Source organism: Ochlerotatus camptorhynchus, unplaced genomic scaffold (assembly GCF_037179485.1).
Source record: "Ochlerotatus camptorhynchus isolate MF236.1 unplaced genomic scaffold, CSIRO-AGI_Acam_v1.1 ptg000037l, whole genome shotgun sequence".
NCBI classification, from domain to species: domain Eukaryota; kingdom Metazoa; phylum Arthropoda; class Insecta; order Diptera; family Culicidae; genus Ochlerotatus; species Ochlerotatus camptorhynchus.
In genome coordinates, this window is record NW_027040528.1 from 207,025 (window position 1) to 264,889 (window position 57,865).

General features: G+C 42.9%; 2 protein-coding genes across 3 annotated transcripts; one reads left to right on the forward strand and one right to left on the reverse strand.

The window, feature by feature from the left end:
* Positions 1 to 2,630: 2,630 nt before the first annotated feature.
* Positions 2,631 to 52,997, forward strand: Vps13D (vacuolar protein sorting 13D). Of its 2 annotated transcripts, none has more exons than XM_065233739.1 (10): positions 2,631 to 3,113; positions 33,035 to 33,768; positions 33,883 to 36,008; positions 36,077 to 36,216; positions 42,819 to 42,962; positions 43,028 to 45,726; positions 45,791 to 46,241; positions 46,304 to 47,085; positions 47,145 to 52,586; positions 52,655 to 52,997. In XM_065233739.1, the coding sequence occupies exons 1-10, from the start codon at positions 3,017 to 3,019 to the stop codon at positions 52,724 to 52,726; spliced, it is 12,687 nt and encodes a 4,228-aa protein (XP_065089811.1). In that variant the 5' UTR covers positions 2,631 to 3,016; the 3' UTR covers positions 52,727 to 52,997. The 2 variants fall into 2 exon arrangements, with proteins under 2 accessions (XP_065089811.1, XP_065089816.1); XM_065233744.1 differs by having other exon boundaries at positions 42,864 to 42,962.
* Positions 52,998 to 55,244: 2,247 nt separating this feature from the next.
* LOC135711413 (uncharacterized) lies at positions 55,245 to 56,123 on the reverse strand. The gene is made up of 2 exons (XM_065234288.1): positions 55,613 to 56,123; positions 55,245 to 55,456 (listed from the first exon to the last, which is right to left on the reverse strand). The coding sequence occupies exons 1-2, from the start codon at positions 56,121 to 56,123 to the stop codon at positions 55,245 to 55,247; spliced, it is 723 nt and encodes a 240-aa protein (XP_065090360.1).
* Positions 56,124 to 57,865: the final 1,742 nt, after the last annotated feature.

Here is a 57,865-nt window from a genome sequence, read left to right on the forward strand (position 1 = left end):
TGGATCCGAAGAAGTCAACGATTTGATACGACCGGTTTGGCTCGAAGCAATTTTTCGACGGAAGTTCCTCGAAGTTTTCGACGGAAGTTCCTCGTGGCAGTGGAATATAAATGCCACGCTGCTGCATCTGCTGACTAAAGTCGTCCTTGTTGTTGCACAAAAGGCACTTGAAAAAGTACCCCGCCGATTGGGCAAACTGTGCCATGCAGCTTTTTATTGTACATTTCTCATATACCATGATTTTCGTTGTGATTTTATGGAAGGGGCATAGTGAATTTTATGAGAGGGGCATAGTGAACAAGTGGGGCATAATGAGCATCCCATGCCTCAGCTTGGTCTTCCGGCCGTTCGGAACAAATTGGTTGGTGGTAGCCTTATACATTTTATTAATAATCAGCAATGGAAATTTGCCAAAAGGTATAAGGGGATTTTTATCAGTGCTGGCATCGGTAGCATTGGTGCTCAGTACGGAAAACCAGATCGACGAAAAACAAATCAAAGGAAAAAAAAAGAAATGAGATTAACAGAACTTTATCTGTACAAGTTCAGAAAAAGTTTCATATTTTTGAATTTCCTGCAGAGTTTTAAACTTTTTTCGAACAGTCCGCAATTCAAAAACCCAGTAAAACATTACTGACTGGATTAATGTGTATATGTTATGTGCAGCTTAACTGCTGTAATATTCAACAACTTTTTTTTACTGTTTCCCTAATAAAAAACTACCATACATGAACGAAAACCCAAATAATAAAACTATTCAACAAATGGTTTGGATGATACCCCGAACACGTCGTTAAGCAAAATAACCATAACAATTTTATTAGGGTTGGTTTTAAATTTCAGATTGAATTCCAATTTCCCATTTGCTTCGACGTAAAAACTTGCCGCAGCTTGTTAACCGAGCTTGTGCTGCATAGGTGGAAGAGATTACTCCGTTGAAAACTTCATCTGCATGATAACTGGAAAGTTTGATAACTGGTACTTGTCGATGACGATGATCTCGTCTAATCAACCAATTCGACAGGGACATCCACTACCCGCACCCGTACCGGAAAATGTTTGGAATGATGAATAAGAAGAGGCTGAGCAGTCGAGGCAGCAAGAGACAAAAGCGTGACATCAAATCGTATGTCCCGATCGATTCGTACAGAAGTTTCAATGCGCCGCCTGTTCGGAAAGGATTCCCCGTGACATGAGCGAGCGTCACTACGCGAAGTATGCCGGCCATACCTATCGGGTTGATATCGATCCAGTGATCGATCTGTACGACGAAACTACTGCCACGGCGATTGTAATCCGCTCCATGGAAGTGCAGCGGCAAGTGACGATCTACTGCGACAAATGCAACGTGCCTAAGAAATCGGCTTTCAGATTAGTATTCCACCGGTTGGTTTGGCAAACACGACCAGTACTCGCACTGTCTGGTTCTGCAGAATAATAAGAAGAAGCTGGAGCAGACAAAACTGATATCCGGCAGCTTGGGTGGATCCTTCCAGTTCCGCTACGGAGGAGTGAATGTATACCAGCATACCGAGTATGGCCGGGTTCTGTTTGGCGTCCAACAACGATGTCTATGTCTTCTCGGTCGCGAATGACTGTGACTTAGGCTTCTAGCACGGACTGAAGAAATCTGTAGCAACAATTGCAACAAGCGCGAGTCATTGACAGCTCAACATCGTTTACTTGTAAGCAAATGTTAACCCGATGTGTTCATCCCTAATCATTTTGGCCTATGGTCTTTCATTATACAAAAGAAGCGATATAATGACATGCTGTTTGACAACAGGCTCTCCCTTTCAATTTTCGTTAGAGAAAAAGAGATAACAGGCGGTACCCCCTAGTTTAATCTAGTACATATGAGTAGATAGTGTTGCCGTGAGGTACACTCGAAAATTGTAAATGTAAGTGCGTCAAATCAAATTTCGAGCCGCTCCGTCTGTCACTTCGTTTGTGCTTATACATTCCATAAGACAAACCGCATAGGTCCTATAAGAATGCATAATGGGTATGTGTGACCGCTTATATATTTTATTTGACACATGATCTTCATTAACTTTTTGCAAGGCGTCTGCTTATTAGTTGACTTATACATTTTATGAATAATCAGCAATATAAATTTGTCAAAAGGTATAAGGAGATTTCTATCCGTGTAGCGTTATGGTAGAGGTTGGTCAATGAGGTACAGAGAGAGGTGACGCAGATCGTGAAATAGGGTTGTATTAGTAAACCAAAAAATCAACGTAAACGCAAGTAGTGACGTCACTACTTGCGTGTACTTGCGTGTATCGTACAGTGGTTGTGTGAGTGATTGCTTCACCTCGGTAATCCAGCTCATTGGAGGTTGGTAAATTTGTCTTATTTAGTCACTGGTACGGTTGTTCCGTATTTTTTAGTACAATAATTAATTTCTGCCAACACCATAACGTCACGGAAGCGTCACAGTCAAATGTAAACAAAGCATATTCATCTTTCTGGCACCACTCCCAATCAGCTGTTTTCAACACCTGTCAAACGAACGCATCATTTCACGAACACCTCCAAACGGGCTATCTCTCCTCACGAATACTAACTCAGATTTTTGACAGATCCACTGTGCAAACAACACCCGTGGGTAGTTTTTCACAAACCTTCATCACGAGCGCTGTAACACAAGAGTTGGATAGTCATTTTCAAAGTGGAAAACGCGTAATTACTCGAATATTTGCACGGAAAATCGAAATTTCCTCGTGAAAAGGATGTCCCCGGCGGCGAACAAGTGAAGTTGCGCAATTCCGCCGCAAGAAGTGTGAATTTCGTTAGTAAAAAGTGTTTTATAAAATCGTTGCTGCTGGGACACCCTCAAGTTAAAAGCTGACCAAAAGTGATTTCACCACGCGCCGCGATTGCATAAACGGTGGAGCTCGGCAGTTCGCTCACTTCTTTCGATTTTTTTTAAGACGCAGGAACGGTGCAGATTAGATAGCCGGATTAGCACGGACGTTCAGTGGAAAGATAAATAAATGCCACAGGAAGGATAATGTTGCGGGAGTTGATCGCCTGGGTGCTGAACAACTACCTCGGAAAGTATGTGGAAAATCTGAACACTGCCCAGCTGACTATTGCGCTGCTGTCTGGTAAGACATTTTTTTTATTACCTTTTAATTATTTTTTTGCATATAGGTATTAACTTTCCTCGGTCAACACTGGCAAAAGTCATGCTTATTCAATAATAATCTTAGAGGAAAGTAGTTGACTCTTTTGTTTGTACGCGTCTATCCAATGACATCATATCAAGGAATAGAGCAAATATATTGCGGCGCACATAAATCCGTAAGTCATTTGGCTCTCGGGCAAGGTGCACAATATGATGTAGACGACGTAAATCGCTTACTCACTGCTTGTCCAATGACCAATCTGTCTCGTCGTCGTGGTGGCTAATCAATTTCGACACAATCCGCACACACAGGCTACTGATAGTCTAGCCTGGCGGAGATTTTCAACCTTTCCCAATTCGCATGGTAGTCAGACCGAGTTTCACTCTTCTGTCGAAGGAAGTGAAAAGTGACGAAAATCGCTTTTCACGAACGGTAGCTAAGCTCGTTGTATCGCTTCTAGCGGCGGTGGTGATTTTGTTTTGTTTTGTTTCGATGATGGAATGGAATACATTGTGTTACGCAAAAGAGTGTGGATTACGTAATAACCTTCGCGGGCTCATCCGTGAAGCACAGAGGATATACCTACGTGAATGCAACAAAACAAATAACAAAATCCACACCCGGCTCACAGTATTGTAGAAAAGCGCAAACAATGCGAGCAATAATAATAGCAGAGCTCGAACAACAGGTGTAGACTGAAGAACAAACTAACTAGGTACGAATAACTGATTCAGCAAGGATGTGTATGGTCCGGTGCACTTTTCAGTCAAGGGTAGTGAAGGCTAGTCGTATTTGATCGTGAACGATTGTAAAGGCTTTTTCAATTATATGGATTATTGCTTATATGCTGATAATACGATAATTGGTGTTCCGTCCACGTACATTGTAGCAACTTCTTGTACGGAAGCAAAGGCAAGACCAAACTGAAATATCATTGTTAGTGAATCGCAATCAACAAAAATCGCAGGATTTATTGCTTAAAGATAATGCCTGACAACTCCGGTTGTTGAGTGGTAAGCGTAACTTCTTTCTCACCCCAGTGTGTCTGGGTTCAATCTCAACCAAGGTCGTTGGGATTTTTCTGAGTCGAAAAAAAAATCTGGTCTCGTCTTACTTCGGAAGGAAAGAAAAGCCGTTAGTCTCGGTCCAAGTGTTGATGGGTTCGATAGGCTCCAAGTGTTGAAGTTGACTCCCTGGCAGTCAATTGGGGTCGGTGATTAACCAACAATTGGTAATCGACGCTCAAGAAACTCAATGCAAAAACGGCATAACAGGAAGGCCATATAAGGCTATATGCCGTTTTCACGGCCTCATCAGCTATTACTTTCCACAAAAGTGATTTAGTGCTTTCTGGATTTTTTCCATGAAATACGGTTAAGATCTGATTCCCATCATACTTAGCACAACCCGCTCAAAAACTCTTATTTTCTAACGGGTTTGAACATAATTTGAATTGTTTCTATCGAAGAAGACTTCGACATTTATTTAATTGATTTTCTTTTTCATAAATACATAAGAATCATAAATTTATTTATTTATTATTCTCTTCACCGAACTGTTGTCTAAATGAAGATTGATGTGGAAAAGCATATTTGGCAAATATTTGCCAATTATATATAATAATATCACATATTGTCTGTGATAATATGGTCTTCATCATAAAAATTAAACTCGTCCTATTCCAACAATGGTGACGAAATGTTTCCGCTGTGCAGTTGAAGACGAAAAAAGCATAGAATTCATTGAAACGTTCAGACATGAACCGTATTGGATCATGTACTCCGTAATTAGCTGCTCGTGGTCCGAGATGCAGGAAACTCCTCGAGCTCGTCCAGGTACATAGACTTCGAATTCAGCCAAAATCCCGGGATAGTCGATTTCGCTTATCAGCACTTTTGTTGCAAAAACTGCCTGGTTAATCTTCCACCTACGTTCAAGAGTTTCAATACCCAGGAGTTGGCAACGATCTTCGTAGGGTGGAAGGTTCTTTTGATCATTTCAACGAAGGCGGCAAAGAGCGTAACGAACGAATTTCCTCTGAATAGACTCGATCCTCGCTATCCAAACTGTTTCATACGGACACCATACTACTACACCAAATTCCAAGATTGATCGCACTAGAAAACAGTATAGAGCTGTCAGGCAGGTAGGATCCCGAAACTCATCAGAGATCTTAAAGATGAATCAGATTTGCCTGTTAGCTTTGACTATGATATCCGTGTAATGTAGCTTAAAGCTGGGTTTAGACTAGGCAAGTTTAATGATTAACTCAGTTGAATTCAATTGGCTTAAAAAGTTGAGCCTGGTTCAACGTTTTTCAATTCAAGTGAGTTGATCAAGTCAGTTGAATGGCATGGTTTACACGTTCAATTCGCGTTCAAGTCAGTTGAATTCAACTGACTTGATCAATTGACTTGCCCTGTCTAAAGCCAGCTTAAATGTCAAAGCAGAATCAAGTGAAATTCGTAGTCTCGAACGTTGTCTACACGCTGCAGAGGTTGGTTATTGATCGTATAATTGAATGTAATAGGTTTTAGCTTGCGATGGTAAGTGACGATATTGCATTTTTGAACACTCAACGTGAGAAAATTCCGGTGCTGCAACCGCAAGCAATCAGTGAAGCATCGCACAACCACGTGCATCTTGACATCGTCTGCATAGAAGGCATTGAATGGCCGGCAGCCAGTTGCAAGTATCAAACCGATTTCGTTAGTGAATATTGAGAAAAGCAGCGGTCTCTACTTGCTGCTTTAATCCGATTGATCAGAACCGATTTTCTCACAAAGCTCTCGATTGATAAGATACGATTCAAACCAACGAATGAGTCCATGAGAGACAGCGAGCTTCTCGAGTTTGGCAAATAGAATGGCATGATCAACCCGGTCGAAAGCAGCCTTGAGATCCGTGTATACGACGTCCACCTGTGCTCCTGCTTCCATATTCCGTAGGCATAGGGAAATGAGAGGAGCGAGTTTTGTTAAGACCGAACGTTTGGGGTGGAAACCATCCCGTAACCTCACTTTTTACCCGTGTACCAACATTCAAAACCAGATTTAATACCATATTCATACTCGAATCGGTTGAAAAATACCCTTAATCTTCTAGTTTACTCGATATCTATCCAATGCAAGCAATATTTTGATAATTGTTTATGTTTTGAGAGTTGGTGCACAGGTAGATTGAGATTAAGGAAACGCCACTGCATGTTGGTCAAAATGTAGTTTCTATAGCTGGCAAATAAAGTGTCGCTGATGATTATCTCCAATAGTTTCGAGCAGGCACAAAGTGAAGTAATTCCTCTGTAATTCTCGACATTTCGCTTGTCTCCTCGAAAGAAGATTTGCAACGGGAAAGAAATACACCTAGTTGTATTTGTTTTTTTTTTCAAATATTGAACAGCTTCGAAAGCGGGGAGGAAAGCCCTGTTGAGCATCTTTTGAGTATGGACGATGGAATGCTGTCAGGCCCAACAGCGTTTGCAAATTTCAGCTTCTGGATGGCAGAGTCGACGAGGTCCAATATGACCGAAAAAAATATCAAATCTGAACGCGTCACTGGGAGGAGCTCTGATCCCTTCAGCAACTTGGGTTAACGAGATGTCGTCGAGTCGTTGAAAACACTATTGAAATGCTCTGTTACATTTTTATAAAGAAGTGTTGACTTTTTTATCGCTTGTATGAATCTCAAACGGTAGCCCATCCTCTATCCTTTTTGTATTCACAAACGTCCAGAATAGCTTAGGATTACGCCGGAGATTGGTCTGCATACGTCTTGAGTACTTTTTGTATTGGATACGGTTGTACATTCGATAGCCATTACTTGCTAACGAAAATAATCGCTTGGTGAATGGATTACGGGACTGGATGTATTCGATCTCACACGCTTCAAGTGTCGTAATCGAGCATTAGACCATGCAGGTTTTGGAGCAGATCTCCTCAGAGGCCCACAATCCATTATAAATCGGCTCACAACTTCGTTGAAGTAGTTAACGACTTCATCAATGGACGAACACAAGTCAAGCGACTGCCAATCTACCTGGGCTAGTGAGTGGTTCAATGCAACGAAGTTAATTCTACGAAAGTCCAGGCTTTGTACATCAACGGTGTCGTCATAGAGAATAGGAGCTGATCGATTGATGAATGCTTCCAACGCTGGATGATTGTCGTCTAATGTATCAGAGGCTCGGATGCCTCGGCGACTGCACTCTAGTGCGGTGACTTCGTTCACCAGCACAGGATCAAGCAGCCGAGAGTTTATGTTTGGTACAGAATTAATTTGCATTGGAAATATTCCAAACAAGCCCATACTGGTTGTAGTCGCCAAATAGCAGAGCTAGGTTGTTGTGCTGTAATCGGGACAATACGGCACCAATGGAAATGGTATGGTTCTCAACGCAGCTCAAATTAGATTTACGGTCAGGTGGAAGGTACATAACGCCGATGCTTACAATGTTGTGTGATGTCGTACTCTTCACCCATAACTGCTCAAGAGAAGTGCTGACCGGAGCAGGATCGAGGCAGCAGTTCAGTCGTTTGGAGACGGCAATCAAGACGCCACCCCCACATGATTTGGCATTGTTCATCCGGTTACGGTCAGTGCGAAAAACTGAGAACATACTGCCGAATAATATAATATTATATTGTGCTGAGTCATTCCGTATCGAGCGCTAAGCCAGTTAACAGCGTCCTGGTCTCTTCATACGACACTCGTTTTTTACCGCGTTTCCATCGCTATCGTTGTAGAAAAAAAGTGTTCAGGTGAATCGCGCACAGTTTTCGGAAGCAGCTATCGTAAGCTGAGTCTTACGTATAGACTGTTCACCTTTACCCCAGTGATCGATCATCATCAAATCATCACCATCATCATCGCATCATCTCCGTCAATAGCCGCAGCGTAGCAGCAGCAAACGGAATACCTAGCTGCACCGGCTGATAGGTTGTTTACACAACCGGCATAAGTATAGTACAATACATTTTGCAAGTCCATTGCCTCCCTATTGTAGTTTTGTTTTGCCTCGTGGCGCGTGGTTCTGTCTCTCACCCCTGGTAAGGGAGTATGGTTCATAGTGAGACAACTTGTTGCAACTAGATAAAAGTTTTTTTTTCGATTTTTTTTTCGCTTTAATTTGCTTGTACGCCGTGCATAAATTTAATTACTAGTAATTAAAATTAATAAATTGGAGAAGGTTTTTATTTTTTTTTCCTTCTTAAGCGGTTGCGCACCGCTTTTGCGCAACACTTATGGCATCTTCCGATGCCAACGTTGCGCGAACCAGGTATTACCAACCACTTTCGAAAGGACCATGGGTTGTCTTTTTTCGGCCTAAAAATAACCCTTGAAAACTCTCGATATTTCGAGAGACTTGCTGCGTAAGTATCCGGGAATCTTGGTACATAAGGAGAGATTCAACAAACTGCGTGTAGAAGCACCGAATTATGATGTAGCAAATAAAATTGCTGATCACGAGTTGTTTAGTGTTGAGTACAACATCTACATCCCTTCTCGAGATGTGGAGATAGAAGGCGTGGTCTCCGACGCGAGTCTGTCTGTCGAGGACTTGAAACGTGCCTCGGGTTGTTTTAAAAACAGAAAAGTCACAAGCGAGCTTGTAAAGATACTGGATGTTAGGCAACTGCATTCAGTGTCTTTACAAGATGGCAAGAAAGTCTATCAGCATTCAGACTCGTTTCGGGTGACTTTCGCTGGTTCAGTTCTCCCAAACTTTGTCAAAGTTGATGGTGCTTTTTTTCCGGTGCGGTTGTTTGTACAGAGGGTTTATAACTGTACCAACTGCAAAAGGCTAGGACACTCGGCCAGCCATTGCGGCAACAAAACTCGTTGTGGCAAATGTGGTGAAAACCACAAAGAGGATTCTTGCCACAAAGAATCAGTAAAATGCGCGTACTGTGGCGAGAATCCTCACCCCTTGCAGGAGTGCCCGATGTACAAGCAGCACTCCGATAAAGTGCAGCGTTCAATCTCAGGACGCTCCAAGCAGACATATGCTCAAATGGTGAAGGCTGCATCAGCCGTCCAAGATGCAAACCAATTTTCGATTTTGTCAGCTGAAGAATCGGACTCTGACTCATCCGATGAAGGTGATTCTACGGTGGTACACGCACCTTCAAAAATGGACGGATCCTCAAAAAGAAAATGCCCCTCTCCGAAAGTGCGCCGTAAGAAAACTAAAGTCACCTCCAGAAGATTGGCAAATTCCCAGGGTAATGGGGATGAAAAAACGAAACCGAAGGCTCCTGCTGAACCAATCCCTGGATGCAGCAGGAATTTTCCACCATTGCCCAAAAAAGATAAGAAAAATAATAAAGTTGCTCCTCAAACTTCTCAAAAGAAATCCAAGTCCGTGCGAGGTTTGCTAGCTTTTTCGGACATTGTGGAATTCATTTTAAATATGTTCAACATACAAGACCCTCTTAGAAGCTTAGTTTCTGCCTTGCTTCCAACATTAGAATCATATCTTAAGCAATTGACTGTTTCATGGCCCCTCCTTGCATCAATCATATCTTTCGATGGATAATTCGTCGAACGAGGTTGAAGATATGATCACGGTGCTACAGTGGAACTGCCGTAGTCTAGTGCCTAAACTAGACTCGTTCAAATTTTTACTTCACAATTCTGATTGTGATATATTTGCTCTCTGTGAAACATGGCTTTCTTCCGATGAAGAACTCAACTTCCACGATTTTAACATTATACGCCTGGATAGAGACGATTCTTATGGAGGAGTACTTTTAGGGATCAAAAAGTGCTACCCTTTCTACAAAATTTCCCTTCCTGCTCTATCAGGCGTCGAAATCGTCGCTTGCCAAATAAATGTGAAGAACAAAGACCTTTGCATAGCTTCAGTTTATGTTCCACCAAGAACCTCCATTAGCCGTAGTCAACTCTGGAATCTAGTTTCGATTCTTCCATCCCCAGTATTAATTCTGGGTGATATGAACTCCCATGGTACTGGGTGGGGCGATCTATATGATGACAATAGAGCGGCTATTTTTTACGATTTATGCGACGATTTCAACTTGACTATTTTGAACACTGGTGAAGTGACACGTATAGCAAAACCTCCGGCTCGAGAAAGCCGACTCGACATATCTTTGTGTTCAAGATCGCTATCATTGGATTGTCTGTGGAAGGTTATCAATGATCCCCATGGTAGCGATCATTTGCCAATCATCATTTCAATAAAGTGTGGCCCTCACTCTGCAGAACCATCTCGGGTTCCATTTGATCTTACAAGGAACATCGACTGGCAGAAATATGCAACGGCGGTGACAATCGGTGTCGAATCAATAGATGCGCTTCCACCATTGGAAGAATATCGATTCCTAGCCGATTTGATTTACAAAAGCTCACTGGAAGCACAAAAAAGAAAAGTTCCAAGTGCACCCTTTAAAAGGAGACCAGCCACACCTGGTTGGGACGAAGAATGCACAAAATTGTATGTAGAAAAATCTGATGCTTTCAAAGCTTTTCGTAGACACAAAACCTCCACTTACTTCGAGGAATATTCAAAGCTTGAGACAAAGCTGAAACAATTAATCAAAGCAAAAAAACGCGGTTATTGGCGCAATTTCGTCGAGGGACTCTCACGAGAAACCTCAATGAACACCTTGTGGAGGGTGGCTCGCAACATGCGTAACCGCTCATCTTCTAATGAGAGTGAAGAATACTCCAACCGATGGATATTCGATTTCGCTAAAAAGGTCTGTCCGGACTCAGTTCCAGCACAAAATATTCTTCGAGAAGCGTCTCCTAGCGGCGGCTCTCTGGATAGACCATTCTCAATGCTGGATTTCTCTATGGCTCTTCTTTCATCGAACAACTCCTCACCGGGAAGCGATATGATTAAATTCAATCTTCTGAAAAATCTCCCAGGTATCGCTAAAAGACGCTTGCTAGATTTATTCAATTCCTTGCTAGAAAACAACATTGTACCGCCTGAATGGAGACAGGTCAAAGTAATAGCCATTCGAAAACCTGGCAAACCAGCGTCTGACCATAACTCATACCGTCCGATTGCTATGCTTTCGTGCATTAGGAAATTGTTGGAGAAAATGATCCTTCGGAGACTCGATCAGTGGGTCGAAACAAATAACTTGCTATCAAATACACAGTTTGGGTTCCGCAAGAGCAAAGGAACAAACGATTGTCTAGCGCTGCTTTCCACAGATATTCAACTGGCCTTTGCGCACAAGGAGCAATTGGCTTCAGTATTCTTGGATATTAAGGGGGCTTTTGATTCAGTTTCTATTGAAATTCTGTCAGACAATCTGCAGAGATGTGGACTTTCCGGAATTTTAAATAATTTCTTGTACAATTTGTTGTCAGAAAAGCAAATGAACTTTTCCCTTGGACAACTGACAACTTCCAGAATTAGCTACATGGGTCTGCCCCAAGGCTCATGTCTCAGCCCTCTTCTTTATAACTTTTATGTCAAAGATATCGACAACTGTTTGGCAGAACAATGCACGCTAAGACAACTTGCAGATGACGGTGTGGTTTCCATAAGAGGTCCACATGCCGTGGACTTGCAAGGACCATTGCAAAGTTCCTTAGATAACTTGTCTTCTTGGGCTAGGAATCTAGGGATCGAATTCTCGCCGCAGAAAACTGAACTGGTAGTGTTTACTCGAAAGCGGTACCCAGCCCAAATGCATCTTAATCTTTTGGGCAGAAACATTACTCAATTATTGTTTTTCAAGTACCTTGGGGTCTGGTTTGATTCAAAGTGCACTTGGAATACCCATATTACGTATTTGAAGCAAAAATGTCAACAGAGGATCAACTTTCTCCGTTCAATTTGCGGCACATGGTGGGGTGCTCATCCGGGAGACCTCATAACGCTTTATAAAACAACTATTCTCTCTGTTCTAGAGTACGGCTCTTTCTGCTTTCTCTCGGCAAGAAAATGTCACCTAATAAAATTGGAACGAATTCAATATCGTTGTCTGCGTATTGCTCTTGGCTGTATGCACTCAACGCATAACATGAGTCTCGAGGTTCTGGCAGGAGTAACACCCCTCCAGAATACTAATACTAATCAAATGCGGAGTGACGAACACACTTATAATTGCAAATTTTGAAGAAATTCTTGGGCTGAATTCACAATCTCGATTTATGAGAATCTACCACCACTACATATCGTCGGATATGTGTCTTCCTTGTTATACTCCAGACCGTGCTCACTTCACCAATCGCAGTTCCTCAATTGAATATGATCTGTCCATGAAACAAGTGATTAACGGGATTCCAGATCAACTTCGAACTATTATTATCCCGCGTATTTTTACTGAAAAGTACCAACACGTCAATTGCGTAAACAGATATTTTACAGACGGGTCTCGTCTCAGTGGATCCACTGGCTTCGGTGTCTTCAATGAAAACTCTAGCGCCTTCCGCAAACTCCAGGAACCTTGTTCCGTTTTTGTTGCTGAGCTGGCAGCAATCAACTTCGCATTGGGGATGATTTCCAACATGCCCGCAGACCATTACTTCATCTTCTCGGATAGTCTCAGTTCGATTGAGGCTATTCGGTCGATGAAACCAAGTAGACACTCATCTTATTTCCTTTCAAAGGTAAGGGAGCAGATGAGTGTACTGGTCGAAAGATCATATATGATTACCTTTGTATGGGTCCCATCACATTGCTCAATCCCAGGCAATGAGAAGGCGGACTCTCTCGCAAAGGTGGGCGCGCAGGAAGGCGAATTTTATGACAGGCAAATTTCACACGATGAATTTTACCATTTAGTGCGTCAGAGTACCCTTTCGAGTTGGCAAACCGATTGGGACAATGGAAATCTTGGACGGTGGTTACATTCAATTATTCCTAATGTTTCTTCGAGAGCGTGGTTTAAAGGCTTGGACTTAAGTCGTGACTTCATTCGCGTGATGAGTAGACTTATGTCCAACCACTACTCGCTAGATGCTCATCTCAATAGAATAAACCTCGTAGACAGCAACATCTGTCGGTGTGGAAACGGTTACGATGACATCGATCACGCAGTTTGGCAATGTACGGATAATGACGCCGCCAGAGAGCGACTTTTGAATACCCTTGAGGCCCAAGGAAGACAACCCTATGTTCCTATCAGAGACGTGTTGGGAACTCGCGATATCTGCTATATGCAGTCGGTTTATGTGTTTCTTCAAATGTCTAGTATAAGAATTTAATTCCTTTGTCTTTTGTCTCTCTTTAATAGTTTTTGTTTGTCTTGTCCCCCCGTCTCGATGAGTCTCATCGTCGCCCACTGGTCACCATAGCCGGTCGAACTCCAGACGAAACTAGAACCGCACTACTATTCATACTGGCGACAACGCTCTGATGAGACAACGAAACCTTACCCCCAAACTCCTCCCCTGATCCTATCCTTCGACAATGTACCTCTCTAACCTCGAGTAAGCCGCGAGTATTCGGCCCAACTCCTACTAGACATAGAATTAAGTGAATTTTGTTACAAACAAAGAACAATGAACTATCGGCTCCGTAAAGCTAACGCGATTGAGCCTCCCAAATAAACGAACTAGTTAAAAAAAAAAAAAAAAATTGTGCTGAGGAAATCAGTGTAATTGTTATTCGCTGCTGAGCGAGTAACATAACCTCAACCATGCCGACATGGTATCCGCCCCCGATACAGGAGGCAGCGGGAACAAGCAGAAAACTCACGAAGTCTACGAATACCGCCAAAACGATGTCGGACCGTAGAGCTACTTGACGACAAGGAGGGCACGATCCGTATCAACAAGCTAACGCTTGGAAAACTGCTGAGCAAAACAAAGGACTACAAGGACAATGTCAACAACATGCGTCCAATGGGACTGAAGAAACTGCTGGTATTTGTTAGGAACCTAAGCATTGCCAACCGTCTGCAAGGAGATAAAACTATGAAAGAAAGCAACTACATGTTCTACGTATCGAAAAGTTTCCTGTCAGTAACGGGAGTCATCGCCGGGATGCCGGCAGATATGAAGGATGCTGAAATTATGGAAAACATGTCATGCGATGTGCCCATTGTGAATGTTTACCGCCTACAGCACTATTGCCGTTTTAGTTTGAAACGAACCCTCACCCGGGTTGCAACCTAAGAGCTGTCAAACTGATAGTTTGAATGACAGTTACAAACCTAGGTTCGCCACCAAGCAACCTGAAGAACGACTAGGTTCGAACCCGAATTTTTTTTTTGAGGTTCATCAGTTTCACGCATACATTTAATGGTGAAATTATTATGGTAAAATGTCAAAAAGGTAAACAACAAAGAATCAGCCAGTCTGAAAATATTGAATTGAAAACTGCTGTTTAGCAATCGCTTGGCAGCTAGCTGTCATTGCCTTTTTGACTCTTCTATTTCAAGTCACACATACACATGTACACATCATTTCAGTTCACTCAGTTCACCGCGAGAGTGATATTTTGAAGAATCTAACCCAGATTCAACCATCAGAAGCTACCAAGTAACAGGATCAGCGTAACATTCCGTACCAACAAATTGCCGGTAGAGGTCAAGCTGTACTGCTGTAACAATCGAGTCATGCTATTCATCAACAAACCAGTCCTATGCGGTAACTGTTTGCGATACGGACACAAAACTGATTCCTGCAGGTCGAAGAAGCGATGCGCAGTTTGCGCGCAACAACATGAAGGCGTGGATTTGGGAGATTGCAACAACAAAAAGTTTTGCCTGGATTGATGAATCTACGCGAAACTGCACCAGTGCATGCGACACCTAGGATTGAAATCCAAAACCACAAAAATTATGATGTACTAAAAAATATTCCATACGATTTGACAGGTAGCAAAATGTCATTATCATTTTCTCTTCATTTCCATCTGCTGGTCGACCGTAACGTAAATTCATCATGTAAGGCCGTTCGCAATGCTGAGTTTCAAGATTGTTTTAAACTACTCGTCAATTCTATAATTTGAAACTGTCAAAAATAAAACTGCAACCCGATCAGCGCAACGCACAGTTCTAAAAGATGTTTGTAATCATCAAGTTTCATAAACTTTACTGTCCTCTATGAAGTTCTCCGTTTTTTGTTTGTGAAGCTCTTCGAAACATCTTTAAACACATACAAAGAAATTTGAAACAGAGTTCCATTCGTGTTTCATACTCGCTCAGAAATAAAACAGAATAGTCGAGCAGTTGCAAATCTGGTGCAAAATAGTGCTCGAATTATGAAACTGCAACTCAGCATTGCGAGAGGTGCGTTTCTGTTCTAGTTTCAAATTGAAACAGTCCTTATCAACTACAACAGCATTGCGAACGGCCTAAGCAGGAGCACAAAACCACAGGCCCTAACCGCCCCGAATGGAACAAACAGAGGAACATCAAAACAATAATGGCGGAATCCAACATGACGTATCTTGAACCAAAGGAACTGAGCCCAATCTTTACGCAGAATCGTTACGATTTGCAGGAGGAGCTGTCGGAGTCTCCAACGCCAGCCGAGAGCTTTGCTGCCATGGTAGCAGGAAAGTACAAAACAAAGGATCAGAACCAGTACAACCCGCAGCCGCAGAAGATCAAGAGAGCCATAAAGGATGTGAACATTGCAAATTCCGTCACAATCTACGCGGACAAGAAGCAAAAAACTAACAAACCGGCTGAACAGACAGGCGTTGCGCTGTTCAATAGGTATTCAGTGTCAGAGTTTGAACGATTCGCAGCTCAATTCGAGAAGCAACGACAACAGTTGTCTACAAAATACAGTCTACAAAACAAATGCAAGAAGCACCGGACCGGACAGGAAAAGTGCAGCCAAGTAGCGGGTTCATCACGCTCGCAGTCAGGTGTATCGTGGCAAGACGAGAAGGAATCGATAGATGACGAACCTTAAGTGACAATGAGTACAAATTTCACAATATTTCAATGTAATATTCAAAGTATGCAAAAGAACAAGGATGCATTAAGCAGAATATTAATACAAGAACAATATGAAGTAGCTTTAATATCTGAAACTTGGAGCAAATTAGAGTTAGAAAAAAACAAAATACAGAATAACGAATTATCATACTTACCTTAACTCTAGAGCGGATGGTTATGGAGGAGCCGCCATCCTAATAGACAAACGATACAAATCAAGAGAAATACAAATCCCTGAATTCGATCACATACAATGTTTAGCAAGAGAAATACTTAGCATTGATCTAGTAGTCGTTTCAATTTATATATCTCCTAGCATAAGTACGAACGATATGAATTATTGGCTTTAAAAAAAACTTCGAGAAGATCAAAAGGTTTCCCAAAGAAGTGTTTGGTGGAGACTTTAACTCTCATCATTTTGCATGGGACTCTAACAACTCGGATCGCAAGGGTGCGGTTGTCATGGATCTAGCCAACGAGTATAACTTTCTGCTACTGAACCAAGGAGAAGGTACTTTCATTCCAGCGGCGATTGACTTGGTACTGGCGACACCTGCAATCTATAAAGATCTGAATATGACGGTATTGGATTTTGGCATAGGAGGCAGTCGACACTTGGCTCTAGCAACCTATTGGTTTTTTCATTAATCAGAGTTGAGGAAGAGCTGAGTAAATTACAAATAGAAGAGATAGAGAACATGAACGATCTACAATCAAGAGTGAAAATCAATACAAAAAACGCAAAGCAGAAGAACATGCACATACCTAAACATTGGTGGAGTGACGAAGTTGAACAAGCCTGGCTCCACAAAAAGGAAGCCACTTTCCACAGGACAAGCGGTATGGCGGAAATTGAGCTCTAGAAAGTGGAATGCAATTTCATCAGATTAAAAAAAAATATTCCGAAGAAAGCTTTGAAAAATTCAAGACCAACAATTGAAATGACCTTAACTCCATTTTGTAAACAAACCTTACAACCATTTTCTCGCGAACCGAAGTCCGCAAAGGCAAACCAACATAATGAACAGGTAGGGAAAATTCTCCTCTACCCGATTGTGGTTTAGATTTGCGAATGAAGCTTTCGGTTCGCGAGAAAATGGCCTTACAAGGTTTGTTTACAAACTGGAGTTAAGGCTATTTCAATTGTTGGTCTTGAATTTATAAAATCAATAGATCCAAGTACACCGTCGAAAATTATCTGGAACGACATTCGAAGGCTCACCGGACGAAAAAGGAAGTCAAAGGAATATGTATTAATTCACGAAGACCAAAACCTGGCACAGAATTTTTTGAATAAATACTTTCCATACGAGGAAGCATCTAAATAGCATCGAAAGACTGCAATACCAAAACAACAACGAAATATTGACGAGGGAAAAATGGGACAACCACAGACAAACAGACATAACACTCGCAAGTTGTTCATTGAACAAGCATTTAACGAACAATTTAAAAGTATCGTAGTTGGTAGTACCGCCACTTGTGACGCGCATAGTCAATTCCCTTGCGTTTGACGTTTACACACTACCGCCATCTGTCCAGTGTAGTTCCCACTACAGTGTACTAAACAGATGGCGATAATGTTTTAGCGACGATGTTTTACAGTGAGAAATATTCAATGTGTTATGTCTGTTTGTCTGTGGGACAACTTTTTGCAGCAGAAAATGAAATAATGAAATCACTACCTCACGAAGTACAAAACCTGATAATCCGGGAATTGAACGACATCTGGAAAACTGGAAGGTTTCCAGTGGATTTGAAATCTATTAAAATAATAGCAATTCCCAAATCAGGGAAAAATCCTGAGTCGGTTGAAGGAACTAGACCTTTATCGATGATAAACTGCACACTAAAAACGTTAAATGCGTCTGATTGGTCGGGTGGCGAGAATTTTTACAACAGGAAACCCGCATAACGCGAACCATAAATTGAGCTTACCGATAATGGTTATAAATTGTTTATAATCCCTCGTTAACTTTAACTGAAATGGTTTTGGAACCTTACATGAACGTTTGTGTGATAAAGTTTTAACCTTATGTATTATGGTTTTTAGGAAGCGGACCTTACAAATAATGGGTTGTTAAGAACCATTACCATTTCAAATTCTTGTTTTCTCCATACATTTTCGGAAAGAGAACTATATTAGAACGTTTTTACTTATGGTTTGAGAACATTAATGGTTATGGTTGTAGTAATATAATTTGAGAACCACTGTTAATTCATATCAATCCACACCAAACATAAAAATAAACAGTTATAGAGGCCAACCGCCTTAAAAATGCATAGCACACGAAATAGGAAATTAATCAATTGCAACCATATGTGTCAAAGGCAACATCATACACCGATAAGCGTTTCTTTTCCTTCTCTCCTTTCCACCCCGTGTGTGGCCGTACCGAAGAGCCCTCGATAGAGTGGCATCAAATTGCATAGCTCAATAATTCCAACAGTCCACCAAAATTCTGACGCAGCAGTCAAGAACCTTTTTGCCTGTCGGCACTCCAGTCGTCTCGCTCACCCATATGCAAACCATAGATTAAGAATCATTGTAAAACCATATATAAAAGAATGACTTTTGTGAATAAACCAATCTTTTGACCGAGAGCCAACTTGGGTAGTCGCTTGGTCCGAACCGGAGGTTACTCCTCAGAGCCCTCCCTAGTTCGGATACCATCTAGACTGAAAAGAAAGCCTTCTCCATACAAAAGACTCGGCGCCTCCCGTCACATGGTTATGGTAGTCAGTAAGGCCCATGAATGGTTTTGTAACATCGATCAACTTTATGTGGAATATATCGCGAATTGGTTGCCTGTAAATTAATAATTATCAGTTCGCGATATATTCCACTTAAAGTTGAGCGATAATACAAAACGATTAATGGACCTTACTGACTACCATAACCATAATCATTAATGTTCTCAAACCATAAGTAAAAAGTTCTAATATAGTTCTCTTTCCGAAAATGTATGGAGAAAACAAGAATTTGGAATGGTAATGGTTCTTAACGACCCATTATTTGTAAGGTCCGCTTCCTAAAAACCATAATACATAAGGTTAAAACTTTATCACACAAACGTTCATATAAGGTTCCAAAACCATTTCAGTTAAAGTTTAGGAGGGATTATAAACAATTTATAACCATTATCGGTAAGGTCAAGTGATGGTTTGCGTTTATGCGGGAATCTATTTTCTTGTATTTTGACAGTCGACTGCGTCGCCGATAATGAAATAGTTTTTGCGCGGTCGTTTCCGCGAGAGAAGAAGAACATGTCACAGACAAAAACAAGCCAGTTGTCTCCTCTGTCTCTTAGCTTCCAACCATGGCTATTTTTCTATAGACTGTATTCGAAAAAAGTGAGACACACAAAAATGTTGTATGATGTATGATAATTATCTACCACTTATTGTAGCACGGAAACTAAGTCCGATAGCAGTGGGTGCTCCTCACTGTTTGATTTGATCAAGCTTAATAACCTCTGATTGTCCTCAACATGGTGGATTGGTCGATCGATAGGTAAATTCACCTATACGCTTCCACGGGATGATAGAGAATCTCCTTCCAGCCACATGATCATTAGACTGATGCAAAATTTGAAATTTTCGCTCTACACTGCTCAAACGGTTTCAAATCGGGTCCTGATTAGCCTCCCAAAATTTAAACTCATTTGGTAAGAAACTGACTCGGCACAAACTATTCGAAGTTTATATGGAAATTACTATGGGAAAACCAAACTTTTTGTGCATTGTCTTCTGTCCATTTTCCATATTGATTTTTCGAAAAAAAATTTATAGTTATTCCTACGAGAAATTTTCTAAGCTACAACTTTGCGCAACATCGTGATTTAGCCAAATGTCAAATTAAAATGATATTAATTGTTTAAGAGATTGATAATCTTATGGCATGATCAAGCAGCCGTTCTGTGGGCAACACTGCATTTTGCAGTGTGACATAGTAGCCATGATATTTGTGCTCTATTCTTCGCACCAGAAACACCAATGTTGCCTGCTGAACAGTTAAATGAGCATAATCATAAGACATTAGTGACTTGAATCATTAATAACTTTCGTTCCTTACATTTGATTGAAAAATGGTTTTCAACAAAGTTGTAGCTGAGAAAATGTGCTACAACCACTGCTATCATTTGTAAAAGCATAGTGATGTGGTGTATTGTTAGATAGGATATGAACAAAAACATAAAAACAGAAGGATACCCCAATGAGAGCTCACCCTTTTTCCACGAGATGTTGGAGGGAGTTGACAATTTAACTCTCCCCATCCTAATCGCTTCAATTGGGTGCCCTCCCCTTCCCATCATTTATTGGTTCATATAATAATATAATGTTTTATATGCATATGCGGCATATGCTATCATTTGGTGAATACGGTGATACGGTGACTTACCTTTGATGCTGAAGGTAACTTACCTAACTGATAACCATCTTCATTCTTGTCTTTTGTTGGTCTTCTTGTAGGTGGTTGACGTAAGGTCTCCTATCCTCTGATGGGACTGCCATTTTTGAGCCGCACCTCCGTGGTGGACAGACGCTCGGAGGCGAAGCATTTCCTCTACCGCCGTGCTATGGTTACCGCGCCAGTGTTCGCTTCACACCTCCTTACTTTGCTATTGTCGGATTGACAACATTGCCCAGGTTACGCCACCCAGCTGTGTCCATATTTAAGCTGGTAGTCGTTTGTAATCATATGACTCGTGGAGGCGTGAGGTAGGGATTTGTGAGGAACGGAGCTAGGAATCAACTCTCGCGTCACTTTTCAAATAGACCAATGTAACATATCCACCATTTTGAGAAAATCGAAGTTGAAGTTCAACAGATTATTATTTTAACTGTTTAAAAACACAGGGCTGATAGCGGGTCACTTTTTAGTGACTTTGTCACTTTTTTTAAGGTGGTCACTTCAAAGTCTCTATTTTCGTCAAAAAGTCACTAAAGTCACTTTTTTTAAAGCGAAGGAAGCGCTCAATAAAGAACAAAATATTTTTCTTGAAAAAAAAAAGGTTTTTTAAACCATAAAATCTTTTTCAGTGCACCTATGTATAGCACTCAGCTCTGTTTAGGAATATCGGTCAATTCTTTTTCGCTCTGACTGAAGTTCACTTCTATTCGGATCTACGAAATATGGCGCACAGGTTGACAGATCCTTATGGGGATTTTCTGTGAAGTGAATGAATACGAATGATTCACACAAGGAGTAAAGAGTTCTAGCATATGAAGATGAGTGAGATTAATGTTATTCTTATAGCGAATTCGTTTATTATTCAGTTCCAACCTGGATCGGGTATCAAGATTGGGTCTGCTTGTTTTCTGACAAACGTCAGTTTGCTTGTTTGTTTTTAAAACCTAGCTCAGGTTGAGGTTAACACTGACAAAAAGTTCGGTTTCGCACTGGGTTGGAACTGGTGTTAACCCCGATAATAAATGAATTTGCTATTACTCTTTCTAGAGTCGGTGTATAATGAGTCACGCGAAGAGAAAAACAGTTGAACTCGCATCACGGTTTTCGAAAGATTCCCATTCTTTTCACCTGGCAACAGAGGACTTCTACAACAACTTCAAATGACTTCTAGCGAGAGAAAAAATATTGCGGCTGTAGTAAATCATTATATCAGTGATTTGGTCAAATTATCTTAACAAAAAATAGTAGAAATTCTCATTACTAATCATTACCGAGCGTATCTCATGACAATTTAACGCTCAATGCGTATTTATGCTCATTTCTTCGATTATATTTTATATTTTATTGCAATACTTTTCGTGGACCTTTCATAGCATCGTAATGTTTATTTACTTTGCACGATAGGTAGCCGTTTTGACAGTTCAATAGGTAGACTTGGCTTCACTCTTGGCGTGACTCATTATACACCGACTCTAACTCTTTCTGGCGAAAAATTCGCCCAGACATACCGCCGAAAAATGAGGTGTCCGCTTTCTTTTATTCGTTAATAAAATAAAATTCCACAGTGAAAACAACAAGAGAAATTTCATAACACATAACCTTACCTAGTGCGTTTTTTTTTATTGTGCATTTCTCACCCAACTAAACTACTTTTTCGGTAGCTTTCCAAATGGCGGAAATGGTCGTAAAACTGCGCTTTTGCATTGCATCGGCTTTAGGTGTTCGGCGCACTTTTTCCTTGCCTCGTAAGGAATACGCTAAAGTGACAAGACGTCCCGGATTCGCCTTCCTGTCCCGCATTACCAAATGTCCTGCAAAACGTTCCACATTATCAAGTGTCCCGGAAATTGCCTAGCGTTCGAAAAGTTGCTTTTGGTTTTTCGTTAGTGTATTTTTGGTTGTTTTTGATTCCATCATTTCTACGGGCTTCTTCAACGTAGTCCTAAATCCTGGTTTCGGTTTATTTAGAACTATAAAAAAACCACAACACCGGTGTTGTAAATTTTGATTTATGCTAGATATATTGTGCATTATTTTGAACCAGGTATATGCTGGAAAATCCTTTGAAGTACTTGAAGGTACTATGACGTTTTGAGAACTTCTCTAAAATGCTGGGATATTATTGTGAGATTTTTCGTATTCTCTAAAATTCTGGGAGCTTCTTTTGATTTTTAGCAGCTTTGGAGAAGCTTGGTGTTCTTATATTAAGTATTTGGACTAATTGAACTAGAACTTCAATCCGAAAAACAAAATTGATGTGCAAGGAAACTATCTGAAGTTCTGGGAAATAATTTAAAGTTCTATGAACTTTTCCTGAATTCTCACATTTTCTAAAGGAGCATTCTTCTAGCGTAGCATTTTTTAATAATTCAAGACCCCCTACCCCTTCGTCCTTAAAATCAATAAACTTATCTGAAACTCAAAGAGCTTTTTGAACTTCTGACATATTCTGCCAAGTTCCTCAAACTTCCTTGATGTTCTGCGATATTGAATTGAATGAAAAAAAACTATCTTTAGTTAGTTTGGTCTTGAAATATTTTTTTCTTTGGAATTCTTTGAGATTCAGGGAACTTTTTTATATGCTTTGAACATTATTGAAATTATAAAAAAATTCCAAAGGATTAAAAAAAAAAGTTTAGGCTTCTTCGAAACGCTATCAGATTCTAAAAGTTGTTTAATTTTTTTAGAAGCTGGGAGAAATTCTCTCAATATATAAAGTTGTCTGAAATTCTTAAACTTTCTCTGATGTTCTAGGATCCTCTATGAAACTTTTAAGCTTCTTTAAAATTCTGTAAAATTCATTAGTTTTTATGACTTCTCCGAAATTTGAGGAAAATCTTTAAAATTTTCAAAATTTACCTGAAGTTCTTTCAAACTTTCTGAAAACTTATGATCTTCTCTTAAGGCTTTGAGTTAAGATAACATGCTGGAGGATTCTCAATAAACCCTTCAAATTGCTCTTAACTTTTGAGATTTTTTTTAAACTATATATTGTTGAAATAAACTGACGCAAGGTTCTTAAATAATTTTGAAGTTCTCCCAATGATCTTCTCTGAACCTCATTAATATCTATGGAACTTCTTGAAGTGATGAGTACTTCTATAAAGTTCTGAGGGCTTCCCTCTAAAATTGTCGTCTAAGAAATAAGAACATTTATAAAGCTATTAAATAATTTTAGTAAATTAATTTCACATAATGAAGGATTATTCATCTTCTCAGTGAGAAAAATATAAGTGAGTTTATAAAGTAATATTATTGGTTAAGTATAACTAAACTGTTTTGTTTTTTTGAGAAAAACTAATTGTTTCACCAAAATAAAATATCTTTAGAATACGGGGATGTTGTTGTACGGTAGCGACACCTACTTGAGTTAAGAGAAGAATCAGAAATATGTAAAAAAAAGTGAGTTGCACGAAAAAACCTGTTTTCTTTTCAATAGTTTGAGTTCATATTAATAGTTTTTATGTGTTTTTTAGGTGAAGTGGCTATGTTCAACCTTTTTCATATATAAAATCAATGATTCCATGGAGCATTGTTGAATAACGAGGCGATTTGTGAATCGATGATTTTTGTGTGTTTAATTGTGTGTCCAAACTTCAATTTTTAGAAAATTATACAAAAACAAGGATATGGCTGAAATAGAGCTGGCTCAAGCCATGCTTGATGGTGTCGAGTCAGTGCGCAAAAAGCAAGCGTCGCAAAAACGAGTAGCTGACAGCATGGAGGAAATAGTCAACAAGAAGAAAGCAACTGTTATAACTAACTACTTCGGAAAGAAGTAGTTCTAATTTCCCTATTTTGGATCCTCTATTAGCTGTCACTAGATTCATGTATTATTCATTGTTGATGTTAAACTGTTTATTAATAAGGTGAACGTTAACCTGATACTTTAACTAGTCAAATATATTGGTTCCATGCAATCTGCATTCAAAGTTGAAGTCATCATTACGTTTTTGTGGACCACTCAGTGTTCGCTGAAGGATTGTTTACGTTCTGATGATGGATGATAACAAACTTTTACTGGAAAACAAGGAGAAATTCATACTAATCAAAGAATCTAATCTCGGCACAGAAGCACAAGATAAGGTTGAATCACATTAAATTCAACCCAGAAATAGACATTCATTAAAACAAGTGGTTCACTATGGGATGCTGAAAGCTTTAGGGTTTTAATTTGGAACATCTGACTATATGTTAGATTTTGCCGTGCTTCCGTAATTGGTAATTTTCCGTTTGATTTAATCAATATTTTTCATAAAATAGATACTGAAGAGTTGTGAAAGGAAATGGATTTTACCGCATTAGCGCTCCAGTTTTTCTGACCAATTACAATAATACCAATAGTGCACTAAACGAAGCGGTCAAATTTAATAAGAGGCGTAATGCATTAGGAGATGCCATTAGATAACGAATAGTATTGCGAACTCAAAGCTGACAAAAACTCATATGGGACTGATGTGCAGCCCTGCCTGTAAGAAAACTGACAACATATAAGTGCTTGTATACAATACCAACCGAGGGTCACAGTCTCGCCATTCAACGCTCAAAGCTTGAGGGTATTTGTTCAAATGAAATACTATATGGATGCGCAGGAAAGCTAGTAGAATTACCAGTCTTCTTGGTACGTTGTGTTCCATCGAACAGCTGAAATTTAGATGTGTTTTCCTGCAGATGAAGACGGATTATATAGGTTGTTGTATTATAAAACACGCAAAAAACCATACAATAGCGATTGTTTTTATTAACGATAATTATAATGAATTTTCATAGCATAATGTTTAAAATGTAACACACATTTTGGGCAACAATTATGAATTGGAATAGGTTTACTGGAAAAAGGATTTATCTTGAAAATTGAACAAAATGAAAGAGTAGCCAGCAGCAGGCTAGTGTAAAAATCAATCACTCATGTCTGTTTACAACAGATACCGATCATACAAGAACAAATACTACTAATATTGACAAAATGCTTAAAATCTTCTTATACATTTTTAAATTGGAGCTCAATAAGTTCTACTTGGGTCTCCTTTTTTGGTCACTTTTTGTGTCTTAAAAGTCACTTAATGGTCACTTTTTTACTCCTTTTAGTCACTTAATGGTCCCTTTTTTACTCATTTTAGTCACTAAAATCACTATTTTTTGATATATTTGGTGCTATCAGCCCTGAAAACAATACATTTTGCAATACTATTTTTAATGTAGTCAGTGTATAATAACGTTGAAAATTCAGAAGAAACGGTAAAATCACAATTTTACTTTGAATTTCATGCTACAACATTGAAAAAACCACATAGGACGTTTTGACAAGTCGAGTTGTACATCGGACATGTTACATTGGACGATTTTTCTTAATGACATAATCAATGAGTGTTACATTGGACGTTTTGTCTACATGATACTAGATTCCCTTTCACAGATTTCAGAGTATAGTACTTAACTTTAGATTGGCCCCGCCTTTGGAAAATGAGCACCAATCATGTTAGGCAGTCCAAATGACCGAAGTAACAATCATATACCTCGTGCGGATCTATTTGCTTTTTGCTGAAGGAAGTGTTACTACTACCTAAAGCTACAACAAATTTAAACAGCACTTTTCAGTGCTCAACCTGTAAAAAATTTCTACCTTGTTCAACTCTTATTCCTCTTCGATCCTTGTTTGGACCCTACCCGAGGTAATCCTTCTTGGATATCGATTTGGAAAATTCCTCTTCGATCCTTCAGATTCTTATAGTAATCTGCTTGGAAGTCGATCTGGATAAAAATTTACTGCCGCCATGGCGCCTAAACGCAAAAGAAAGGGGCAAACTCTTGACCCCCCTTCTGATGAAATTAATTTGAGTAATCAATTTGATTTGCTCACGGATGATGAGAATGATCCATCATCCAAGAAAAATTCTAGTAAACTTTCCCGGCTTAATGCCAAGAAGGAAAAGATTCCCCCTATTGTGATAACCACTACCGATTTCCATGCTCTTCGCATGGAACTTTTGAATTTCGTGAAAGTTAAGTTTTCACTACAAATTGGACGTCGGGGTGAATGCCGTGTATTGGCTGAAACCTTGGACGGATTTAAATGTCTTCTCAAGTATCTTACTGAGAAGAAGCACAAATTTTTTACTTACGACACCAAAACTGAACGTGTGTTCAAGGTTGTCATGAAAGGACTGCCCAGTGGTGAATCCCTGGATCAGATCAAAGATGAACTGGCAAAATTACTTGGAGTTGTGCCACTCCAAGTAATCAAAATGAAAATGAAATCCCGTCCTGGCGATTCGCGCAACGGGATTTGTAATGATTTTTATTTAGTTCACTTCAAGTCTAGTGAACTAAACAACCTTAAGGCCTTAGAAAAAGCTAGCCTTATGCTCCATGTCCGAGTGAAGTGGGAACACTTCAGGAAGACTGGAGGAAATTTCCAAAACCTCACCCAGTGCCGTAAGTGCCAGGGATGGGGTCACGGAACTAAAAATTGTTACATGCCAGCTAAATGCATGAATTGTGGTGATTCCTCTCACGCAAAGGACGACTGTCCTGTGAAGGAAGATCCTAAGAAATTTAAATGTTCAAATTGTGGTGAAAACCACAAATCCAATTTTTGGGAATGTAAGACTCGCAAAGCGATCCTACAATCTCGTTCTAACCGACAGGTAAGAAACGCTCCACGTTTCCGACCAGGTACAAATTCCTCTGCTGTTAACAACGGTCAGCGAGGAACAAATTCTACATTCGTACCCGTAGGTACAAATATCACCCCTGCTTCAAATGTTTCATCTGTACCTACTCCCCTCGCTGCTAACAATGTTCAGCGAGTTAATGGAGCTACCTATGCTGCTATTGCAGCGGGTAGAAATCAAAATACTAACCAACGTTCTAACGGAAATTTTGACAATTTTGACTTAGGGAGCATTACTGCCCCCAAAATGGAATTTTTACAGAATTCATTAATTGACATGATTTCTGATATGCTTAAATCTAACTCCATGTTTGATGCTATTCAAACTGGAGTAAAATTTGCAAATAATATTGTCATGACTTTAAAATTCAGTAATGGATTTTAAAGCATTAAATATTGTAAATTGGAATGCTCGATCTCTTAAAGATAATGAAGACGAGCTTTTTAATTTTTTGAGAGTTCATAACGTGCATATTGCCGTTATAACTGAAACGTTCCTTAAACCTCCCCATAAGGTTAAGAAGGACGCAAATTACTTGATTTATAGAAATGATCGTCTTGATGGACCCTGTGGTGGCGTTGCCATCATTATTCATAGACGAATCAAACATAAAATTCTTTCTTCATTTGAAACCAAAGTTTTTGAAACTTTGGGAGTTTCTGTTGAAACAAAATTTGGACAACTTACGTTTATAGCTGCCTATTTGCCATTCCAATGCGTAGGCCAGCAAAAGAATTTTCTCAAGGGTGACCTCCAGAAACTTACCCGTCATAGGTCTAAATTCTTCATTATTGGTGATTTTAATGCAAAACACCGCTCATGGAATAATGCTCAAAGCAATTCCAATGGTAATATTCTGTTTGATGATTGTTCTGCAGGTTATTACACTATTCAATATCCAAACAGCCCAACATGCTTTTCTTCTGCAAGAAATCCCTCAACTATTGATTTGGTCTTAACTGATTCATGTCATCTTTGTAGCCAATTGGTTACCCATGCTGACTTCGGTTCTGATCACCTTCCAGTAACTTTTGAAATATCCCAAGAAATAATTTGTAATCCCAACAGCTCTACTTTCAATTACCATAGAGCTGATTGGGAGCAGTATCGAACATTTATGGAATATAACTTCGATCCAAACATTCCTTTGCAAACCAAAGATGAAATTAATTATGCTCTTGAATCTCTGACTACTTCTATAGTTGAAGCAAGAGCTGCCTCAGTACCAAAATGCGAGGTTAAATTCGATTCAATTATAATAGACGATGATCTTCAGTTCTTGATCCGTCTTAAAAATGTCCGTAGGAGACAATATCAAAGAACACGCGATCCTGCCATGAAAGTTATCTGGCGGGATTTGCAAAAACAAATTAAAAAGCGATTCTCTGCCCTGAGGAACAAAACTTTTGAAAATAATATTTCTAAATTAGACCCGAGTTCCAAACCCTTTTGGAAACTCACAAAAATTTTGAAAAAACCTCAAAAGCCTATTCCAGCGCTTAAAGAAGGTGGTAAAATTTTGATCACAAATTTGGAAAAAGCTCAGAAACTTGCTAAGCAATTCGAGAGTTCCCATAATTTCAGTTTGGGTCTTACTAGTCCTATTGAGAATCAGGTTGCTCGGGATTTTCTGAATATTTTCTCTCGGGAAAATATTTTTGATGATACCTGGGGGACTGATTTGGACGAAGTAAGGTCTATAACTAAAAAGTTTCAAAATATGAAAGCTCCAGGTGATGATGGAATTTTCTATATCCTCATCAAAAAACTCCCAGAGAGTACCTTGTCTTTCTTGGTAAAATTATTTAACAGATGTTTCCATTTGGCATACTTTCCTGATAAATGGAAAAATGCAAAAGTTGTTCCAATTTTGAAGCCGGATAAAAATCCAGCTGAAGCTTCTAGCTACCGTCCAATAAGTTTGCTTTCTTCAATAAGTAAACTTTTTGAAAAGATAATTTTGAATAGAATGATGCTTCACATCAATACGAACTCAATTTTTGCAGATGAGCAGTTTGGATTTCGCCATGGGCATTCAACTACTCATCAACTCTTAAGAGTTAACAATTTAATTCGTTCAAACAAATCTGAAGGCCACTCAACTGGAGTTGCTCTTCTAGACATAGAAAAAGCATTCGACAGTGTTTGGCATGAAGGTTTGATTGCTAAATTGAAAAAGTTTAATTTTCCACTTTATATTATGAAATTAGTTCAAAATTATTTAACTGACAGAACTCTTCAAGTAAATTATCAAAATTCCAAATCTAATCGGCTACCTGTTAGGGCAGGAGTTCCTCAGGGTAGCATTCTTGGGCCTATATTGTATAACATTTTCACTTCGGACCTCCCTGATTTGCCTCAGGGTTGCCACAAATCTTTGTTCGCTGATGACACAGGCATTTCCGCTAAAGGAAGAAGTCTTCGTGTTATTTGCAGCAGACTGCAGAAAAGTTTAGATATTTTCTCTTCTTATTTACAAAAATGGAAGATTTCTCCCAACGCTTCCAAAACTCAACTTATAATATTTCCACATAAGCCTAGAGCTTCGTTTTTGAAACCTAGTAGTAGTCACATAGTCACTATGAACGGAGTTCCAATTTCCTGGTCAAACCAAGTGAAATATCTTGGATTAATACTTGACCAAAAATTAACTTTTAAAGATCACATTGAGGGCATTCAAGCCAAATGTAACAAATATATAAAATGTTTGTATCCTCTTATAAACAGGAAATCCAAACTTTGCCTGACGAATAAACTTCTAATATTTAAACAAGTTTTTAGACCGGCCATGCTTTACGCTGTGCCAATATGGTCTAGTTGCTGCACTACCAGGAAAAAAGCACTTCAAAGGATTCAGAACAAAATTCTGAAAATGATTTTGAAGTTGCCTCCCTGGTACAGTACAACCGAAGTACATAGAATTTCGAATGTTGAGACTTTAGCACAAATGTCCAACAAAATAATTAATAATTTCAGGCAAAAATCGTTGCAATCCTCAATTGCAACGATTAATTCCCTTTATACTTAGATAAGATTTAGTTTTAGTTTTTAGTTTTAAGATATCAATTGTTATACTGACATGCAGGTTAAAAAACCTGTTTAAAATACTGAATTGCCAAGACATGAACAATGTAAAAACACTTAGATATATATCATAACAATTAAGGCTGGTACGTTACTGCAGTAACTGGAGCACCTAGGTTAAAATGAAATGTAATTTATTTTGAATTTGGAACAAATAAAGAGTTAAAAAAAAAAAAAAAAAAAAAAAAAAAAAAAAAAAAAAAAAAAAAAAAAAAACAATCATATACCCATCATTTCAAACTGTACATTGGACAATTTTTGATCGATGATTTTCTTAAATAAATGAAAGTAAATTTGGATGGGTGTTTTTGTATCACATACAATGATAGAAGAGCAATAGCTTGTATCGCTTAACTCGATTTGTTTACATTTGTTACATTGGTCTATTTGAAAAGTGACGCGAGAACTCTCCTTCCAGGTTGTCAGCTCACCATTTTGTAGCCTCGTGAGACACACAAAAATGGTCGCCAAAAATTCATTTTAGGTCGGATTTTCTTCAAACGTTCATGGAATAAAAAAACTACATTATGGTTAGGTTTCCACTTCATTGCTTTATAGGATCTCCGCTGTATAACCGAATGCCCGCGCCTTGCCCTTGACACCACTCCGGTTTTGGGCGAGGGGGACGACTCTATCTACGGTGCATGAAATATTGTGTTTTGCTCTGACTAGCTGCGCGTACGCTGAGTAGATAGAAAGAAGATTTATCACGATTTTGAAGATTTCCTGCGAAAAGATGATGCACGATGCAAGGAGATACGAGAAATGAAAGAAGATTTTTCGAAGATTTATTCGCTAGTGTGAGATTTTTTTAGCATCTAGAATTGAGATTTAGATGTGTTTGCCTCCCCCCTTGGGTTTGGGCAATGGTGGAGTCAACTTCTTTTGATACTTTTACCCACTGTTGCTTTAAAGCCAGCTCGTTCTGTGCGGAGATGAACCAGCCAGTGGCTGAAAATTTCCTAATGGGGTGTTTACATCTGTGCGGATTTGCTAGCGTTAGTGTACTTGCCAACTAGCACGAATTTTTGCTAGCAGCTAGCCTATTAGCGCTAGTGAAATAGCATAAGTGTAAACACCCCATAAATAAATGAAATCTATTAATCAACCAGCTCGTTCTCCAGCACCTTAAATGCTTTACGACTGGGACGGGACTTGACAATCGGGTAGCGATTTCGAGCAAATTTGCTGTCAAATCCGAGCCAGTTGCTGATTGATCGATTTGACAGTAGCAATCGTGGAATAAAAAGGACAGAAGGATCACATCAATCTGACTGGCAGTGATGCCGGAATCAATGATGACGTCAATGGCGTTGTTAATTGTTTATATTTGCGAAAGGAAAGTTGGAAAGTAGGGTCCACGGCGTGCTTGGATATGCGATGGATATTCTTGTTTGTTTATGGTTGTTTTTATTGTGTTAAGCAAAAATGATGTACAAGGCGTACTGCGGTAGAAACTCCGAATCAAATTAAAATTAAAATAGAAACATCATTCTGCAATCCTGGCATCATTGGTCAACCCCGTCAAACATCATGCATTAATTTTCGATGGGCATACATCTAAAAAATTAAGAAGAGTGAGACGCTGGATTGTCAAGTCCCGTCCTGGCTTTACGAAGTCCGGCCTTTATGATGGCCCTAAACTTCTCAACAGGGCGAAGTTCCGGCGAGTTCGGTGGGTTGACGTCTTTTGGTGCAAAAACAACATTGTTGTCTCTGTATCAGTCTAATACCGGCCGCACGTAGTGGCAGAATGCAAAATCCATCCAAAATAGCCTCGAAAATAGCGTCTCGCCTCCGTGAGTCCGGAGGAAGAGAAGGAGGCACTCGTCCCGGTAGATTTGCCCGTTGCTGGTACCCGTCATGATGTATGGCTGGCTCATCTTGCAGCACCCATAGATGGTCTGCCAAACCAAGAACTTTTTGGCGAATTCGTCCACCTTCTTCTTGGTTACCTCCTCAGGAACGGCCAAACGTTATGTGGCAACGTAAAACTCCTGCCCCGGCAACTGCTTTGTGTCCGCCTTGATGTATGTCTCGTCGTCCATCACGACGCACCTCGGCTTCGTCAGTGTTTTGTTTGTCGTTCCGGTTCGGTGCCTCCCGGACCTTGTAGACGTGGATGCCGGCACGTTTCATTGTTTTTTGGGCAAACCAGATGGAAAAATCCGCCTTCTTCGCCGCATAGCGGATCGAAAAATTCGGCCGACGCTTGAACAGACTCAACACCTTCCTGGCCTTCACCGGATCAGCTGTTTTCGGTTTTCTGCCGCAGCCTGCCCGCCACTGTGTCGTCTGGGTCTCCTTGAATGACTTCACCACTCGGGAACTCGTCGAATGATGGATTCCCAGGTGTTTCCCGATCCATCTGTGGGACGCAGTCGGATTTTCGACGACGGCACAGATTTTTTGGTGGATTTACTCTTGCTCCGATGATCTTGATAACCACTTGACAGATTGTGACGAAATTCTGCCAGCGTAAACATTATACTTTTAGCTAGCAGTCAAAATTTCATCAATTTTTACTAACGCTAAAAAGGTAACAAACTAATCAATGTGTCTAACTTTTTTCGAGTACAGTCTTTATTCACTTGGCCACTAATGAATTAATGCAAAATCGGTTAAAATGGTCTTCCTTCCAAAACACATTGTTTTGCAATCGTTTTCACAACTTTCATAGAAACAATAAAACAAATACGTTACAGTAAGACTCATTCTCTATTATTACCTTCTGATTCTACTTAAGTGCCCTTAGTGGTCCAATATATTGCAGTGGTTTGACAAAAACTGAACTCTCAGAGTGCTAAGGACCTCAGCTCATTTCGAACAAACTTTCTTTTTTTTTAGGTCAAGTTGAACTCGAGAACCTACCCCTGCGCAAGGATGCTCTCCGCTATCTGGGACTTCCGCTACAAATCCTCAGCGGTACAATTGGCAAGGTGAAGCTAACCGTTCCGGTGCGTCAATTTAGAACGGCATCATGGTGTCTCATCATCGACAACGTCAATGTAGTGTGCGGTCCAATCGATCTGACCGAATGGAACCCGGAAATCGAACAGCAAGCCGAGCTTGACTTCAAAATCGCATCGTTGGATCGTTTGGAAGCAAAATGGCGAGCACAACGGGAGACACCCGTTACCGAAGGGAGCTACTACGCGTCGTCCTATTCGGGATGGCTCAATTACGGTACGTCGCTGGTGACGAACATCATCGAGAACCTGCAGCTAAAGGTCAATGGGATACACATCCGCTACGAGGATGGACTGACCATCCCGAACCAGAAGTTTGCATGCGGAATCAACATTGAAGCCCTGTCGGCGCAGAGTTGCGATTCAAACTGGTTTCCCGGGCAAACGTCCAACTGGAGTCAGCAGCAGGTGACGTTCAAGCTGGTTGAGCTGACCAATTTTGCCATTTACTGGGATCCACTGGCCCGGGAAGAGCAGGTTTACATCATCAACCCGATCAGTGCCAAGGCTCAGTTGAAGCGGGACCGCAGTGAGACACCGCTTCGCACCCGCAGTCGGCCCCGATTGGTATGCGACCTGATATGGGACGAAATTAAAATTACGCTGAGTGATGTAAGTATGATAAGATAGGAATGTTTTTCGACGATAAACTAATATGATAACGTCGAACATTGAATTAGTTAAATGACAAATTGCTCGATTCACACAAAAATAAATAAATTACAGATCCAATACAACCAGATGATGCAATGCGCTCGTGGACTGGACGACATCGCTCGGTATCGTCGTTTCAAGCTGCATCGACCGAGCAGCACCGTACAGGAAGATCCGAAGGCATGGTGGCACTATGCTGTCCGTTGTCATGGGCTTCTCCGGCACACACAGAGTGATCCATTTGTGATAGCTAAGGAAAATTTGCGATACATTAGCGTGTACGGTAGGGTGGTTGCGAATCCGAATGAAGTACTTTCGAGTGAGAACAAGACTTTCAAAGACCGGATAGAGCGGGAGCGGGATTTTGACGAGCTCAGATTGCTGAGGGATGTTTGTATGATACGAATGCCGTCCCTGGACAGCAAATCACCACAACTTAACCAGGGCAAGAATATGTTGGTTCATTTCTTTCCCCAGTGGTGGGGATGGTACAACAATAACAATGCAAATGCTGCGGAGTCGCCTCCCACACCGGACCAAAATGATGATCCTTTTGACCAAAACTGGGGCCCGGAAGAAGACTTAAGTCCGGTCAGCAGTTTCGAGGACGAAATACTCAATGCACTCTCCGATTCGGTCGATACAAATTCGCTCCTCAAACGGGACGCCGTTTTCGGTAGGTTCAACTTTGTGCTCAGGCAAGGGACCATGGACTTTTGCAGTGCCCTCGAGATGACACCAAAGCTACAGTTTCAGTTCCAAAATCTTAAGCTAGATGTAGAAACAAGGCCACGAAGTGGGTCGCACTACCTTAGTCTATCGTTAGGTTCCATCTTGATCAAGGATCGAATAACACCAAATTCACAATTCCCGGACCTGGTTAAACCACAGGCAAAGGAAGAGCTGCAAATCAGCGCCAAAGGTGGTCCGGTAAAATCAAGAAGCCTATCACTACAACAATCCCCAGCGGAACCCATTTTCGAAGTGCAATACGAACGAAAACCACTATCACACGACACTGACTATCGACTGATGGTGAAATCCCAATCGCTGGATATCGTTTACAATACGGATGCCGTGAAATGGTTGGTAGATTTTCTAACCAAGCCTCACCAACAGTACGACACCAGAAGAAAACTGGAAGACATGAAGAACAAAACGAAAATGGAACTCATGCGTAATGTGAAGAACATCCTCGAGGGACATCTCAATACTAGAAAAACCTGGACTTTGGAGTTCGACATCTTCGCTCCGCAGATCATTTTTGTAGACAACTTCGCCGACCGGCAGAACAGTACGATCGTGGTCGTAGATTTCGGTCGGCTCCAATTGACGAACGGTAATAAACCATTTCCGGGATCTGCCCTGGGTAAGAAAGTTGGCAATAGCGAAATATCTCCGGAAATTACCAACGAAAATGATGATGAGGATGCATTTATGACTCCATGTTCGACTCCTCCCGGATCGGAAGCCAGCACGACACACTCTCCGACTCTGCAGTCTGCCTTCTCCGAGCTACCAGAGCTGAACTTAAACAACGCCGATACACTCGACGAGTTCGCCCTCTACCAAAAGCTGTACGATCGCTACCACATCCATCTAACGGATCTACAGGTCCTTGTGTGTCGAGGGAAGGAGCGGTGGAACTTTGCCAGTACCAAGGGAACATCCACCTTGCACGTATTGGATCGGTTCAGCATAGCTCTGCAGGTAGAACGGCGGGTGGTCTACACCAGTGATCCTCAGTATCCTAGTTTAACCCTATCGGGTACTCTCCCAAAACTGAACGCTCATATCAACGAATACAAAGTATCAACACTGCTAACGCTCGTCAATAACCTTTCGAAAGCAGGCCAAGTGTGGAGCGTTGACGTTCCAGAATCCGACGAAGCACCGGCATCCGACAATCTTAAACCTCCTACTGATGAGGATAGCATTGCCGACAGCAGTTCGGCCTACCAGAAGGAGTCGGCAAACATCATTGTCTTTCAGTTTACGGTCGATCAAATGTCGTTGGAGGTGCAATCCCGGGGCAGAAGCGTAGCCGAGTTGCAGGTTTCCGGCGTAAAGGCAGGATACAGCAAACGTCCGGAGGATGTTACGTTGACCCTGTCCGTGCATGGGCTGCTGCTGGCGGATGCAATGCAATCGTTTGGACCGGATTTCGAGCTGCTCATTGCCAGTCATCGACATGTTGGGTACGTGGGATTGCACTTGATTGAGAAGTCGTAACGGTACTCTCTGAACCTCAAATTATCATTTTCAGAATGGACAGTCTATCGGGAAGTCTCCGTCAAAGCGAGCCTTGCTCTCCTTGTTCGCCCGGCTCGCCAGATCCGAACACGGAATACCGCCGGCCAACGAGTCCGCTGACAATTTCCAAGGCGCTGAGCAACTTGCAGAAAGGTAATTTGCTGGTTTATGGATTATATTTACGTAGTCCAGTCAGTTGGTTTGCTTTACGAAAATTTAAACGTTATTATTGTGAGTTAGATTTTAAGTTATTTTATCCGACTCAAACTTTTGTGCGTAGGATCGAAAAGTGCTTTTTCAAGGTCTTAACCAGAAAAAATAATAGTTTCAATCATTGATGATTTAAAACAGTACCGTAGGTGGGGGTGACAATGAACCAACAACGTTCACATTTTAGCAAGGAAAACGATTTCAAGCATGTCAATATATTCATCAATGACATATTTATGGCTGTCATGGGAATGGTTGATTGAAATTCATATCTCATTTTACTAAATTTAAAAAAATAGGCAAATGAAAAACCTTTTGCGGGGGAACATTGGGCCAAAACATAAATATGGTTAAAATATCTTTAAATATGTAAATGTAACGTAGCTATCAGGAGTACACTTGGTTATGATCACAATGAACTTCGTTTGTATGACTAAAAATAGCGTGTAATTCTCGTCTATCCACATAAAAGTGTTTTCAAACTTTTGGTTGCCTGTGGACATTTTTAGAAACAGCACTAGTTAAATAAAACGACTGGTTAATATTATCTACGCTTTACTCCAGGAGTTCAAGAAACATTCTAGTCATCATTTTCGGTATATTCAAGATATTTGCATCAAGAAACATCTAAATTGATTCATGAGCGTTTTAGTAGAATAATTGTATGCCTTATAGCGTTGTTTTTCCTTTTAATTCTACTACTATTGTATCACTTTCACTAATTCACTTTCACTTTCATTAATTCACTTTCACTAATTCACTATTTACTTTCACTATCACTTTAAAACAAAACTATAACAGATACGTATTTCGTTTACTACTTGCAAACATCTTCAGTGTCTATTCATAGACTTCCTAGACTATGACTAGACACTGAAGAAGTTTGCAAGTAGTAAACGAAATACGTATCTGTTATAGTTTGTTTTAAAGTGATAGTGAAAATGAAAGTGAATTTAGTGAAAGTAAAAGAGATACAATAGTAGTAGAATTAAAAAGAAAAACAACGTAGGTAAAATCAAGAAACATTTTTCAATTTTGGTTCAATGTTACTCCTTAGGCCCAATGTCACCCCGTCTTACGGTAGTCTTAAATACATCTGTTCGCACAGGATCACACTTCGACCGGATTTCGGATTGTAATCTTCAAAACGTCACCGGATTAAATAATTAAACGTGGTTTATTTGCAACTAAAGTGGTACTGATCACAACTTAACTGGAATTTATTCGTCCTCAAAAACGGTCACTGGAAGGATAAGAACATCGTGTATATTGCTCCTATCTGCTGTTCACTCGAGGATCGTGATAGGGACCTGATCGCTTCGTGTGAGAGTTTAGAGTAGGTGAATTATAATTCCGCCTATCTTGGAATCTCTGTGATTTAAATTTAATCTAAACACTTTCTTCGATACTACTGCCGGTTCCTCGACGTCGATGACGTAGGCTGTCTTCTCCTCCTCGATGCTGCTACACTGCTACTACTGCCTGATCTGCTGGATGACTGCTACGACCCAACCTGGCATGGAATGACTTCGATCTTCTTCTTCGGCTGACTGGCTTGAGGTCTGACACGGGTGTGTCCACGGGTTGGCGACGGAAAGACTTATCTGAAAAATGAGAGGGTGCCAAAACGAGCTGACGATGCTCAGCGAGGCTCCAGTTTGGACGAACATCGGATTGGAGTGCCATGGATTCCCCTTCTCCATCAACGCGTCGTTGAAGGTCACCATCTTACTTTACGGAAAGGAACCATTGGTGTATCTAATAGGATGTCTAGCCCCTCCAGAATGATCCAGGCTCCGTCCAGATTTTTTTCTTTTTTTTTTTTGAGATCCTAATACCAGTGAGCGCTCAACTTCCGAGCTGAAACTACATGAAAACTTTTTTCCGTGTAGAGTTGGCGCAACGAATCTGCGAGGAACATGACAACTAACACGACATTACCGTCGACGGAAAAAAGTATCCGCTAAGGATCACACTGGAGGATGGAGCAGTGGAGGTGAGGCTCTTCGATTTGTCCGAGGTGTCGGAACTAAAAATCGCCGATTTTCTTGGAAGGTATGGTGACGTCATATCAGTACGAGAGCAACGATGTGGAGCCGATATCGATTTCCCTGGTATTTCGACCGGTGTCCGCATCTGTGCGAATCAAAACAAAACAACTTCGAACCAAGCTGCACGGCCCCGGTTCGAACCGAACTCGGTCAACCCGGCTACCATGCCGCCACCGAAACAAGTTTCCCACCGACAACAGAAGTTGTTACCACCGATGCGCAACGAACAGAATTTCCCCACGCTAGCCTCTACCTCGGCTTCGATTCCCCCATCGGACAGCGGGTCGTTGACTCCCTCTACAGGTCAACAGCCCCCTGCTAGCAGCGAAGTGGATCGCAAAACTGCTAGTGGCAAGTCCGATGGCATCGAAACAGATTCGTCTGTCGGCTCATCCAGCTCAAGAAGGCATCTCCGCAATCGATAACCAGGCAAGAAGCCCCGGGTGGAGAACGACTGCGATGACAAGCGAGATGGGAGTAACCAACTGTCGTAATGACTGAGTTCTCCAGTTACAACCTCGCCTCCATCAACATCAACGATATCACGAACGGAACGAAAATTGACTCTCTTCGGACCTTTGGACGAACGCTGCAGCTGGATATCGTTTTCCTCCAGGAGGTTGAGAATGATCAGCTCTCTCTCCCTGGCTTCAACGTTGTCTGCAATGTGGACCAGGCAAGGTGAGGAACGGCAATCGCGCTGAAAGACCACATTCAATTCTCGCATGTGGAGAAGAGCCTGGATGGCCGCCTCATCGCTTTGAGGATGCAAAACACGACTCTCTGTAATATATATGCGCCATCGGGGACAGCTGCTCGTGCGGAAAGAGAGAGATTCTTCAACGGCACACGCAACACGTCGTCCTCGCTGGCGATTTTAATTGCGTGCTTCGCCCGAGCGACTCCACGAGTTGAAACACAAGTCCGGCGCTCCAAGCGACCGTACGGCAGCTGCAGCTTCAAGACCTGTGGCTGAAGCTATACCCCACCAGCCCCACACCCACATACGTTACGCACTATGTGGCATCCAGGCTCGATCGCATGTATGTAAGCTATGGGCTTTGCGAGCATCTGCGAAGTGCTGCCACACACGTATGTCCGTTCACAGACCACAAAGCTCTTACAGCGCGAATTTACCTTCCGCACCTCGGTCGTGAACAAGGACGTGGATTCTGGTCCCTCCGTCCTCATCTTTTGACTGCCGAAAACATCGATGATTTCCAAGTCCGGTGGCAGTTTTGGACCCGCCAACGGAGGAATTTCCCCAGCTGGATGGCATGGTGGATCTCATACGCAAAGCCAAAAATTAAATCGTTTTTCCGCTGGAAGTCAAGTGAAGCATTCAGCATTTTTAACGCTGAATACCAACGTCTCTAAGCGCAATTGAGGCTCGCGTATGATGGCTACTAGAAAAATCCAGAAATGTTGACGACTATCAACCGCGTGAAAGCGAAAATGCTCACGCTGCAGCGACGCTTCGCACAAAATTTCATTCGGATCAATGAAACATTCGTAGCTGGAGAGAGCATATCCTGGAATGTGTTTGGGTTGTTTGATAGACGACGTAAAAAACAATCATCACAGGGCTGCAGAATGAGCGAGGAGAGCAAATTCAAGGCTCCCTGGAGATCGAGCAGCACATGCTCCGATACTTCAAGTACTTGTATGCGGCGGAGGAGACCAGGCAAGTTGGGGAGGAGATGTTTGACACCGAGAGAGCAGTACCCGAGAACGACGAAGCTAACGCTGCTCTTGTGGCAGAGATCAGCATCAACGAATTGAAAAATGCCATCCGAACGTCACAAAAACGAAAATTGCCGGGTATCGATGGTTTACCGGTAGAGTTTTACGAACCGGTGAAAATTAACGACTTTAAAATGGCTCACTACTTGACTAGCCTATTGGTCCCAAACAAATCGATCAACATACTCCATTCTAGTCTAAATAATAGTAACACCAACAATCAATACTAAACTAACGATTTTAAATTGGGTAGTGAGGTAACTCTAAGACTAGAAGGTCCCGAAATAACGTGCTCAACTTTTTGACTCAGCTCTGGTACTCTCTTCGGTGCCAAGCTAATCGATTCACCCCTCGAAACAGAGGAAAGTCCACTAACCCCTCATTTTATCTATCAAATTTTAATAGCGAATCTAAACAAACATTGCGTAGTACTAGAATTTCGACTAGAACGGGGTACGTTAATCGTTTGCTTGGGACCAATAGGCTAGTCAAGTAGTGAGCCAATTTAAAATCGTCAGTTTCGTATTGATTGTTGGCTCTACTTCGTCACCAATGAAGCTATGACGGATGAGCTACCTTCGGAATTTGCCGATGGCACTATCGTACTGGTTAAAAAGAGAGGTAGCGATGGAACAGCGAGAGCATACCGTCCGATGAGCCTGCTCAACGTCGACTTCAAAATTCTCTCCCGCGTGATGAAGACCCGCCTGGAACACATTCTCCGGACACATCGAGTCCTGAGCGTCGCGCAAAAATGTACCAACACCGATCGATCCATCTTCCAAGCTCTCGCTTAAGGATCGTGTAGCACAACTAACCGCGAGAAAGCAAAAAGGGAAAATGATCTCTTTCGATCTCGACCACGCGTTCGATCGGGTCTCAAACGAGTTCCTGCATCGGGCTCTTCTATCTCTGGGTTTCAACAAGTATCATATAGAACAAAACGTCCAATGTAACATTTATTTATTATGTAATTGAGAAAAATGGTCCAATATCACATGTCCGAAGTACAACTTGATTGGTCAAAACTTCCTAAAGGGTGTCCACGATGAAATTGCCACACTATGAAATTGCTCTAACTTTTTAACCGTTGGGTAGAATTTAATGAAAATTTGGGTGGATTTAGTTTATAGTGCATTATTTACATCCTGCAAGTTTTAAAGTCCTGTGATCAAAACTCGCGGAAATGGAGTCGAAAGAACAGCTCGTGCGTGATAAAATCTTGCGCATTCATCACGAGAACAAGGATCTCTCGCATCGTTCCATCGCTAAAACGTTGGGAATCGCGAATTCCACGGTGTCGCGAGTGATTAAGCGGTTCGAGGAACGGTTGACCACCGATCGGAAGCCCAGAAGTGAAGGAAAAAGTATTCCGTACAACACCAAAAATCACAACCGCGTAGTTGGGGCCTTCAACCGAAATCCGAACGCCTCCGTTAGGGATGTGGCTAAGAAGCTGCACCTAAGCCGAAGTTTTGTCCAGAAGGCCAAAACTAAGGCTGGGCTTCGAACGTTCAAGGTACAAAAGGCCCCTAATCGCGACGAGAAGCAGAACAAGTCCGCCAAAACCCGTGCCAGGAAGTTGTACCTCAACATGCTGACGAAAGTTGAATGCTGCATCATGGACGACGAAATATATGTGAAGGCCGACTTCAAACAGATCCCCGGCAACCTGTTTTTCACGGCCAAGGATAAATTCAGCGTTCCGGAGCATGTCCGCACTCAAAAGATGTCCAAATTTGCGAAGAAATTCCTGGTTTGGCAAGCCATCTGCACGTGCGGGAAGCGGAGTGCACCTTTCGTGACCCAGGACACGATGAACGGACAGGTGTACATAAAAGAGTGCCTCCAGAAGCGGCTGTTTCCTTTCCTGAAGGCCCACAACGTCCCAACAATCTTCTGGCCGGATTTGGCCTCATGCCACTACTCCAAGGACGTGCTGAAGTGGTATGCAGACAATAAGGTCAATTTCGTGCCGAAAATGTTCAACCCTCCCAACACTCCGGAGCTCCGCCCCATCGAGAAGTACTGGGCGATTATGAAGCAGCACCTTCTTAAACGACCTAAGGTAGTGAAGACAGTCGGGGAACTGAAGAAAGTATGGGTTTACATGCAAAAAACGGTTGATTCACAGGTTGTGCAGAATCTTATGGCCGGGGTTAAGGCCAAGGTGCGGGCATTTGCGTATGGACTGTAAATAAAATACGAGTAAAATGGTAAAATGAAGTTTAATAGTTATTTCTTAATCCCTGAAAATTTGATGGCAATCGGATGAAAACTCGAATTTTGCGAATCAATTTTGTGTGTGGCAATTCCATCGTGGACACCCTTTATATGCTTTTTTCCATATTGAGGCACGTTATTCAAAATAAAAGTGTGATTGTACCTTTCCTGTTCACCGTAATTATTCACTGTTTACGGCAAAAATAATTTTGATAAACGTATTGTTTAAAAACAGTTTAAAAAATAATCTGTTGAACTTCAACTTAGCGGAAATGTTACATTGCTTCTTTTGAAAAAGTACTCGAGGTTTCCTGCGCAAAAAAAAAGAGTTGGTTGTAAATAATCTGTTGTAATTAAAGATCCTACATATAATTTAGTTTGATATATTAAGTTTCATTGATTTATAATTTTACCACTTTCTGTGTTCATAAAATGGATTTATTTTGTTTCGTTCATCTCTTTCGTTTGCATCACCTGCTTTTGGTTCGGTTTGCATGCAACATTTTCTGCCTGTGCACCTCTAAACAGAAACATCCTCTTCCACGTGGAATGCCTCTCAATTCGGTGATCTAGATGCGCTGATCACGGTGGAGATCATCTTCGTCAACAGCGACAAGCTCGATGACAATCTACAGATGGCGAACATCCAGTTCAACAACCTGGACATTATCGGTTAGTATCCTCTTGTCGAAGTCGAGAATGTTTTCCACAAATTGATTTCTTCTGTCTTCCCACAGCCAATCAGGAAACCATCGTAGAACTGCTCGGCTTTGTCAAACGTGTCATCCCTAAGGCACCACCCAAACCGCCGGAACAAACCAGACCAATGCCGAGACCGGAGGATATCAATGCTTCCACCGGATCGATTGCTGCTACCGTAGGCGTCACCAGTGACACCATTGACGCCTCAGCGTCTCCTGTTCGAACGGAAATCACATTCGACTTTCACCGGTTAAATGTGCTGGTCTTGAGGGCACTGATGAGGGACAACTACATGGTAGGGCGAAAGGTAGGCACGTTTACAATGTCCGAGGCGAAGATTCACGCATCGCTGGGTTCGTATGTTACCGTCGAAGGGTCGCTGGGAGGACTTCAGATTCTGGATCTTACTCCGGAGGGTATCAATCATCAACGAATTCTGTCCGTGGGCAAGGACCCACTGACTGACCCACCAGAAATACGCCAGGGACCAGATCTGATGACTTCTCTTGCACAGGAAGTCTACGGTGTCCCGCAGAAGTCGACCGCAGATGGGCTACGCGAGGACAGGCAGGCACTGTCTTTTTGCGTGTCCAGAGATATCAACGCAGTGATAGATGTTCGCGTTAAGATGGCTTCGGTGTGGTTCATTCACTGCGCTAGGTTTATGCAGGAGCTTAGTTGGTGCGCCTCGGAGTTTAAGCACTACCTGAAGAACCTGGCGAAATCGATTAGGGACAAAGCAACCGACATGGCCCTCGGTTTGGTTCAGTCAAGGAGTGAGCTCACCAGCAGTAGACCAGAGAGTATATACAACTCGCCCAGACGAGCCAGGAGGCAGCGCACAGTATCGCTGTCCAAGACGCAGGAAGTTCTGCTAAATTCAGAGTACACCCTAAAGATAGACATCACATTGGAGACGCCGGTATTGATCCTTCCCAGGTCGAGTAGCAGTCCGCAGGTGCTGGTCGCCCACTTGGGCCGCATAACGGTAAGCAATACGCAGGAACTGCAGGACAGTTCTTCGAATGAAAGCAAGACCAACCTGACGACTACGATTATAAATGAGGAGAACAGCGTAGAGGAACAAATCGTATACAATCTTAGCGATCTGGATGGAGTGTTCGATACGTTGGAAGACGAAAATGATTCTAGTCGGATTCGTTTCGCCAAAGAAAACTCGATGGAGTTTATCGATAGTGTTATACAGAACTATGACCTTTATAAAATAGACATCAAGAATATCAATCTCTACTCGTTGGATACGACGAACAGAAAGGGATTCAGATTTTCGGCTCTTCCTCGAGCGGAAGAGTTCTACTCATGTAAAGAGAATGCAATACCAATCATTCATGACACGATATTTTCTCTGGAGATATCCCGAGACACTTGCGAGGTAGATAGTGATGGATTCAACATATTTGGCTGTGTAGTGAAACCGTTGCGAGTGTCTCTGAAACGTCAGCAGTACGAACAACTGCTGGAAACGATAGATAATCTGTTCAAAATTCCAAAGGACCTAGTCCGACCGCCGACGGAGACCTCCGTTTTGGAGAAACACCCGGAAATAATCGAAGAATCGTCGTTCAATGCATATCCCATTACGGACAAGGTCCGACGAGGCCTCATGTATCAGAGTAGCTTCGAAGAGCGCCCGTCTTCGCTAAATCTGAAGCTCCACTTCGAGCTACCAGCTTTCATAACCCAGCTGAACGACAATCGCAACGAACCGCAAATCCAAATCTCTTTCAGGGACTTTTCCGTGCAGTTTGATAAAAGAAATTGCTACGAAACGCACGTGAAAGTGTCTCTTCGGTCGCTAATGATGGAAGATCTACTACAACCGGATACGGCCAAGACCCGCTACATGGTGGTGTCATCCTCGCAAAACGACCAATCCGGCCGACCCGCATCCTCGTTCGCTTCGTTCTCCTGTCCAAACCTTGTCGGGCTACTGGAAAACGTCGAAGAACTGCCAAATTCCCTCCCGACAAACTTTGACGACAAAACTGGTTTCTACTTCCTGGCAGCGAACAAATCACTCTGTCCGGATACTCCCCCACCATCTCCATCGATGCAGCGGCAAAATCAATCAGCAACCGCTACAGAAGAGGAAAATCTCGTCATCTACACGTCCGTTATGGTAGATCCAGCTTGTCCATCGTTCGCGAAAGAGTTCAACTCCCTGCAGCAGTCCAGTTCCATCGATTTCAACAGTCTAGATCTGATCGTTTCGGTCGAGAGTTGGTTCGTGCTGCTCAACTTCTTCGGATTATTGAGTGACGACGAGAGCAGCGGTAGTTCTCAAAAGTCTTCGTCAGACCAAACGTTGCGGGAAAAAGCTCCTCCCAGTGGACATTCCAAGTTGGACATCTCTGTGCGGTCTCTGTCGTTGGTGCTGGCGAAACCAAGCTACGAAATAGCAAAGGCCAACGTCTCCAATGCACAGATTACCGTATCCAAGCGGAACCACGCGAAGCAAGTCGAGGGAAAGCTGGGTTCGATTACCTTAAGCGATCTGACCCCGTATGGGTTCATCTATCGGGAGAAGTTCATGACCACAGGGAACGAAGCGTTAAGTTTCGTTTACACGCGAGACTCGGCCAAGTCGAACGCCCGGAACCTGCAGAAGGATGCCCGACTGAAGATCGAGATGTCGTCGGTGAGATTTGTGCATACGAAGAGGTTCATCGCCGAGATTCAGTTGTTCTTCAAGGAGTTCTCGCAACTACAAACGGTAGGTTTAATTATTCGTTTGTGTATGTAATCAAATGCATTAATAGATTGTCCATATTTCATAGCCCGTTATGCGCAAGATCAAGACCACCGATTTGAAGGCCTATCTTAAGCAACGTCCAACACAGCTGGGACTGGAGATCAATGCCGGTGCGCCGATCCTGATTCTACCGATGGCGTTCAACAGTGAGCAGGTAATTGTGGCCGATTTGGGTGAATTTACACTCAAAAACGAGTTCCGGATGAGCGGTGACCCGGCGGTCATCAGTGTGTCGAGCAATCCCAGCGTGAAGGAAGTGTTGGACGTGATGTATGTCAATCTGTTTCATACGAACATCTTTGCTGCGCGACGAGTGGTCAAGCCGGAAGGCCGACTGGGGCAGGTTGATTTCGATGACGCTGCAGTTGATTTGAAGAGCTACTGGTTGGTGAAACAGGGACCAAGTTTACTCAAGGAAAAGTGCCACCTCAAACTGCAAGTGGAACGGAATATGGACTCGTGGAATAGTCACTATGGTAAGTGTGTTAATCCCGAACGAGGTAAATCTTCAATCAATAATTCTTTGCTTTCCGTTCAGTTCCAGACATCAGCGTGCACGGTACTCTTTCCCGGCTGGAAGCTGTCCTGGATCTGCAGCAGTATCGGTTAGTACGAGGTTTCCTGTCGTACAACCTGGGCGAAGCGCTGGACGAGCTGTACCTTCGGCCAATGTACATTCCAAATAGTACCTTAAGTTTAAACACCGACACCGATCCGATCGAGGAAGTGTGGAAAAACCTGTCGATTCACCTGGAGCTTCAGGACGTGTCCGTTCGGTTGGAAAATCTTGACAGCGCTCGGAGACCCACTCCACTGGCTTGTGTTAACTTCATCAAATCGAAACTGCTGGTGGATTCTCTGAGCGATGGGGCGCAGGATATCGATCTGGTATCGCAAGAGATTTTGATCAAGGATACGAGATTCGAACGAACCAAGTCGCAGAATGAGATCCGAAATGTATTTCCCGATATACTGCAGCCGATCGTGAGTAATCCTGGCGAGGGCCAGGTCCAGGCGGAGATCCACAGCAGGAGGAGACAAGATTTAACAAAGTTCACCATTCTGTTGAACAATATGCGGCTGATGGCTATACTGGACTGGTTGGAGAGTGCGAAGGACTTCATCCTGCAGCAGGAAGATCAGCCTCAGATCGGATTGGATATCAACGCCGGTGAGCGGGAAGTCTCCGTTGATGCTGGCAAACGGGCTCCTACCCCGACGGAGGAGAATAAAATGGAGCTAAAGCTGAATATAACCGATTCGGAGTTGGTGCTGGTGGAGAAGACGGATCAAAACGATACCAATGCTGTGATTCTGAAGGTAAGATTGAGCCACACTGATTTATCTTCGAATGATTGCGATCGTCCTTCCTATTTCAGAGTACAACCGTCGTATCGTACCGTCCGTTCGAGGTGAACAAAACCATGTCCATCAACTTGAACAACTTGGAGGTGTTTTCCTGCGTTTTCGGATCGGAGGATGGTACGGCCTTGTCGATCATCGATCCCGTTACGGTTAACATGGACCTGCGCCGAGGGGTGTTGGATGTGCAGATGCAAAAGCAGCTGTGCATTCGTCTGTCCTATCACGACGTGAAGATGTTTCAGCGCATGCTGGAATCCCTACCGGGGCAAACCAAGAACGCCAGGGATAGTAAGCAGGCCAGCGTGGATGATGGAGGTGTGGAGACCAGTACGGCTGTGGAAAAGCTAGTTTTGCTTGGGTTTAACCGAGAGGATTGCTTACAGGCGCTGGATAAATGCAAATATCAGATAGACGAGGCGGCGCTCTGGTTGACTCAGAACTCGGAACCTCAAAAGTATGATGCCGAAGGTCCGAAGGCGGGCGGTACCGGTGTGCAAGCGGTAGAACTGAAGGCACCTTGCATATCAATTTGTGTGATTGATGACTGTCGGGATGCGGATGTTCCGCTGGTGGAGCTTTCGTTGAGTAAGTTAGATCTAAGGCAGGAATTGGGTCAGTGTACGGTGGCGGTGGATGGAACGGATAAGGATTGCGGTACGACAGTGGAAGCTTTTTCGACTACCTTCGCCGGGTTCAAGGCAGGACGGATGGTTGGGGTGTTTGCTAGTGATTACTACAATCGGGCGCTCAGTGGCTGGGAACCGCTCATTGAACCTTGGAAAGTCGAAGCCCAGTGGGGTTACAGCCGGGGACAAACTGCAAGCAGCAGGAATCGACTGAACTTAAAGATTGAGAGCAACGATACGCTAAGACTGAATATTACCAGTACGTTAATTGATTTGTTCCAGCTAGTTAAGGATAATTGGACGCAGGATTTCTATAATTCTAATGTTAATGTAGCTAATAGAAGCCCCGTGAATTACCGAAGACGAACGCCGTTTATTCCGTTCGCAATCCGAAACGATACTGGTGTTCGGATTTGGTACACCACGTTAGTTTCCACCGAAATGTCAAGGTCGAGTGCCCTGTCAGATCTCAACACCCAATGGACCATGGTCGATCCGGGAGAAAGGTCCACTTTTTCGTACTCAACGAAAAGTAAGCAAAGACATCGTGACACCCACAAGTTTAACCTACATCAGATAGCTGTACGGGCCGACGGCTGGCAAGAAGTGGGACCAATATCGGTCGATCGCGTCGGAACATACTTCCGACACGCGCGGGCCGATCTAGTCGACGACTACTCGCAAACTCCTCGTGCCAGAGTCGTATTTGCCGTAACCCTTGAAGGTTCCGCTCAAAAACTAATTACCGTTCGATCCGCACTGAAGTTGACCAACAAGCTGGACAATCCCGTTTTAGTCAAGATGGAACACCTGTACGGTCACCTCAATATCCGCAACTGGCCGGAGACGAAAACCCAGATACTGCACTCGAACGAAGTGTTGAACATCCCTTTGACGCACGTCCACGCGATACTTTACTTCCGACCGATTCCGGCGAACGTCACGCTGCTAGAGGAAGTCAATGTCAGTTACTCCCGGTCGGAAGAGTTGAGCAATTCCAGCGACGGTTGGACGCTTCTGCAACAGTTTGACGTTCACAAATCCTTCAACACCAACAACGGCTTCCAGTTCACCGACAAAGGCGTCCGGTGGAACGAAGCGATGGAAACGGGAGAGGTGTATCAAGAATTAAGAACCTGCCGGGGACTGCGGGATAGATCCTACCGGATGCTGATATCCGTCCGAAAGGAAGGATATCCGGCGAAGGACGTGATACTTCTACCAGGACATCAGATTACCATTTGGCCACCGTTGCGAATACATAACCTGCTTCCGTGTGATCTGCTGTACAAGTTGCCATCCGGAGCACAGGGTCGAATTTCATCGTCGGAAACGGCTAAGATTACCGAAATTGATGTAGAACAACCGGTGGCTCTGACAATCACCCTCGATAGCTACCCAGAGGCAGGCCAGATCAGTATCCCTGCTGGGTTCTACGGTTCCACCGAGCTGGATGTGAGACTGTTCGACACCAAAACCAGAATGCTGAAACTCAAAGCATTCATCCACATCGTCAAAGGAAGGGGAATACAGATATCCATCAGTGCCCCCTTCTGGCTAATCAACAGGACTGGCATCCCGCTGGTATTCCGACAGGAAGATCTGGATTGCGAAAGTGCTGGTCAGTTTTCGGAAAACGAACAAGCTCGGATGGTTTCGCCCTTCATGTTCGCCTTCTCGGATCCATCCAGCTCCGGTTGCTTAACCATGCGGCTCGGGAAGCGCTTCGGACAATACCTGAACTGGTGTCAACCGTTCAAACTGGATCAGGGCACCAAACATCGACAGCTGGTTGGAGGCAACGAATCGTTCATCATCGGAATCGAGGTTCGTCGGGCACGTGGCCGCTACAACCAAACCTCCATCGTTACCTTCTCCCCTCGGTATCAACTGTACAATCGAAGTTCCTACAAGCTTCAGGTCCTGCAGAAGTGCTTCACAGACACGGTCTACGACCCGGTAGCGAAATCCAACTTCATCGAAGCCGTTCCAGGTTGCCATATAGCTTTCCACTGGCCCCGGTTGGACAAAGAACAAGAACTGTGCGTCCGGCTTCCGGAAGTCCAGGAATGCCTGTGGTCCTCGGGTATCCCCATTTACGAAACCCAAAGCCTATACATAAACATTCGGACCGTCAACGGTGCGATGCATTTTCTCCGTCTGGAAACCATTCTGCAAGGAGCCACATATTTCATGATATTCAGTGACGCCCAATCGCTGCCACCTCCCATCCGGTTGGACAACTATTCTGAAGTGCCGATCAAATTCCACCAACCAGCCAGAAACCAATTCAAGTCCTACGTAAGACCACACAGTTCCATCGCATACGTTCTGGACAACCCACAAGGGAACAAATATCTACAACTGGAAGCACCGGGCGGAGACTTCGAAAACTGCTCGCTCAATGGATTCGACAACTTCCGGTTGACCTATGAAAACTTCATCTACATTGCGTTCAGTCAAACATTCGTAGCAACGCCTTCGTTCGAGTTCGGATCTGCAAACGACCCTGAATCACAACAGTTAGTGCTTGGAGTGGTAGACAATCGGGTGGTCCTGGTCCGGAAGCAGGCCGGCGATCGTTCGCAACTGTGGAGGATGAACCACGAGAAGCAGTTGGAACATGAAGGAACTTCGCCACCGAGTGAACCTGGAAAGAAGCAGTCGAGGTTTGTGCTGGATCTGGATAGACCACCGCAACCGACTCAGTTCATCAATCTTGTTGTTCGCCCGGCAAACAGACAGCGAAAGTCAACCCAAACGTGGCGATTCACGGAGGAAGGACGGTTGATGTGCGAACATTCGAATATGTGCGTTCAAGCCAGAGGTGGAATCTTCGGACTGCAGACCGGATCCGAAGCAGTTTTGGGAATGTGCGTATCGGAAACCAAAGCATTGAATCGGTTCGGAGTCCCTTACGACCAGGCCATCGAACGTCAGAAGATGCGACCCGGATCGGGCTGCCTATCGGTGACCTATCGAATGGATGGGCCTATCAAGTGCATTCAAATCAAGGACGTAAAGAATCTAACCGGCGGTCCCCTGGCACTGGACACTTCCTGGAAACACGTTTCCCACATTTTCCACGAACAAACCGGTCGTCGGTCGATCGATGAACAACTGCAGAGTACCAAAGAGCAGCACGAGTACTACGTCGTGTTGAAACTCCGGAAAGGTATTGGCCTATCACTAATCTCCAACCAACCTTGCGAAGAGTTGGCCTACGTAACTCTGGAAGACATCAACATGGAACTTATCTCCACGCCCAGTGTCCTCTCCCTGGACTTCAGTGTAGGTGACATGCAAATCGACAATCAACTCTTCGAGACCTCCTGTCCAATAACGCTGTACACGATCAACCCACCTTCGAACAATGACTCTCCGAATCGATCGGGACTGTCCTCGCTGCAGCTGAACGTCAAGTTGCTACCCAGCCCCAACACTAATGCCATCATCTTCGAGCACTTTATTCTAAGCATTCGGCCGGTAGCGGTCTACCTGGAAGAGCGCCTAATACTTCGATTGATCAAATTCACCGGTTTGGCCAAAAGCACCACCGATCCAACGGCCCTACCGGACGAAACCGATTATGAAGTGCAGAAAATCGTCTACAAAGTCCTAGACGCCAACGTGAAGCGCTACTACTTTGGTGACCTACAGATCGTACCTAGCCAAATTCGGTTGAGCTTCATTACGACTTCCAAGTTGGTACCAGAATTCGCCGAAATCAAGCGCAATCTCGGGTTCACCTTTATCAAGTTTGAAGACGCCGTCATCAACTTCGAAAAATTCACGCACAAGTACCACTTCGAAACCATGGACGCGTACTTGAACTCGGTCAAGTCGCACTACAAGCAGGAGCTCAAATGGCAAGCGGCCTCCATTCTAGGGTCTGTGGACTTCCTAGGCAATCCACTTGGGTTTGCCAACGATCTTACTGAAGGAGTTTCCGGACTACTGCTGGAAGGATCAATTTCTTCGTTGGTCAAGAACGTGACGCACGGCATTTCCAACTCGACGGCCAAACTGACGGAGACCATTTCCGATGGGCTGGGTAAGGTCGTATTCGATGACGAACATGTCGAAGCGCGACAAAAAATTCTGGACGTATCAGGTGGTAGTGGAAGTACAACCGGAGACCATCTAGTGGCAGGATTCAAAGGATTTACTTTTGGTCTGCTGGGAGGAGTGACCAGTGTCGTCAAGCACACCTATCACGGCGCCGTAAATGATGGGTTCTCCGGATTTGTCACCGGTCTAGGTAAAGGTCTGGTAGGAACCGTAACCAAACCCGTCATTGGAATGCTAGATCTAGCATCTGAAACGGCCAACGCCGTCCGGGAGCAAAGCAAAAGTTCCAATCGAATCCTACCGGAACGCAAACGACATCCACGGGTGGTTACGGGAGCTCCCGGTGGCCTTCTCCCATCGTACTCGAGCCTTCAAAGTAAAGGTCAACAGTACCTGTTCCTGATCAACAAGCGGAACTTTTCGGAACACTTCATGGCATACGAACCATGCCTGCTAGATACCAAAGATTCAAAAATGCGACTACTCGTTTCGGCCGAGAATGTGTGGGGCTTCTCCAAGAATGATGACACCACGACGATCGTGTTCCACTATCGCCTCAGCGAGATCATCTCGTGCCATTCGGTCGTGATTCCACCGCCGACCATGTCGGATCCGATCCCGCGGACCAAGCGGACGACCTACATTGAATTTTGTTTGACGCTCCCATCGAAGTCGCTGACCCCTAGCGCACCGGAAATGGTCAAGCGACCACGTGTTCGGTGCCAGAACGAGGAAATCGCCAAGAAAATCTGTCATCACGTAAGTTTTGTTTTCTCGACTTTATGATCTTGAAACGAACCGTAACCTTTCTCTAAATCTCCTTTCAGATCAACTTCGCTAAATGCATCTACGACGAACGTGAGCAAACGCTCTATTCGAATGCTGTGATCGAAACGTAAGTTTGTTTGTTTGTACCTTACATACACCTACACAAATTGCGGAATACTAAATTAGAATAGATTTATCCTATAGAGGGAAACAGGAAATCAAAATGTAATGTACTAGCTTTGTTTGCGCTCCTATTGGAGTCGGGAGGTGTTGAAATTTTATGTTCTGGGTCGTCACCGTCTATTTATTGTACGTTTACGTCTTTTAAAGAAAAGTTATTCCCGATTTCTAAAATCCCAAACGAAATTCTCTATCGTTGAAATAAATTATTTTGTAAATGAATCAATACCTCTGAAGCTGTTTAGTTCCGAAATTCCATGCATCTCTTCTCCAGCTGACGTCGACTTCTCATCCTTGGTGCTGTAATCCATCCGCTAGCCCTCCAATTAACATATGAAACATTCGTCTTTAAAGCCACCATAAAACAGTCATTGAAATGTTCTGAATTATGAACCGTTTCGACTGTCTAGCAATAGAAGTGTTGTTCCAGTTGGTTTAAACATTCATTTATTCCCATTTATTGATCACTGTGTTCACACTACACTTTGGAAGGCACTGTGCTTAAACAATGGTGGTAGTGTTCATACGAAAAACTGCATAAGATTTCAAAGTGTGCTATTGTTGGCTATATTGAGATATTGAGAAGCGAAGAATGCATAATCGAAAGGACATGTGTGTGTTCAAATATGCTTACATGTCCTTTCGATAATCCTTCGCTTCAAAATATCTTCTTACTATCACTGTCCTAGTGCCCAGCGTGGGACTCTAAACAGAGCTGTGCACGATGGTCCCCCGGCGAGACAGGGGTTGGGGCAGGCTCAACAAGCCGCCCTAAAAAAAAACATAAACTGAACAATCGGCACAGACCTACGCGACGAAATAAGGACTACGATTGGAAACTCGGAATAAGGAACTGCAAATCGCTCGGCTTCCCGGGCTGCGATAAGTTAATCTACGACGAACTTCAACCACGCAACTTTGAAGTCGTAGCACTGCATGAATTTTGCTGGACGGGACAAAAGGTATGGAAAACCGGACATCGAGCGGCTACTTTCTACCAGAGCTGTGGCACCACCAATGAGCTGGAAACCGTCTTTGTAGTGCTGGGTAAGATGCGCCAACGCGTGATTGGTTGGCAGTTGATCAACGCGAGAATGTGCAAGTTGAGGATTAAGGGCCGTTCTTCAACTACAGCATCATCAACGTCGACGACGAGAAAGAAGCGTTCTATGCGCAGCTGGAGCAGGTGTACGACGGCTGTTCGCAACGGGACGTCAAAATCGTCATAGGCGACATGAACGCTCAGGTAGGACGGGAGGCAATGTATAGACCGTCAATCGGACCAAACAACCTGCATGCCGTATCAAACGACAACGGCCAACGATGCGTGAACTTTGCAGCCTCTCGGGGTATGGTAGTCCGAAGTACATTTTTCCCTCGCAAGGATATCCACAAAGTCACATGGAGATCACCTGACCAACACACAAAAAACCAAATTGATCACGTTCTAATCGACGAGAAATTCTTCTCCGACATTATCAACGTCCGCATGTACCGCAGTGCGAACATAGATTCGGACCACTACCTAGTTGCAGTATGCATGCGCTCAAAACTCTCGATGGTGCATAACACCCGTCGAAGTCGAACGCTGCGACCCAACATTGAGCAACTACGGGACGCCGAAGTTACCCAGGACTACGCGCAGCAGCTGGAAGCTGTACTACCCACGGAAGAGCAGCTTGGCGCAGCTTCTCTTGAAGATGGCTGGAGGGACATCCGTTCAGCCATAGGTAGTACCATAGAGGTAACTCTAAGACAAGTAGGTCCCGAAGAAACGTGCTCAACTTTTTGGCTCACCTCTGGTACTATCTTCGGTCCCAAGCTTGTCGAATCACCCCTCGAAACATAGGAAAAACCAATAACCCCTCATTTTATCTGTCAAACTTTCATAGCGAATCAAAACAAACATTGCGTCGTACTAGAATTTCGACTAGAATAGGGTACGTTAATCGTTTGCTTGGGACCAATAGGCTACTAAAGTGGTGAGCCAATTTAAAATCCCTATTCTAGTTGAAATTCTATTACTACACTATGTTTGTTTTGATTCGCTATGAAAGTTTGACAGATAACATCAGGGGTGTGTGGATTCATGCAGAACATGCAGGGGTGAGTGAAATAGCTTGGGACTGCTTGGGACCGTTGTTCTGGTACTGAGTGAGCCAAAAATAATAATGATTTTCTTCGGGACCCAGTGGTCTTAGAGTTACCTCTATGGTAGTACTGCTGCAGCGGCACTAGGTACTGCGATTCCGGACCGAAGAAATGACTGGTTTGACGGCGAATGATAACTATTAGTAGAGGAGAAGAATGCAGCACGGGCGAGAATGCTTGATTTTGATTGATTTCTTTATTAAAGAGACTTTCAGCCGTAGGCTGGTTCGTCTCTGAAAAATAATATATGAAAATACAGTTATAATTCAAATTCATTTTTTTTTTCACTTTCTTCCTAGCTGCTTATTTTTGCTCCTTTCATCGAATTTTCATTTCCTGCTGATTCATCATTCTGGCAACCCTGCAACCATGGTTCGTAATATATCGTTTCGCATTGTTGTGTTTTTGTTTCGTTGACAACCTTCGTTTGTTGGTGACGGTTAGAAATTCATCCGATTCACTATCCGTCGATTCTTGTGCGCTATTGTTTCCATCGGAGTGTTGGTGCTGGGTGTTTTTGCTGGTTTCGCCTATTGTAGATTGGGTTTGATTGGTATCGAGTAATGTTTGTTCGCTGTTTTCATCGTTTGTGACCTTTTCTGCGTCTGTAGGGTCATTGACAGTAATGCGTGATGTAGAGATATTACACTTTTTTCGGGGATGAGCCTTTTGTCCACAGAACCTACAGGTTTTTGCTTGATTGCGATATGTAATCAATGTTTTCTCACCATCGATCGTCAGATAGGAATGGATGAGTTGTTTGAGTTTCATCCGTACTACACGTACTCCATTGTAGATGCCGGGAAAATTATTCTTCCACATTTCTCTGCTGATGGAAAGAATAGTACCGTATGGTCGCATACTTTCTATAATCACCGTGTTAGGTGTTTTCGGAGGGAGATCATGGATTCTCACGTTAACGGCTTCGTCTTCCACGAACACGGGAATTTTGTAAGCTTTTTTCTCGCACTGCATAGTGTGTTGTAGATGGTGTGATGCAAAGTAGCGCTTGGCTGTTGCTGTATCTACCATCTCGACGTAGACACAGTTTCTAACATTGTGGAACTGGATATTTAAGGCGTCCGCTATGTCCAGTTTCAACTCACCGTACATGAATTTCTGTACGGCAGATGCATCTGGTCGCTTCGGCAACACCCTAAAGTCTACTACCAAGGTGTTCTCACGTTTAGTACCCATCTGATAGAAAACTCATTAGCTTGTAACCTGATAACGAAACGGATAAAAGAAACACGTCTTTCACGCACGGGGCTTAGCTGTCAACTGGGCGAGAATGCTGCAACACCGCACGAGATTGAATGTGGAGCGATACAGACAAACGCGCAGCAGACAGAACTCGGTTTTCCGAAGAAAGAAGCGTCAGCAGGAAGACCGAGATCGTGAGGCTATGGAAAATCTATACCTCGTAAACGACACACGGAAGTTCTACGAAAAGCTAAATAGTTCGCGGAAAGGCTACGTGCCGCAAGCCGATATGTGCAAGGACTTGGACGGCAACCTTCTCACGAACGAGTGTGAGGTGATTGAGAGGTGGAAGCAGTATTATCAACAATCAATACGAAACTAACGATTTTAAATTGGCTCACCACTTTAGTAGCCTATTGGTCCCAAGCAAACGATTAACGTACCCTATTCTAGTCGAAATTCTAGTACTACGCAATGTTTGTTTTGATTCGCTATGAAAGTTTGACAGATAAAATGAGGGGTTATTGGTTTTTCCTATGTTTCGAGGGGTGAATCGATTAGCTTGGGACCGATGAGAGTACCATCAGAGCTGTGCCAAAAAGTTGAGCACGTTTCTGCGGGACCTTCTAGTCTTAGAGTTACCTCTATGGTATTATGTACTTGACGAGCACCTCAACGGTGATGCAGCAGAAAACGAAGGTGGCACGGCAACAGACCTTGGAGCACGCGCAGAAGACGACAGGCTACCGGCCCCTGATCTTCAAGAAGTTGAGGAGGAGATCGGTCGGCTGAAGAACAACAAAGCAACTGGTGTAGATCAACTATCAAGTGAGCTATTAAAATACGGTGGTGAAGCACTGGCTAGAGCGCTGCACTGGGTAATTGCCAAGATTTGGGAGGAGGAGATATTACCGGATGAGTGTAAGGACGATGTCGTATGCCCAATCTACAAAAAGTTGGATTGCTGTAACTACCGCGCGATCACACTGTTGAGGTACTCCCTTAAATTCTATGCCGCCGCCTGTCACCATTTGCAAGAGAGTTCGTGGGGCAATATCAGGCGGGATTCATGGGTGCCCGCACTACCACGGACCAAATTTTCGCGATTCGGAAGGTTCTGCAGAAATGCCGCGAATACAACGTGCCCACACATCATTTGTTCATCGATTTCAAATCCGCATACGAAACAATCGATCGAGATCAGCTATGGCAGATTATGCAGGATTTCCGGATAAACTGACGCGATAGGTCAAGGCGGCGATGGATCGAGTGATGTGCGTAGTTCGAGTATCGGGGACACTCTCGAGTCCCTTTGAATCTCGAAGGGGGTTACGGCAAGGTGATGGACTTTTGTGTCTGCTATTCAACATCGCGTTAGAAGGTGTGATAAGAACAGCTGAGATAGACACGAGTGACACGATCTTCAGAAAGTCCATCCAGCTTCTTGGCTTCACCGATGACATCGACATCATGGCACGGAACTTTGAGACGGTAGCGGAAATGTACATCAGACTGAAGGCTGAAACTAGGCGAATTGGACTTGCCATCAACGCATTGAAGACAAAATACATGAAAGGAAGAGGTTCTAGCGAAGACAATATTAGCCTTCCATCCTGAGTTTAGATTAACGGTGACGAAATCGTGGTGGTTGATGAGTTTGTGCATTTGAGCTCACTGGTGACCGCCGAAAATGATACCAGCAGAGAAATTCAAAGACGCATTATGGCAGGGAATCG

Excerpts from the sequence above, each read along its gene's own strand:
- LOC135711413 (XM_065234288.1), bottom strand. The coding sequence starts at position 56,123 with ATGGGTACTAAACGTGAGAACACCTTGGTAGTAGACTTTAGGGTGTTG. Across the intron at positions 55,457-55,612 it reads TCGCAATCAAGCAAAAACCT|GCGAAACCAGCAAAAACACC; the intron begins GTAGGTTCTGTG and ends AATCTACAATAG.
- Vps13D (XM_065233739.1), top strand. The coding sequence starts at position 3,017 with ATGTTGCGGGAGTTGATCGCCTGGGTGCTGAACAACTACCTCGGAAAG. Across the intron at positions 45,727-45,790 it reads AGTTCTCGCAACTACAAACG|CCCGTTATGCGCAAGATCAA; the intron begins GTAGGTTTAATT and ends CATATTTCATAG. Across the intron at positions 52,587-52,654 it reads CCAAGAAAATCTGTCATCAC|ATCAACTTCGCTAAATGCAT; the intron begins GTAAGTTTTGTT and ends ATCTCCTTTCAG.